Source organism: Diospyros lotus, chromosome 1 (genome assembly GCF_014633365.1).
Source record: "Diospyros lotus cultivar Yz01 chromosome 1, ASM1463336v1, whole genome shotgun sequence".
Classification (NCBI taxonomy): domain Eukaryota; kingdom Viridiplantae; phylum Streptophyta; class Magnoliopsida; order Ericales; family Ebenaceae; genus Diospyros; species Diospyros lotus.
The window spans coordinates 37,331,057-37,388,201 of NC_068338.1; the positions used below are offsets into that span (position 1 = coordinate 37,331,057).

The 57,145-nt window shown below is 38.5% G+C and overlaps 3 protein-coding genes across 7 annotated transcripts; 2 read left to right on the plus strand and 1 right to left on the minus strand.

Moving 5' to 3' along the window:
* The first annotated feature begins 9,734 nt into the window (after positions 1-9,734).
* On the plus strand, positions 9,735-19,985 carry LOC127790111 (ER membrane protein complex subunit 7 homolog). The gene is made up of 7 exons (XM_052319405.1): positions 9,735-9,973; positions 10,136-10,179; positions 17,384-17,492; positions 18,376-18,439; positions 18,536-18,652; positions 18,768-18,876; positions 19,621-19,985. Exons 1-7 carry the CDS (start codon positions 9,876-9,878, stop codon positions 19,719-19,721), a joined length of 642 nt encoding a protein of 213 aa, XP_052175365.1. The 5' UTR covers positions 9,735-9,875; the 3' UTR covers positions 19,722-19,985.
* A 412-nt stretch (positions 19,986-20,397) lies between these two features.
* Positions 20,398-43,566, plus strand: LOC127813014 (hydroxyproline O-galactosyltransferase HPGT3-like). 5 transcript variants are annotated; one of them, XM_052353686.1, is made up of 12 exons: positions 20,398-20,759; positions 20,891-20,954; positions 22,629-22,678; positions 22,794-22,984; positions 24,464-24,524; positions 24,685-24,757; positions 25,023-25,146; positions 25,246-25,333; positions 29,353-29,403; positions 30,692-30,763; positions 40,764-40,876; positions 42,851-43,075. In XM_052353686.1, the coding sequence occupies exons 1-12, from the start codon at positions 20,596-20,598 to the stop codon at positions 42,892-42,894; spliced, it is 1,095 nt and encodes a 364-aa protein (XP_052209646.1). In that variant the 5' UTR covers positions 20,398-20,595; the 3' UTR covers positions 42,895-43,075. The 5 variants fall into 5 exon arrangements, with proteins under 5 accessions (XP_052209646.1, XP_052209636.1, XP_052209663.1 ...); XM_052353676.1 differs by lacking the exon at positions 42,851-43,075 and adding an exon at positions 41,022-41,092; XM_052353703.1 differs by lacking the exon at positions 42,851-43,075 and adding an exon at positions 41,861-42,840 and having other exon boundaries at positions 20,399-20,759.
* Positions 43,567-46,478: 2,912 nt separating this feature from the next.
* LOC127788849 (putative F-box/kelch-repeat protein At3g17280) lies at positions 46,479-51,948 on the minus strand. The gene is made up of 2 exons (XM_052317496.1): positions 51,660-51,948; positions 46,479-48,013 (listed from the first exon to the last, which is right to left on the minus strand). The coding sequence occupies exon 2, from the start codon at positions 47,976-47,978 to the stop codon at positions 46,731-46,733; it is 1,248 nt and encodes a 415-aa protein (XP_052173456.1). The 5' UTR covers positions 47,979-48,013; positions 51,660-51,948; the 3' UTR covers positions 46,479-46,730.
* Between the last annotated feature and the right edge of the window lie 5,197 nt (positions 51,949-57,145).

The following is a 57,145-nucleotide window of genomic DNA, read 5'->3' on the forward strand; positions in this document are numbered from 1 at the left end:
AGACATCTGATTCGGGAGACCTATGCGTCAGATCGACCAAGGAGTTGGGTTTAGCCAAAAAGGCATAGCACCTAACTCAAGTAAGGGATTTGGGTGGGTCTGCGAGCATAGGCATCGAATGTTCTGGTGATCCTAGGCCAACTCGTGGTCATCAGTACCAAATTGCAACTGGGTAACTCAACTCCAATAAGCGAGATCATGGTAGAACTATCATAGGGTGACTTAAATTGTTATCTCTTCATACCTTCCTTGGGCCAGTCTACCTCAGGGGATCTGGATTTTGCCAGTGGTCTGGCGCGGGATTCCTACCAAGTATTCGAGTTTGCCGGGAGACTTGGGCGCTAGATCAATCAATGAGTTGGGTCTAGCTAAAAAAGCATAGCACCGAACTCAAACGAGGGATTCGGGTGAGTCTACGGGCATAGGCATCAGATGTTCTGGTGATCCCGGGCCAGCTTGTGTGTAACACCCCGCCTTCCAAGGCATTAATATATGCTAGGATTTATATATATATATATATATCAAACATAATCCGACAATAAATCCTCAACATAACTTTTATTTAATGACACTCCCAAACATAATAGAGGAATGACACACTTTAAACATAAGCGAAAGTAAGATCAGAACCTGTAAGAAACTTTGAAAACACAACACATGTGGGTACATATGAATCGTTCACCTAACATAACATCACCAATAATATTAAAATCTAAGCAATACATCCGAATAAAATAGATAGTCCTAGTTCCACAAGGGACCCACAAAATCTCCATCACGGTCATGCCTCGATCACTTCTTTGCCCTTCTGGCTGCTTGCCTCGCTTGGAACGTAGAATATTCCAGGGATATAATCAAATATTAGAAGATGAAATCTTCTAAGTGAGGGCTAGATAAGCATGAATAAATGATGCATGATGTATGGACATTTATAAACATATACCCATAATGTAACTTCCCAGGCCCACTGGCCCGGCACGGAACCCTAGGCAGAATCCCGAACCTCTGCAGGATAAGCCTAACGTTGTTTCTTTAATTGCCCTAGGAGAATTGCGGCTACACTCTTAGGGTAACATCCCAACCCCATGCACGAGTTTCAATATGACAAAAATATCATATCGTGCATATATCACGTTTTCCCATGTAACAGTATATGGACGAAAATGATTACAACATGTGATAATATCATGCATAGAAAAGAAATCATATCATATATGGGTTATAGGGACAAAAACACTCACATTTCACAGTTATCGGGATACCTCGAAAAGTGTGCAAACTGCCTCGATTTGCGTGCCAATCTTGAAATTCACACCAAATATTTCACCTCACTTCCCAAAGCACCTTAGGCAAGATATTTGTTTAAATAATCAATAAAACCTATTTTTCTTCAATTTTCTTGCCTTTTTCTCTATTTTTTCTCAATTTTTCCTTACTAATATTCCAAAATAAATACTTACACCTATTTTTCTCCAAATATTTTTACATAGGAAATTCTAAATTATTTTTCTATACTATTTAAAAAACTTTCACAAAAAACCAAGCCCGCACGCGCCCACACGTGTTGGCGTGTGCTAGGGCGAGTGAGACTAACGTGTGGGGCCCATGCGTCGGTCATCTTCTCCTGCCACGGTTTGCCGGAAAAATGAAAAATCTATACCAAAATAAAGCTTAGGCCAAGTCGATCACAATGGTACTTGAATGGGCTCGAAAGGAGGTCCGGAAGCCGATCAACGAAGGCCTTGAAGTCTCGACCAGGCGGTTCGCCTAGGGTTCCAGCGAGGCTTCGATTTGGCTTTGTTTCTGCTCTGATGCTCATCAAATGCTCCAGATATGACCCTTAAGCCATGGGCAACAAAAGCCCCTTATCCTTGCCTCTCAATTCGTCCAAAATAGCCCTCAATTTAGAGCTTATTTTCTTGAAAATTTCGGCCATTTTCGAGCTCTATTTATAGATGATTTCGAAGCTTTAAATGGCCTTGGATGCCTTGCCCATTGCCTTAGGAGTCTCCACCGCCCCTAGATTGACCTAAAAGCATTGATATTCGCCTACAAAAGTAAGTTTCAGGTCTCCTATTTTTGGCCAGCTTTCTTGGCCGATTTTCTCGAAATTCTAGCCACTCCGGTACGAGATCCCCGACCATCCATCGTGCTAGCCCATTGCCTAAAACGACCGACCAAAGATTGTGCACCACTATCAGAAGCCATGGCCGAATTTTTCTTCTTTCTTTTTTTTGCACTTTGGCCATTCAGTTTCGATTTTTCTGATTTTGGCCCATTTCCTCACAACCCCTACTCTTTCCTTAATTTCCATTGAGCCCCTTAAGTTCCAATCTTTCCATTTCCTCTTTGAAACTTTTACAAAAAATGTCATTTTGACCCTCCTTGGGCAACTTTGGAAAATTACACTTAGGCCCGTTTCTCCATGTTGGCTTTAAACCTACTCGTTTCTTCTTGAAACCTCTGAAGGGTTGTTCTAATCAATAAACCAAAGCTTCCCATAGCTTCTGTCATCTTTTCAGGAGTCTTCTGCGAGAATTTGGTTTTATAGCTTAAATGGCAGCTGCATTTTTACTGTACCAAAAATTGTTCCCGATTGCATTTCTTTCGATCCTAAAAATCATGCCTTGAGATGCTTGCTAGAGGCGTTCCTATTTCCTTAGACATTTAAGCCTTAGGGTACTCTCTTTGGCTAATTCGGTAAATTTTTCGGGCTTTTCAGATACTTAATTTTTCCTAATTTTCAATTTTCCTTTTAAAATAATAACCCAAAGTTCTTGGGTATTACATCGTGGTCATCGACACCTGATTGCCACTAGGCGACTTGACCTTCGGGAGCGGGCTTAGGCTAGAGCTATTATGTGATCACTTCCCTTCTTTTTCGCCTTCTTAGGGCCAACCTACCTCAAGGAATCTGAGTTTTGCCAGTGGTCTGGCGCGGGATTCATACCAGACATCCGAGTTTGTTGGGAGACCTAGGCGTCAGATCAACCGAGGAGTTGGGTCTAGCCAAGAAGGCATAGCACTGAACTCAAACGAGGGATCCGGGTGAGTCTGCGGGCATAGGCATCAGATGTTCTGGTGATCCCGAACCAGCTTGTGGTCATTGATACCAGATTGCCACTAGGCAACTTAACCTTCAGGAGCGGGCTTAGGCTAAAGCTATCATGTGATCACTTCCCTTCTTTTTTGCCTTCCTAAGACCAGCCTATCTCAGGGAATCTGAGCTTGGCCAGTGGTCCGACACATGATACCTACCAAACATCCGAGTTTGCTGGGAGATCTAGGCATTAGATCAACCAATGAGTTGGGTTTAGCCAAAAAGGCATAGCACCGAACTCAAACGAGGGATCCAAGTGAGTCTGCAGGCATAGGCATCGGATGTTCTGGTGATCCCAGGCTAGCTCGTGGTCATCGGCACCAGATTGCCACTAGGCAACTTGACCTTCGAGAGCGGGCTTAGGTAGAGCTATCATATGATCACTTCCCTTCTTTTTCGCCTTCCTAGGGCCAGCCTATCTCAGGGAATCTGGGCTTGGCCAGTGGTCTGGCGTGGGATTCCTACCAGACATCCGAGTTTACTGGGAGACCTAGGCGCCAGATCAACCAAGGGGTTGGGTTTAACAAAAAATACATAGTACCGAACTCAAACGAGGGATCCGAGTGAGTCGACGGGCATAGGCATCGGATGTTCTGGTGATCTCGAGCCAGTTTGTGGTCATCGGCACCAGATTTCCACTAGGTGACTTGACCTTTGGAAGCGAGCTGTGCTTGAGCCGTCGTACCTGCATCACACATACAAATAATTTGGGCTTATGGAGATTTTACAGTTCGGCTTATAGTTTTACCTACTCCAGGAAAATATAGGGGGTATATTCTTTTATTTTTTGGGGGATGTTATTACAATGAAAAATTAAAGACAATTCGAGCCTCCAGCCGGTTCGAATAACGCTTCTGGTGACAGGCTCGACTCTAGATCTCGAGCTCCGTCCCTTCCCCTAGGGTTAAAATTGGGAAGTACCTCTCGAGGTGCACGTTGTTCCAAGCTTTTCCTATCGTCTCACCTTGTAGTGTCGGTAGTGTGCACATGTTGGGGCCTAACATCTTCTGAATTTTGTAAGGTCCTTCGCACTTCGGGCTGGGTTTCCCTTCCTCTTCTATTATCTTCCCATCCGTTCAAAATTTCCATTTGGATGATAAATTGTTCTGCTCGGTTGAACAACTCAGTCACAGAATTTGGCTCGGAGAAGGCTAAAGATCTTCTAAGCGAGGCGTATGTAGTTCCGTTTAACAGGGCTGATACCGCCAATCTGACTAGGAGATCCCTTACTTCCTGCATTGCGGCCCTAAACTGCTCGATGTATTGCTTTAGGGATTCATTCGATTTCTGTTGTAAGCTCGTTAGATATATTACACTCTTCTTCTTTGAGAGATAAACGAAGAATGCATTTAGGAATTCTTTCTTCAATTGTTCGAATGATTGTATATGTCATGTTAGCAATTCAGTGAACTACTGTTGAGCTTGTCCTGTCAGGGAGAGCGGGAAAGCCCTGCACCTAATGATCTCATTCCATCCATGTAATGCAGTCATTGCGACAAAATGTTGTAAGTGTTTCTCAAGGTCCTCCCTTTCAGAGTATACCGAAAGTTGTGGCAGTTCGAACCTTGGTTGCACTTGTTGCCTTTAGAGTTCCTCTGATAAAGAGAACCCTTTTGTGGGAGTTACTTTTGGCACCATCATTACTTGCTTCTGCTCTAGCACCTCTTCTATGAGGCGTTTGATGTCAAACGTACTGAGTGTTTCTTATTCCGCTTCATTTTGGCAAAGAGGTGGGTCATAAGGGACTCTTGAGTAGGTGATTTCTGCTGTCACTTTATACATGGGAGCTTTTCTTGCCCTCCTACCATATTTCCTTCTCGGATTTGTTACTTCTGGAACTTGGCTATTTAGCCCTGGAGTTTTGATTCTTATCTCCTGCCGAAGGGCCCTTGGAGGGTTGTCTTGGGATCTCTGATGTTCTCCCCTTGTATCGATTTGTCCTATATAGGGAATGTGAATGTCCAGCATTAGTTCACGTAACAAAGTAGTGACTCCCTATAGTCTTCTCATATTCTCCTCATTGTTTATTCTAAGTTTATCATTCTGTTGTTTTAGCTCCTCAAAATTATTCCGCAATAGTTCATAATCTGAGAGTAAGACTGTGGGTGGAGCTATTCTTGAAGTCCCCACGAGATTTCCATTTGGAATTGAAAACTGCCTAAATGAGTGTTGTTCTTGACTAGTGGACACTGTATGTGGGACCTTCTTCTCTTGCCCTGTCACATATCTCCCCATCCAGCTACATGTGCTTCCTCTTCTTTTGAACGCCCCATGCCCCCTAGTCCAGTGGTATGGTTGCATTCGAGCATAGGAAAGTTCTCGGAACACACTTCATTATTAGGGTGATCTACTGAAAATTCTAGTACTGTAGAGTGCACCTGATGGGGGCCTTTCATGGCTCCAGTCCTGGTACGAGTGCTCCTTCAGGCAGGGTCAGGTGGGTTCGCCCAATCGACTAATCTTGTCCCTCTTGACATCTTGTGTTAAGATTGGCTTTTTGTTGCGTTTCCCACAGACGGCGCCAAATTGTTGTTGCTAAAATACAATAATTAAAATTTATGATGTGGGGTCCACTCGAGCTCGGTGTCGGGTGAAGTTAGGTTGCTGTAAGAGAGGTCACCTCAAGAGAGTTTGTCGCTAGGATGCTCACCGCAAGGGTTTCGCCACTAACTCTTTCACCACAAGGCTTCGTCACTAACTCTCGCAACAATATTTTTGCCACAAGGCTTCACCACTAACTCTTGCCACAAGGTTTCACCACTAGGTCTTTCGCCACAAGGTTTTGCCACTAGGTTTCGCCACTAGCTCTTGCCACAAGGCTTGACCACTAGCTCTTGCCACAAGGTTTTGCCTTCGTCGCTAGGTCTCACCTTAAGCTTTTGCCTTCGCAACGAGATCTCACCGCAAGGTTTTGCTTTCGCCGCGAGCTTTTTGCCTCTACCGCTAGGTTCGCCTCAAGGATTTGACCCTGTTGATGCTCAAAAAATTGGTTAGAAAGCTCGCAGGAATCTTCCCCTGCGAAGACCCTCCGATGCCAAAATCAGCTTCAAATCTCAATGACTATTCATGAAAACAGTAAAGGTACATTCAAAGTGTCTAGATTTTACCAAAATTGGAAGTCATTTTCAATGTCCTGTAGCTGGATATTTATAGGGCACAATTCTCAAGAATGCTTGGTACTGGCACGTGTCGCTTGTTGAATTAACCATGTTCAAGATGTGTGGCTGTAATCAAGTCTTTGTCGCAAGGCCTTGCGGCACACTACCGCAAGGCCTTGCCACAAGGCTTACCGTAATGTTGTAAGCCTTCGACACATTGCCGCAAGGTCTTGCCACAAGCAATTTCGTCACAAGGTTTTAACTTTGTTGCTAGGTCTTGCCACAAGCTTTTTTGCCACAAGGTTTTGCCTTCGCTTTTTTGTCACAAGACTTCGCCACTAGCTCTTTTGCCACAAGATTTCGCCATTAGCTATTTTGCTACAAGGTTTCGCCACAAATTCTTTCGCCACAAGGTTTCGCCACTAGTTCTTTTGCCACAAGGGTTCGCCACTAACTCTTTTGCCACAAGACTTCGCTACTAACTCTTTCGCCACAAGATTTTGCCACAAGGCTTCGCTTCAAGCTCTTTCGCCACAAGGTTTCGCCACTAGGTTTCGTTACTAGCTCTTTTGTCACAAGGTTTTGCCACTAGATCTAAACCACAAAGCTTCGCCACTAACTCTTTCGCGACAAGGCTTCGCTACAAACTCTTCCGCCATAAGATTTCGCCGCAAAAGAGGCTCACGACACACTACGACAAGGCCTTGCAGCAAGGGCCTTGCGACAAGCCCTTTGCCGTAAGCGGGCTTATGATACACTATCACGAGTCTTTTTATTTTTTCTTTAAAAATTTTTATTTTTTCTCAACATATTTTCTATGGCAGAACAATTTGATTTATGCATGACAAAGTGATCCCATACTTATTAAATAGAACCAAAGACCGGTTAATAAAAATAAACAAAACAATGCAAATTGTGTTTATTCTCTAATTTTAAAAACGAATACAGGACACTAAATATTATTTTTTAATTTAAAAAAATAAAAATAAAACTAAAAATTAAAAGCTGACAACAAATCAAACCAACCCTTAACGACTATGGAGTGGTTGATTTAGACTATCATATTAAAAAGCGAGAAAACTTCGTCATTACGTTTCTTTTTAGAGATAAATTATCATCACTATATCATTTTAATTTTTTTTAAAAAAATCATGCAATGATAATATAATATTTTTCTTCCAATAAAAAAAGTTCCAACCCTAATCAGTAAATTTATCAGTTAAAATTTAATGTCAAGAAAGCAACATTCTTAATATTATATTTTTAGTGTGTAAGTAATAAAATTTATCAGTTAACACTTTTAAATGGTTTGAACGTTATTAATAGTTTTTAAGTGAAAGGTATGTACTTACTTATCAATTTTAATTTAGTTTTATTTATTTATTATTATTATTATTATTATTAATTAAGTCTAAAAGGTAAAAATATTAATAATATTATTATTAAATTTTAATAAAGGTCTAATAGCCGCTTAGATCATCAATCTCTCCACAATAAATTGAGTTATAAAGTGTTATCCACACGTTTAAATTACTTTTTCAGTGAAATTAATTTAAGTTATCATGTGAAATAACTCTTAAAATTGATATTATCTCTTTTTTATATAGAAAAATATGAGCTATAAGGTTAAAATCTTATATTCAAAAAATCATTACACAAATTTATATATATGTACATAATATATATAATTTATAAAATATTAGGCAAACCTAATAAATTTACTTAATACGTCCTAAATCATAATAATTACAAGTTTTCATAAACAGTAAAAAATAATTTTTAAAGAAAAAAAAAAAAAGAGTTGTGAGCCTGTGAATAGTTGATCCCTCACTTGGACTGGTAGTTGGAAGTTGAGCGACACGATACATACTACCCTTCTTCTTAAACTCCAAACCAGAGCAGCCATGGAAGAAAACCAAGAAGATCAATCCAAGCTGAGATTCCTGGAAGCTCTCAAGAGAGCCTCTGAAGATCTGAAGGCCATTCCCATTCCTTTATACTGCACCACCAACATGGACGCCATTAAAGCTCTTATGGAGCTCGAAACTCGACTGCAATCAGTCCTTTCCAGCTCCACTGAATCGAGTACTCTCTTTAATCTCTCCGTGTCACTTATGGACCTCAAAAACCAGTTCAACAAGCTGCAGAGTTCCCAGGATAATGGCCTGAGATCCTTCATTCGTCGCCAATTCACCAATTATAAAATCTCAGCGATTGCCGGCACAATTGAGGCTCAAGTTCGAGCCCTGATTGGCCGGGAAAGGATCAAGAGGTTTGTAAAGGTTTTGCAGGAATCCGGAGACGAGGAAGAGCGGGTGAGGGCACTGATGAACTTCGAAGAGCTTCTGGCAAGTGGATTCGACAGAGATTTCCAAGAAGCGATCCTGAAAGCAAAGGTGTTCCCAGTTCTCGAATCGGTCCTCTGTAAACCGGAATGCTCGATTAGGGTTCGCGAACAATGCGCTTTCGTTATACTGGCATTGGTTCGATTCAACAAGGACGTGTTCGTGGGACAAGTCTTGATGGGGCCAACAATTCCGGCCCTGGTATCCATGAACTCGAGTTCTTCGATCCAAGTTCTCTCCTCGCTGATGAAGCTAATCGGACGTCTTTCGGTGCTTAAGATGGAAGAAAACGGCTACATTATGAGAATCACGAGCCTCTTGAACTCGGAAAACGCGTCGATCCAAGCCGCGGCAGTGGAATGCGTTCTCGAACTGGCTTACCTCGCGAGGAAAGAAACCCTAGAGGCGATGCTAGAAGACGGTTTGATCAAGAAGCTGGTGGAGCTGGAGAGAACGGAGACGAACGGCGATCACCAAAACGGAGAGAATTGCGCAGAGCCGGAGGCGGGAACCGGCGCCGGAGAGGGGGGATTCAGAGGCTGCGTGACGAGGCTGGTAGTGCAGGTGGAGATGGGGGAGGGACTGGAAGCGCGCGAGAAGAGAGAATTGAAGCAGGAAATGCTAAGGAGAGTGAAAGAAGCCTCTGTTTCTGATGCAGAGTATACTTGTATTGTTGCTGAAGTGTTGTGGGGCTCTTCACCTTTGTGACCGGCCCGTTTGGGGGGGTTTTGATCTTAATTTGGGCAATGATTTATTGGCCGATCTACTTTGTCGACTGAGTCGTGGAGGTGGAGGGGATGGGCAAGAGTCGCAAGACCTAGTCGGTGCACTAGGCCACCTGATATATCGTTGTCATTTTAATTTTGGATAAATTTTATCATAACTTTTATGTGATTTTTGTCATTTATTTAGGTGTATTTTGAGATTTATTTTTAACATTTTAAGTCTCTGTATTTTATTTTTTTTAAAAAAATAAACTATATTTAAAAAAATAAACTGCAAGAATCTAAAATATTAAAAATAAATCATGAAAAATGTAGGTGAAAATAACCCAAAATCGAGTGGAGGTTTGAAATAATTTACTCCTTTTTTTAATTTATTAAATTATAAGTTAAAACATTCTGAAATGGTACAGTGGTCAGGACATTAGACTCTGAATCCAGTCACTATAACAAGCCTTTTGAGTAACGCTGGCCGGCCCGTGACTCCAAAAGCCCAAAACAAGAACCCAACCGCGGCTCTACCAAGACAAACCACTTGTTCTTCTTTTCAGTCTGAGGTCTTCCAAACTTCCGATTCAGCCGTTGAAATCTCGCTCAATTTCTCCTCTCCATGGCTGTAGAAAAGGGATCGAGGCCGATCTTTCTGAATCTATCATTTCTTTTCTTCTGCTTCTCTCTCATCTCTTCGGCCCTCGCGATCACGCCCGGGTACCTTTTTCTTCGGCTCTTGTTATGTGTCCCTTCTCCGTTCCGTTGCTGAGAAAATTTGGGAAAATCGGGAATTGGGATACTATTACGTCTATTCATTGCTCTTTATTGTGAAAACTGAAGAAGTTCACTCAATCTTACGTTTTAATTCGTTTTCGGCAGGACTGGTGATGGTTATACCATTAGTGGTCGGGTGAAGATTCCAAGTATGCTGCTTTTCCTTTTTTGGTTGAATTTTATTTAAGATTTCGCTATTTTCTAAAAAGTTTTTAGGGTTATGAGATTGGTCGTTTTATTGCACTGGATATGGCTGCAACTCTTGTGGGTGCATCGGGTTGTACAGTTGTTCTAGTGCAATTCGAGCAATTGGATATTGAACTTCAGTAATTCCCATGTGTCATGGGTATTGGTGTTGGGTATTCATGTTACTTGTAGTGGTTTTTCGTTTTGATTGAAGTGTGCGTCGATCCTCTCTTTTCAGAAACACTTGATAGTTCTTAATTGGTCAGACAGGCACCCATGCTTTGTGGTTCATGATAGTGTAATGTGACAGTAATGTGTCAAATGTACATGAATCATCATAATAGAGGAACTGCATAGATGTTGCAATGAAGCTTTCTGTCAATTTACAAGTGCATGGCCTATTAAATGTTAATTTTTGGCATCCTGTCAGATTGCTGAATCTGACAAGGGGTGTTTGGGGAGAAATCAACGGGAATTAAGAGAAAAGAGGGGAAGAGATAGAGAGAAAAGAGAGAGAGGAGGAAAAAGATAGGAGAGAATTAGGAAATGTTCGTCAATTCATTCATGCCTCCAATGTAGGCTGTGGCTCAATTTATATAAGCCCACGGCATATAACAGCCTTAGCTATAGGACAAGGCAGTGTAACCACCTTAGCTACAGGACAAAAAAGGAAAAGACAAAAGGGACAATATCCTAACAGAATGAGAGACACAATTACATAGCTACCCTCAATTATGTGACACATCCATAGTTATAGACACCAACAATTGCTACTAAAGGTAATGCAATTTCGCTTGGAAGGGTAATAATCTAAAGTATTGTAGTATTAACTCTGATATAGGATAGAGGATAGAGGATAGAGGATAGAATGTTATTATCAAAGAGGTAGCTGATATCTCATCAAGCGCATGCAATCAAACATCATTTTTTATATCACTTGAAAATTGAAATACATATTGTTTTGGTAAGTGGAACATGGATTGGGATGTTGTACATCATATCTTGTGCATTGTGTGTGGCACGATAGAGGTAGGCACTTTTGGATCATAGAGTTGACATGGAATAGGTTTATTTGGAATGTGGAATAGATCTTAGGATGGTCTCACCAATACTAGTCTATCTCTAGAGATAATAATTTTATATGAGGAACTATTGATAGACATATGATTGTGTAGATGTAAGCAACCTCTAATTGTTTTAGTGATTGTGCATAGTGGTAATTGGATAGTGTATAATTCTATTGCCCAAAACCTCTATTAAGATTTCATTGGTTTTTAAATGGGACTGTCATGACCCCAAGGATATAATAGTCATACGAATTATATGTTTATCATTTTGATTGTATTTTCTGTTATAGCTGTTAGTATATTCAGTTGTAAGCCTATAAATAGGCTGGAGTAGTTAGAAGATAGTAGCTTTTGAATGATAATTGAATTCCATTTCCCTCTCTCAATTCTCCTAGCTCTCCCTTGGCTTTCTCTTTTCTCCCTCAATTCTTTCTGTTAAGTTCTTTCTCTCCCTCCCTTTCTGCTTTTTCTTTCCCGTTCTCTAACCACTTTACTTCCTGAACTTTAGCCAAACCTTAGGGTCGTAACATTTGGTATCAGAGCCGTCATTCTTTGGCTGTGATTTCAATCGATTCTAAACGTGAAGACGAGGTAGAGGCGATTACGAAAACTGGTAGTTCAGGCGAGTTCGAGCAGTGGTTTTGTCCACATTTCAGATCTAAGTTGGAAGGAAACAAGGATTGATGGATATCGAGATTCGCTGGTGAATTCCGATCGATTATTGGCTGTAATTCCAGTTCGGAATTTGAAAGCGACTTGGCCAGGCAATTTCGACTTTCGGTTGAATTTCAAAATTTGATTCCGACGCACAAGAAGGGGAGTGTTGGCTCAAAATTGAAGGCGAACAAAGTTGATCAGTCCTCAGCCGTGAATTTCCGGCAATACAGCCGAACTCTCAATGAGCTTCAACAAATTAGATCGGCCAACATTTTTTATCCGATTACGAAGGAACCAAGGGCTGATCATAACAAAGCAAGCAAGCAACTATCGGTTCAATCTTAGAAGGCGAAGCAAGAGGAGGACGCCCGACCGTGAATTTCGGTAAGTCTTGCTCAAAGTGGAAGGGCGAAGCAGATTCAATGGAATGGGAAGGCCAATTCCGATAGCAATTTAGTTAGGCGATTCAAGGAGCAGCAAATTCCGAGGATTCCAGAGACATTGGATGGTGATTGGGTGGAGAATAAGGCGTTGACTGGGGCGATCATTGAACCACTATGGTCCCACCTTCGATTCCAGTGAGAAATGAAGGCACGGCGTGGAAGCAGGCTTGGGCGATCGTGAATTCACTTTGACCATGGGTAGATAGCGATTAGTTGCAAGCAAGTCCGACAATCGACAAACCTTGAAGGCGAATTCTGGCTTGTAAGTCAGGCGGTCTTTGGCTACTAAAGCAAATTAGGAGGGCTACTGCGAGAAACAAATTCTCGTGCCATTGTCGGCTTTGATCGGCAATTCAATTGCAGATCAGAGATATTGAATTCGGGAGAATAGGTAGCCTGGCCTTGAGTGAGGCTAGAAGGAAGGTGCGGCATGTGACTTCGACTATTGTTCCAAAGCAATTGGATCTAGGTCATTGCATGTGACCTAGGTGTGAAGGACAGCGCGATCGGAAACGGTCCAGAGGTTAATTCTGCAAGCGGCAATTCTCAATTGCCTTGATTTTGATTGTGATTCTCAACTCAGATTTGGAAGTTGAGCGAGAGGTGAGTTCTAGGCGAATTCTGACTTGATTCTGATAGATTTACGGGTTGTAGCAGAATCGACCAACATAGGAGGCAAATTTGTAGCTAAACTAGGTTCGGAAATAGCAGGTGATTATTGGAGGCTGTTCAACAACAACTGAACTTTGGAGGTTGTTTCGAAATCAAAGATTAAGGAAGATTGTGTAAAATAATGATCTATGGAAGGTTGATTTTCTGAGGCTGTTGATCATTTTAAGAAGCGGAATTCTAAAGCTAAGGAATTGAAGGTAATGCAGGAGTCGATGACCCACGGCCAGAGGGATAGTGTGGCTAGCACAAAAAACATAAGGGAGGATGTAGTTGCCTCTTAAGAGGGAAAGGCATCAAGAGACGATGGAGCAACATGGCTAGCAGATTAATAGCATTATCAACATGTTGTCTTCATTACCTCAATTCTAGTTACCATTGGATTTTCCTCCGCGGGCAATAGCTGATTTAATTCTGCCCAACTATGGTATCCTCCCTATAATCTATGGACTGCAAGAGATAGAGGAACTCTCGACCTTGGAACTAGAAATCCAGAACATGATTGATGGGATTGAGAAGTTTAACAAATTAAGGCAGGAGGGATCAGTGATAGATTATCAAGTTAGATTTGAAGAATTAAGGTACTTGATGTTGACTTTGCAACTTGCCTTAATGGAGAGGTACTTCGTTTCCAATTTTATTAGTGGGTTGAAAGACAAACTGAGGTCAATGGTCAAGATGATGATGCCTACAACCGTGGAACAAGCGGCTGAGAAGGCAAGGTTCTAGGAATGCGCCTTGGAAGCCATTTTTAGAAAGCATGAGTTGCAATCTAACAATTCTACTAAGAGTAGCTAATTGATTAAAGAAGCTTCTAAGGCTGCAAATCATGTCGAGCATGAATCTGAGGAAAAATTAGAGTTGGACCGGCCAATTGTAACTAAAGACTTCGACAAGGAAGAGAGATCGGACAAGGATATTGGAGGGGATCACTGCTTGTATTTGTCGGAGGTTGATGTAGTAGCACTGGAAGAGGAGGATTGTGACAGTGATAGCGTCCTTGCAGCTAAGGAAGAGTATGTGGTTGATAAGGTCCTAAGAATAAGGGTGGTAGTTTCAAAGAATGAGGAAAAACCTAAATTGGATCAGGCAATTCAGGCTGCCAAGGAAGTAATGATAATTGCTGAAGAAGCTATCGAGATTCCACTGGAGGGAAAATTTGCTGAAAGTGAGTTTTGGTGTACACCAACAATCAAGAGGTAAAAAATACTCCAATTGAGGATACCTCTACTAAAGATGGGGAAGGAGAAGATATTGGGAAGATGGTGGAGGAATTTTTTGTGGAGAGAAACAAGACTCTTGTTGCTTTGCTTGTTCATATTTTCATGGGGGAGTGGTAGCATCGAATTAGGTTTTGGCCTGCAAAGCAGTTTGAATTACTCTCTACTGTTGGAGAGCATATGGTGGAAGGCGTGACAGGTCAACTGGAATTAATTTTGAGAGCAACAAGGAATGGGTGGATGGCTGAAATAGGTGTTGCAACAAATCATAATATTGTTGTTTTTGGAGAAAAAGACACGAAAATGCAAAAGAAAAGGAAAATAAGAGATAAGAACAAAAAAGGCGAAGATGTAAATTCTTGGGGACAAGAATTGTTTGAGGGGGTGGGGATTGTCACGACTCTAAGGACATAATAGTCATACGAATTATACGTTTTTTATTTTGATTGTATTTTTTGTTATAGCTGTTAGTATATTCAGTTGTAAGCCTATAAATAGGCTGGAGTAGTTAGAAGATAATAACTTTTGAATGATAATTGAATTCCATTTCCCTCTCTCAATTCTCCTAGCTCTCCCTCAGCTTTCTCTCTTCTCCCTCAATTCTTTTTGTTTTGTTCCTTCTCTCCCTCCCTTTCTGCTCTTTCTTTCTCGCGCTCTTACCGATTTACTTCCTAAACCCTAGCCAAACCCTAGGGTCGTAACAGGGACTTTAATGAGCTTTTAATTTCTTGCATTTTTCTTTCTCTTGTGGGGAATTTCTCATTCTTCTTTGGATTAATAGATCTCGCCCGTTGATGCTAGAATCTAAGAACATGAAGCTAATACTTTACAAGGTTGTCTTTGCCTTTTCTTCTTGTCATAAGTTCTTCTAGCAATGTTGCAGCATCAACTCCATCATATTTCTCCTTACTATGGTTGCTACCACTGGCTGATATTATGCTTGTGCACTTTTTTGATGCAGTTACCTTGGGCAAGGTAGAAGCTAACCTTATTGTGATAGTCTTTCTTGTACTTGATTGATGTAATAGTAAAAGTTGCAAAATAATTAATCCTATAAGAAATAGATTGTTAAAGAGCATGAAATCTTAATTTCTAAATTATTTAAAGATTATGTTCACCCTCTTCTCATTGACAATGGTGGTCCAAGGCCTCTTCTTCTAATGAAGCTACAGATTTAGTATTAAGGCACTAGATTAGAAAAATTAGCTAATGATGTTGAAGTTTTGGCCATAAGTTATCAAATCATAAGATATATGTTAATGTTGGTCCTTTCATCCACTTCCAGTCTTGACTGTTATCTTCTTCTGCCCTAAACCCCATTTCTTCTAATCTCACTCGAACTCATTAATCATTGCATATTTGAATCAACATCCCATTTTCTGAATGGTCTTTGTTATTATGTCAAAATTGTGATAACAATTGAACATTAGAATGACTAGAAACTAGCTTGTCCCGCTAACCACAATCCTCAAGCCATCTTAGCCATTGTCACAACCTATTCTCCACCCCAGCCTGGCTATCTCCATATCCTAGTCTGGCACCCCATAGTCCCCTGCACCATAGTCTGCTAACCTAACCTTACCCTACACTACCCACATCTCTTCCCACCTATTCCCTTGTCTTTCTAAAACTCTCTGTTTTTTCTCTATCTAAACAATATCTGGGAAGTGTATAGAATGACCTTGAACCTTCTTCTCCAGTTTCAATACAAATTCTTTGCAAGAAGGGATCTCCGCAGTCTACAACTGCTTACTCGTGTCCACACAATAGCCTGATAACTATAACAACAAAGCCAACTCCAGAATGGTGGCCCAGATTGTCACGTGAGAAGAATTTTCTGAAAAAAGGGAGAGCAACTCTAGAATGTTGGAGGGCCTGTTCTTGGTCCCTTGGGAATGCCACTCAAGAAGAAGGGGGGGGGGGGGGGTTGAATTGAGTGATTAAAATTTTAGTAATTTTATTAATGAAAATTCTTGATATATAGTTTAATAAAAAATTAAGCTTGTATAAATATGTACAAGTGAGTTTGTTTGAGATCGTTATATTGCAAGTCACATGATATAACAAGATAATTAAAAGAATGGCAACAGACAACACACAATATAAGTGGTTCGGTGTATCTCAAACACCTACTCCACTCTCCCAAGATTTAACCACCCTTGGGATTTCACTAAATCCAACACCAATGTTTTCTCTTAGTTCACATTGGAAACTATTACACACCTAGATTTTAAACGGTTCTAGGCAACCAATACAATCCACAACAATAGTTTAAGTAAATACAAGTATTTGTCCACTCTTGGACACAATAGTTTAAGTAAATACAAGTATTTCTCCACTTGCCTTGAGGCTCTTGGATGGATGGGCAATGAAACTTGAGAGCCTTGGATTGCTTGGAAATTTGATTGAGAGAGTTTGAGAGCTTGTGGGTGCTTTAGATATTCAGAAATGCCAAAACTTCTTCCCCATTTCGAGCCCCAAATATTTATAGGCACTGCTAGATGATCTGCATAACGATAAAAAAAATTGACCGTTGGGCTCAAAAAGTCAACTTTCCTAAAGGGAAGTCGACTTTCGTTTGAATGAGAATTGACTTCAAAGGCTGAAAGTTGACTTCTCCAAGCAAGAGTCAATTTCCCAAAAATCAGCTCTCAGTTGAATCGACTCTGCATAATTTGCGCTCGGTTGGGTTGACTAAAACTATGCAAAAATCGACTTTTGGCATACCAAGAGTCGACTTTCTGAGGCAGAAGTCGACTTCTTGGTCCAGATTTTGGAAAAACATTTTTTGTGAATTTTATATTTACTTGAGAAATGGTTTTAATGGAAAATAACATTTTTGATTATACATATACTATGAAAAAGTATTTTATAAATTAACCAGAAATAATTAGGGTTTACAATTTGTATATTATTTAAAATATCCTTTTTGATAATCATCAAAACTTAATTTAGAGATTAAATGGAGCAAGTTGGCTCAACATGTTCTTGACTTTTGCATGTTACTAACTCTTGTTTTCCGCTTTAATAAAGAATTGCTATCTAGGATCAAAGTGTCTTCCTTGCTAATTGTCTTTTCCTGATGATTAATGATTTTTTTTTTTTTGGCAGGTGTTACTGAGAAAGGATTTGGTGTTCTGGGGAAACTGTCAAATGTCAAGGTCATCCTTAATGGTGGCCAGAAGGTCACTTTCATCAGGCCTGATGGATATTTTTCATTGTATCCTACCAAATTCATGTCATGCATTGTTCGATGCATGATATTTTTGGCATATATTGCTCTCCTTATTTAATTGTGCACTCTTTTCTCTTTCTATAATGGAATGTGATGATTTGTCCTATGAATTGTTCTTTTGTTCTTCTTCTCTTAGTTGTTAGTTGGATATCTTTTTGGATTTTGAAGATTTTTGTTAGTTTAAAGTTGATTTCCTATTGCTTTAGCTAGTCCTTCGTGATTTTCACTGTTACATTGATACTTACACAACTGATTGACCCTTTCATCATTGCTTAAGTAGGAACAGATAGGCCTTCTAAATTAAAGTTTAAGCAGTATGGTTATTTTGGTGCTCATTATTTGTAGCTGCCTGTTTTCATCTCTAAGGCAGAAGCAGTGAGGAAATATGTTGTTAACACCGTGAAGATGAACTGATAAGTGGGAAAATAAATTATTTGAAAATAAAAAAAAAAAAAACAAAGAAAGAAAGAAATATGTTCCATCGTTCATCAGAAAATATTTAGGTAAAAGTGTGTAGGCAGGCTAAGATGTACATCACAAATGCTAGTATAATAAATTTCAGGGAACATAGTAGCATGGAAATGACTTCCAAATGGCTGACTGAATTGTGTAATCTTTCATGATAAGTTTCATAATATGTAGTGTTAATGAAGTCAACAAATGCCTTACGAGAGGTGTCACTTTGACAGTGTCCACACCAAATGGCACTGCTACTGGATTAGGATGCCCAAAAATAGGTTGTGTCAGATCTTCAAGAACTTGTACTGGGAACTACTACTACCACTAAGATCTTATTATTGTGAATGATGTCACTGAATCTGAATCATTATGTACGCTTAGTTAAGTTCCTTAACCTATATGGTCAAAGCCATAACGTCCCAGCGGGTACTCATCTTATCGAAATGACTGCAATTGGTTATTTTTTTTCTCCGGTAAGATTATCCTATCTGTATCCAAATATAGTTTTTTGTCATTATTTTATTTCTTCTAATTTGACCCATATGTAATCTTTTGACCTTTTTGCCCAGGTTCGTGTTGATGTTAGTGCCCGAAACCCTGGCAAGGTTCAGGCAGCACTCACAGAGAATAGGAGGGCTCTGACTGAGTTGGTTTTGGAGCCTATGAGAGAGGAACAGTATTATGAGGTGGGTTTGGCCTTGGTTTATGACCCTGCACTTAAAATTTTTGCTGTTTTTGTTATTACTGGATTTGGGCAATGTTTGTTTCTGTAATTTATGTTCCTTGTCTTGTCTGTTGCAGATAAGGGAGCCTTTCTCCATAATGTCTGTTGTGAAAAGTCCAATGGGTTTGATGATAGGATTCATGCTGATCGTGATGTTTGTAATGCCCAAACTAGTAGAAAACATGGGTATGCCCTCAAACTAGGTTTTGGCACTGTTTGTGTTTCAATCATACCATATTGCTATAGATTTAAATTGTGATGGCTTGGATTCGATGGCAACTGGCAAGTATATCCTGTTATCTTGAAAATTTGCAGGAACAAGTCATGCCCCAAGTGGTGAATCCCTTTATGAGTAGGCTAGGGTTATAAATATGATGTTCTCCATGATGATACGTGAGAACATTGTCTGATTGTTCACTCACCCCAAGTTTACTGGGTAGAAAATCTTTAGGTTGTAAAGAAAGCATTATCCCTCAGAACCAAAGCATTATTATAGCAAGCTGCCTGGTAGAAGGAACACCTGATGCCAATCTCCGGAGACTTTCCAACGGGCCCCAGTAGACCATTGACAATTTGTGGCTAGAGTGGGTCAAAATAATCTCTCTGTTTTTATTCTTAGAATTTCTTTCCATAGAGAGTAAGTAAATAATTTAGCAATGAGGCTCCACGCATCTGCCATAATGTGCGTAGAGTTGTTAAGAGTTAGCCACAAGCAAGGAACTCCATAACCATAATAGTCCTTGGAAAATCAATGCTGCTTTAGTCAAAAAAGGAACAAGACAATACTAGCTGCAAAATAGTCCAATCTACTACCACCCCCTGTCCCTAACATTGGTTGGCATTGGTTCAAAGCATACTCAATAACATTTTAGTTGGTGTATTTTTATCTTTCTTATTTTACCGACATCAATTGTTTTCTCATTGCCGCAGATCCTGAAGAGATGCGGCGAGCGCAGGAAGAAATGAGAAACCAAGGGGTTCCATCCCTGGCAAGCTTGTTACCTGGAGCCGGAGGAGGTGCAAGGGGCTAGGCACAATGCGGGATCTAGCGCGCTAATGTTCACAGGCTGATTTAGTAGTGAAAATTTCTAGTTGCAAAAGGAACCTGATTGCCAAGTCTCTGACCCAAATACATCCTCTATTGTTCGTGGGAAATTCGGGTGGACTAGTATTTGTTCTTTGTGAATGACCTGAAGAAGATGTCACAAATTTTTGTCTCCTTGTAAGCCTGTTATTGTTATTGAACATGCACTTGTGTCATTGAGCATTTGCCAATTTCAAGTCATTCTTCTCAATGAGCAGTCGTTTGAGCTGGGACAGAAAGTAAGGCAAATTAATGATAAATTATTTTTGTTACTTGAAAAGGGTATTGAAATGGATGGAATAAAAAATATAACAAATAACAATTGATATCATTTTGCCAGACAAGACACATGTTACAAAGTCAATGACAATTGGAAAAGTAGGAATTTGGAGGAAAATATATGAAAAGTGCTTCCATGTTTCTATCTCATTCAATTACTCTCTCTTAAAAATGGGAAAAAAAATATTTTTTATTTAATTTTATTCCAAAAAAGAAAATAATTATTCATAGAGAGAATTGAAGATATAAAATTCAAGTAATCTGTCCTATTTGGTGATATTATTGTTGGGGTTTATTTATTTCAAATATTTTTTTTTCTAATTTTGCAATTAATCCAAACAATCCTGTCGTTGATGTCGATGGACCTCGTCAGTAACTGCCCTCTCCCTCTGAATCTGCGTTCTCTTCTCTCGGAAAATTGAAACAGTGTTGAGCGTTTACCCCCGAATCAGATCAGTTCATCCACCGACCTATCTTCGAAATTCCGATCATCATCACTGTGTATATCTTCTCTGAGTTTTTCTTTGCAGTTGTTTCCGGAAATGGACAGTGGCCCGCCTTACAGGGACGGCTTGCCAAAGACGTCTTCGTCGTCGTCTCTGAAAGGAGGAGAAAGGCGAGGGAGATCGAAGCCCCTCCAGACTTCCAAGTCCTCCATCGTCATGGCCTTCTTCTCCTGCCTCGCTTGGCTCTACATCGCTGGCCGGTCCGTCTCATCGCCCTATCCGCCTATCTATATATGTGTATAATGTCGTGTTGGGTTTTATTTTTGTTTCTTTCGTTAACGAATGATTTGAATGATGCCCTTGCTTTTGAATTTTTTTGTGGGATTATTAGGTTGTGGCAAGATGCAGAAAACAGGACTTTATTGGCTGGTCTTCTCAAGAAGAACGCCGACCAGGTTTGTCTATCTGATTTCTTGTTTCCTTGCTCAGAAAATGTATGTTAGATGCCGAAGACTCGTTCCTTTGATCTTTTGGATTGCACTCTATCTCCACACAGGCAATAAACAGATGTTGAAGGGGTGACAATTTAATTATATGACTAACCACTATTTCTGGGCTAAATTTCGCTGAAAATTAGTGCCTTTGTGGAATTTACGGACTGTAAAGCTCCTTTGTTTTTCCTTTTCCCCTTTTCTGTGAGTGAATCAACTATGTTTCTGTAGACGCATGTGCACGAAATTGACAAGAAAAATAATATACATTCACCAATTGATGATGGTTTTTGAATCTATGAGGGGAAGAGGTAATAAAAGAAATTTGTGGTTCAGCCGAAAAATGAAAACAATGAAGCAAAGCAAAATAAAAGGTTGTGGGATCTCCCAAGTTCCCAACCCCTGTTTCCAGACACATGAGAAAGGGGGGGAAATGTAGTCAGGGCTATATTTGCTTTCCAATAACAACTTCTATCTTATGCTTACTTTGATATTATGCTACATGTGCCTTATAAGTTGCAGGAGTCTGTCCACCCCCCCCCCCCCCCCCCCCCCCCCCAACCGGGCCACGCCCCCAATAAAATTTTCTAGTTCAGTCCCTCATTGATTTATAATGAAATGTATTTTATCGGCTGATAGAACCCTTACACAATTGATTGAATTTTAGCTCTAAAATAGTAGGAATTCCTCAATTACAATAGCGTACAGCGATGGAAATAAGTGAATACAATGAAAGGAAACAAAAACAGGTCTATTTGAGAGGGCCTCACTTTCCAACGATTTCTTCAACAAATTTTCCAGATGCTTCTTCCTTTTTCTCTCCTCCCTTTTATACCTACTCCTCTGCTCGTTCCAGCCACATGCCCAATTATTCCCTTCTAACTAACTTGTGACTCTTTTACCCTTGAGTCATTTTACTTGGTTGCCGCTATGGTCCCCACCACTTTTCCCCTCATTGATTTATAATGAAATGTATTTTATCGGCTTGAGCTTCTTGTCTCTAGCAGGCTACCTGTTCATAATGTTACTAACTTTTCCACCTCAGCCCCATGCAACTAAGGGATCTAATGATCAGATATTAACCAACCAACCTGTGAGGGTAATGAAATCATTGTAAATTTGATAAGAGTCTCCTGTAATAACCTGTTTCAAGAAGCTCTCATGTGAGAATTTTTTTTCTTTCCAAAATGATGATCCTGGTCAGGCACAATTATCTGTTATGCTTCCAAACAGATGGCAGTTACTTCTCTTGGACAAAAAGGTGAAAGTGGAGGAGTTCATCAAAATCTCAAAATAGCCTTCGAAGCTGCAAATGTTTAAAGATATAATATAAGTATATATTATTTGTTTCTAGTTTCCAAAAATTCCATCAGAGTATGCTTCAACTATTAAAAATTATCCTGAGGTCTTCACTCATTCTGTAGCAGGATAGCTAACAGTAAAGTCTAATGCAATTGCTTGGCTTAATATATCATCTTTGTATTATTTCCTTGATTTAATTAGCAACAAATCATTGGGGGATTACTGAAAATAAAGCGAATAATATGTTATGATATTCTATAAACTTCCTTTGTTTCTTTTCATTTTCTCCTAATGTTTTAATTTTTTTTATGTTTTTTTATTTTGTATTTTTTGTAGAGACCTAAGGTTCTTACAGTTGAAGATAAGCTCATGGTCCTTGGATGCAAGTATGTTTCCCCAGCATCCCCGTTTCTGTTTACAGCCTACGTTGTTTACATAGATTATCATTGTTCACTACTGAAATGATTAAATGCACTATTATTGATCATGGAAATGTTTCAGGGACTTGGAGAGAAGGATAGTGGAAGCTGAGATGGAACTAACTCTAGCAAAGAGTCAAGGATATCTCAGAAATCAGCTGCACAAAAGTGGGTCTTCTTCTGGGAAAAGGCTTCTTGCTGTAATTGGAGTTTATACTGGATTCGGAAGCCGGTTGAAACGAAATGTGTTTAGAGGGTCTTGGATGCCAAAAGGTAGTTTAAGATCCATGTAGCTAAATCATTAATATTTAAGACGATGCATTTAATTGAGGATGATTGCAAGCATTCCTAGTGAAAACATGAACGAGATTTCAATATAGTGCTGTCTTTATTCAAAATCCAAACGTATATTTTCTCATACTTATTTCACAAACTTTTTGTTCTTTATTTCTTACTTCACTGTTTTATCTTCAATTACAAAGTCTAGTTCCATCATTGGTCCCAAACATTTGAAGATGTCAGCAGGTGTAGACTGGTTAAAAGCCTAACCTTCAGCCCAATAACCAGCAAGTCATCACAACCTGGTTCTCGTGACAACCTGAGTGAGCTAAAAGGGCCAACTCGGTTGCATGCTATCACGCATGGCTGTAATGCCATGCACATGATGGGGACAATTGCATATGTCAAGATCACTTACCTTGAGGTGTCCGGGTATTTTTCCAAGTATTGAATAATTAAGTATGAGGGCGAGCTGTTGTAGCAGTAGTAAGGTTGTTCTTTTATGACTGGAAGGTCATGGGTTTGAGTTATGGAAATAACCTCTTTATAAAAAAGCAAGGGGAAGATTGCTCTTCCAATCATCGCAAATTGGGGAGCCTCATGCTTAGCAATGCTGTATTGGATAATTGAGTATAATCCATAAGGAGTCCAATGCAATTGATGGATCAGATCTGGAGTATGGGTGAATTTTTTAGAGCCATTATGGTTTTTGGAGCATTGCAGTATTTCAACTATCAACTGAAGATGGTCCAAAATACTATAACAGGCTCTTGGTGTTAACTCTATCTCCCCCTTGCATGCAATGTAAGCACTGGTGCTAAGTGACCCCTTTTGATGATGGTTTGTATTCCCGGTTAGACTTCATGTTTGTGGGCAATGTCACAGATGACCTGGGAGATTGGCATTGGGCAACCTGCATAGGCAAAGGTTTCAGTGTGTGTTGACACTAGGTCTCAGGAGTGTCATCAGTGACACACATGCTTCCTAATTCCTTATCTATGTATTCTTTTATCTTCAGCACAATGAGATCTCCTCAGCTGATTTGTGGTTTGATTACATTGATGGTTGTTTTAGTCAAATTTCTGTACCTTGTTCTGATAGGATCTTTACTTTAGAATGCACTTTCATAAGATTTATTTATCTAATCACATCATGATTACATGGATGATTATGTAAACCTTAATATGTCAATTGCTCAATTATTTTGGCATACAGATAGATTTTGATTTTTATTTACAAAAAAAAAAATGGTTCTTAAGTTTTTATTTACAAAAAAAGTGGTTTTTAAGTTGTTTTTTCTCTTCACTTGATGTTTCCATTACTCTGCCGACCAAAAGAACACATGGAAAGAAATTTTGATCTGTGTTGCCTGTTATCTGTCTTAGGGATTTCATTTCTACTGTCCTGTGGCATTCACTTAATGCATGGTTTGCTTTTTACAAATTTTATATGTGAAGCACACGGGTCTTGTAGGTGATGCTTTGAGAAAGCTTGAAGAAAGGGGAATAGTCATACGTTTTGTAATTGGTCGAAGGTTCTCCCTCGCACTTTGAACTGTATTTGTTAATCTAGTACACTAAAGTTCTGCAAAATTTTCTTGGTTTTGTACTGTTAGATTTCATTGGATCTCTAGTTTTAGCTACTACTACCAGCTGGACAACTCTATCATCACTATGTAACTTCAAACTTGGCAGTGCCAACCGAGGTGATAGCTTGGATCGCAATATTGATGAGGAAAACCGCCTGACAAAAGATTTCTTGATTCTTGTAAGTTATTTATTTTGTGTTTCAATAGAAAACTACTGGACTCTAGCCTCAACTAGTATAGATTTGTTCTGTGATTATTGCCTATCTTGATTTATATACCATGATTATAATTTTATTTAAAATTTGAACAATTTCATGATCAAAGTGTATGGGAAATAAGATGTAATATGCACCTGTATATTTTTTTAACTTCGTTAATTTCCAGCATTTTTTCCCTATATCCAAAGCATAGAATTTAAGGATGCACCTTTTCCTTATTTATTAGGATGGTCATGAGGAGGCTCAAGAGGAGGTGCCCAAGAAAGCAAAATTCTTCTTTAGTACAGCTATTCAAACCTGGGATGCAGACTTTTATGTAAAAGTTGATGACAACATTGGCCTTGATCTTGGTAAGCATTTTAGTTTTACTTCATTGCATGAATATTTGCAACTGTGCATGATTTATATTAATTGAAATTGTGTGGTTTTTGCTCTATGGTTGGCTCCAGATGGGCTAATTGAACTTCTTGAAAGCCGACGAGGTCAAGATAATGCTTACATTGGATGCATGAAGTCTGGGGATGTGGTAACTGAAGAGTAAATCCTCTTATCATGTCTAGTTCAACTCGATTTGTTAATTTTGGATACCCTGTACCTATATGAAAGCAGTGTGCCCCTTGTGTGATGCCTTATAGGTACTAGTGGTCCTAAGGCATGAGATTTGTGTTACATCATGTTTCATGTTTCCTCTCTCTGAGACCTACTTCCCATTGGGTGGCAGGATTTCCATGCCAGGAAATGTCTTGTGGTTATCTCTTTCTAGCAAGACATTTTGTTTAAGTACTTTCCTATCACGAGACTTGCTTAAATCTGTACTTCGTGCACATTTAGATGGTTATATTTTGTAGTTTTATTGCAATAACAGTGTTTTGATGCATAAAGCTCAGGGTACAACTGGGCCTGAATCAAGATTAGGCCTTGAGTTGGTAGCTCTTGTCCCCGGGGGAGGTTAACACTATTACATTTTTCAATAGAACTAGGAATTGACTAAAATCATGTAAAAAAAGGATTCTCTATAGAATAGCTAATGAATGGTAATTCTTTTTAAGCAGTCCCATTTTCTCAAGAAAATATATACAATTTATTTACTGAATTTTGCAATAAGATTTTGTGCTTTCCCATATTATCAGCAATGTTTAGATATAATAGTTCTAGTTTTTACCTACTAAGTTGAGTCAATAGGTAACTTCAGTGACAAATATGAGACATTGTCCTGAGTGACACTTTGAGTCTTACAAGGATTTATTGAATTATTGGTTGTAGATTAGGCAATAGTGTCTTTTAGCTTGAATGATTAGCTAAGCTTAAACAACAACAACAACATATCCAGCCTTTATCCCACTATGTGGGGTCGGTTATATAAATTCTAGACTTCCATGTATTTTTGTCTTTTGTCATATCTTCATTTAGATTCATACACTTCATATCAAACTTTAATGTCTCTCCTAAAGTCTTTTTGAGTTTGTCTCTACCTCTTTTTTTGACTAATTGTTCCATTTCATCAACTCTCCTCACATGAGCGTCTCTTGGTCTTCTTTTCACATGACCAAACCATCTTAGTCTAGTCTCTCTCATCTTCTCCTCGATTAGCTAAGCTTCAATATGTAAATTTTTTTTTCCAATTAAACACATCATGAAATTGATTGGTCTTATTTTCTATTCTTTTGTGTGATGAGATGTGATTAAAGTCTAATAACCATTTTAGACCACAAGGAGAAGAAAAAGGGCATACTATATTGTTCTTGTTAATCCTAGGGTCAATGGATCAGTTTTCTTAGACAAGAATTCAGCCATTCTTCAACCTGAAGTCAAAACCAAACAACAGAAATAAGACAGAAATTTAAAGAACATAATTTAAATGAATGAAAACAGATATGAAAGAATCAAACCACAAGAAAAGACAAGGGTTTATCCTGGTTCGAACTGATCAAAATCAATCCTTCATCCAACCTTTCAAAAGAGCAATCCACTATGATCTTGATGAAGAACAATACAAGTAATCCACAGAAACCCTCTCCTCTCTTTTTATCACACAAACACACACTGCCTTTAACCCGAGATTACAAAGAACTTCCCTATTTTTCAAGTCTTTCCTCTCACAGCAATTCTCGTATTTAGAAAGAAAAGAAATCGAATGATCATTTCAGTCCACCTATCTATCTTATTTATAGAGTAGGCGGATATCCCAATAAAGATATAAACATATTTACAGTTTAACCCCCCCAACTATCACTAATTACAGATTGGGATATAAACTCCTATGTAATTCTTCATTGGCCCTCAAATGCACTGCTTTCACTAATCTTCTTATCCTATACTCAAGATAACTTTTTAACAATTCTCTACCATTTTCTTGAGTATACTTCAACCTTCATCCATCCAAGCCTTGACTTTTCAATAGATGAACTTGACCTGCTCTCATCTGGACTACTGCACAACCTGATCACTCAAAAACAATAAACGTTAAGAATCAAAACACTGCTGTAAATTTCAACAGCGGAACACCTTGGATAATACTTCCAGCTGCATTACCAATATTTGCAACTCTTATTAGGATTGATCCTCCTCAAGGATTTCCTTAATGAATAACTTTCCTAACATCAATATGATTGGTCCTTTCCATGGTGAGACTGAATCTAAGCCAAGTGGACTGCCCATTGGCTATTTCAACTTTCTCTACCTAGACATTCCTTTAGGGTTCCAGCCGTACAACCCACAACCTAAAATAAATAACTTTCCGTCTAAGTACACTCCACCATAAACCAAATCCATACTTAATGTTATTTCTCCATCCCAAAGGGTCCAAACTTTTACACAGCATCACAACAACAATGCACCTTACCTGGATTGGTCTTAACACTGCTAGACTTAGTCCTATTTCCCAAAACCAGCCTTTAGGCTTTATCACTGTCTTTCCTTCTTATGTTTGCTTCAAACTCAAAGGACTACTCATCTCTCTTGTGCCTCTTCTATCTACTAGCCTATCAAGATATGCTTAGGTTTGGATAACCTAAGCTATCATAAGCTATCAATTTCTATTTCATCCTCTATGCCTTAGAATTTCCAGCTTCTCCTTTATCCTACACTCTCAAACACTGACCTAAGTTCTCAGCTACACCTTGAGAGTCCTTCATGGACAGTTTCCAGTGAAAATGCCTTACATTTCACTAGGCATACCATTGAAAAACTCACAGCTTCCTTATGCACTCCATTTTAATCCTTGGACTTATCCTAGAAGGATCAGATTTCTTATACCTTCACCTTGGGAATTTCTATCATTCATAGAGAGACCTTCTAAGCAATCAACCTTGCTTACCTTTCTCTCTAGCCTCTAATCCCTTGGGCTACTCTATAAGATCAATTTTCTCTTAATTTTCACATGGATAATGGCTGTTAGTGATACACCTATTTGACCTGAAATTAAGCCTTCATGTGCTGTTTTAACCAATGGCCATTTGTCTAGCCTTTTCCTAGATTTTTCCCATTTCCAGCACCTTCCGTAATTCACAAATAGTCACTCCACCCATTTAACCTAAAGGGATCTTTCACTTAAAGTCTAAGTTTCATTTCTCCCCAAATTTTCATGGCTCCATGCCATTCATTTGGACAAGAGTGCATCTCCTCTTCTTATACAAGAGGTTTCTATTTTCCAGCCTATTCCTTAGCACTCAAACCAGTGCATAAGTATCCTTAAAACAAAACTTTTCCATACCTCACTGGTACCTATCTTGAGTTCTATCGTTTACCCATCCTAGGCATCACTCTAAACCTTTCTATTCCCTTGCTCATTACCTACAAGATGATTATCCTTCCTTTTCCTTGCTTAACCTGGAATTTGATCATCATGGGCCATACAAGACATCACTTGCATACACCCTTTCCCCCTCACTATTCACGAGGACCCTCACTGCCCAACTATCTTAAATACTAGTTTCTTTTGCAATTCAGCCCTTGCTTACACAATGAGGATGATCAAACACAAAAGAAATTTCCAGGTTTACCTATTGCTATACCCTGGTTCATAGGTTAGTTTAGGACATTCCCAAAGGACTATACTTGTTGTTCTTCTTTACATAGCAGTTCTCGTATTCAGAAAGAGAAGAATCGAATGATCAGAATGATCATTTCAATCCACCTATCTATCTTATTTATAGAGTAGGCGGATATCCCAATGAAGATATAAACATATTTACAGTTTAACCCCCCCAACTATCACTAATTATAGATTGGGATATAAACTCCTAGTTAATTCTCCATTGGCCCTCAAATGCACTGCGTTCACTGATTTCTTATCCTATATTCAAGACAACTTTTTAACTGTTCTTGAATGTGAAAATCCTCCTTTTCTCTTTAATTTCATAGATGAGCGCAAGTTCTGTATTGATCTTTTCTGAGGTCATTTTCCATGAAGGTTGTAAGGTTCATTTTTTACTGTGGCTAAAATTGAGGTGTACCAAAAACCCTTATTTTTTCTAGTTTCATCTCTTCAGTCTTCAACATGCTAGACAGTGTTCATCAGTGTAGCTGATATTGGTTCACTACTACTGGATTTGCAGGGGAAAGCCATGGTATGAACCTGAATGGTGGAAATTTGGGGATGAGAAATCGTAAGTATCTATGTGATGGAAGACAAAAATGCTTACACCGCTTATATGTGCTTACTTTTGTGGATGTTATCTATATTTGCTACTAGTTTCAAATTTCCTGCTGGTGTCCTGGTATTTCTGAAATAGTTGTTTTTTCAGTTTGTAGTTCAATGTTTGATCACATTTCCTGTGCAACTTCTTATAGATCATAAACTTGAGAAAAGGGGGGAAAAAATTATGACTAAAAGTTTCTCTCCTTTTGACTTTGACACGTACATTAAACATTGAATAAACTAGCCAAATAAACTGTGGTAATGTTGATACAAGTTTCTTTTATTCTCTAGTTAAATATGTTGATAATTTCTTCTTGCATGGTGAAGGAAATTTTCTTCATGTCACAGCACAGATCTACTTTTCAATTTACCCTAGGTAGTCAGATACATGGCTTTATCTTTTTTTTTTTATTAGTTTGAAGTTTGTTTCTCATTCTTTAGATGGAACCCGGCTTGGAGAGTGAACTTATCATTCTTGACCATGATTTCTTAAACCTTTCTAACATCCCTTTTTGAATATATGGATCAAGATGTTGGAACACATCATTTTGGAATGAAGGCTAGCTTGTGTTGTGTCTATTGTTGAACAAAAACACTCATCAGAACCTACCACATGTTTGAACTTGTGCTACTAATTTTAAAGTTTGGTACTTGACACACCATAAAACTTGGAGAAATGTGGCTCTATCCTGGAACCTGCATTACAAAGTCTGAACAAAACGACAGCAAAGAAAACGGCTTAAATGAGAACAGTATTGAGTTCTTAATCCTTCTTTTCTGTGCTACTTTTTAGAACTAATGCCTAAAAATTACCAATTTTCTTGTCAGTAGAGGCCATTAAAATAAATTTTGAACTTGTAAAAAATAGATACTGGCACCTTTTATTCATGCATAATTACATATATATGTATTTGTTGCACATAATTTAAACATAAGATAGGATATCGCCATGGATAGAGATGACTAGAGGACCAGAATTCATGTAGCCCCGCATAATGATATCAAGGGTTGTTGAAGTAAAAATGTATTTTCATGATAGAATTTTAATTAAATTCATAAATGTTCTGTGAACCCTAGTGAGCAAGTTCTAAATTGTGTTGCATAATGGTTATGATGGTTCCTTTTATACATGTCCTGGAGTTTTTCTTGATGATCAGAAATGTGGATCCATCTCTTTTATTTGACAAGTATCTTTACTATTTCAGTTTCATTTCATGAAACATCTTTTATCTTTTTCATTTTTGTGTGTGTTGCAGGTACTTCCGACATGCAGGTGGTTCACTTTTTGTTCTCTCAAAGAAATTGGCAGAGTATATAAACATAAACAGGTTTGTTATAGATGTCTTATGGATTTGGTTTCTAAGCTGTATTTATGTTGAATTTCTTAGTACTAAGTTTTTTCTTCACTTTGGTAAAGATACTTGTGGAAATAATTTGTAATCCCCCCCTCCCCCCTCCAGCAAAGGCTTGGTATGTTGTCGTAATCTGTAATGTCCAGTACTGTAGAGCTTACACGTACCATAAGGAAATATGCTCAAGCTATAAATCACATGGCATGCTCTGGCTTATGGCTAGTAACTTAACTGTTTCATATTGACATTTTTTGCTTGTGCTGCTATGAGAGTCTGCAAGTACTAGGTTGATAAGTGACACAGCGTGTAGCGCGTGTGTGAAAAAACACACCAAAATAAACTCTTGAAAGAGCAAACTTCAATGGCCGAAGTTTGGCTTTTAAGAAGACGCAAAAACAAGATTGTTTTGCTAAGAAAACCCAAATAGGTTGCTGAAATTTGATTGATTAAAACTTGATTAGAAACTCTAGATCCTATGCATATTTATAGTATTTGGCTAATCCAAATCCATCTAATATTTGGAAAACAAAATCTAACTAGAATTCTAATAGAAATAAATCCTAAATAAAAGTCAACTAGAATTCTAATAAAAATAAAACCCTAATCAAACATGAACTAGAATCCTAAATCAAATAGAAACATGAAGTAGAATCCTAAATTAAGTAGAAATATAAAGTAGAATCCTAAATCAAGTAGAATTTTAAAACTTAAGAAGTATTAAAATAACATTATGGCACTACTATTTTGGTGATACTGTTCTGATTTGGTTGGGTCGGCCTTGGGCCGAGTCTTGATTGGTGACCGCATCATTCACCTTCACTTGAGAAAAAATTCGACCTCGAATTTTGATCCTGTTTGGACAAATCCACATCCGATAAGTACGAAGAGAGATTAGCCATTTTGAATGTTTAGAAATACCCATATGATTAGGCAAATCCACAACATAAGCATTGTCATTGGTCTTCTTTGGAATCTTGTAAGGACCATACTTCTTTGGCTTGAACTTGTTCTGTTTTCCTGCTGGAATTCGTTCCTTCTTCAAGAATATCATGACTTCATCTCCAACCTCAAATACCTTGTGCTTCCTATGTTTGTCAGCTGTCGCCTTATATTTCTTATTTGTGCAACTTTTGCTTGACATCTTCCTAAACCGCTTGAACTTTTCTGCTAAGGGAACATGAGCAAAGACATTCCTCCCCTTCTTAGCCATATCAGCATTGGCATGGGTTCAATCATCGCCATGTTTGTTGCCTTCTGCCTCCATTGCATTATTACTGTTAGATTGAGGACGTTGAACCTTCCATCTTGAGCGCTTCTCTAATCTAGTAGATCTTATTGCCTTCGATTCAACCGTGCCAGATCTTGAATAAACTGTAGAAGGATTTGCTACCATAACCTCCATCTCCTTTACAGTCGCAAGTCGATCAGAATAAACACCACCATCCTTGGGTTGCGAAGCAATGCTTGAGCCATCGGGACTGGAAAATATCCCAGTATGAGTCAATAACCTTGGAGTTTCTGTCATGTTAGCAGCATAAATCAGACCTGAGTTTGCAAACGTGGAGGTTGCTGGGACAACATAATCTTCGAAATCAAGCTCCACTTTAGAAGCTTTGGTTTGATTCTTTTCCACTATGGGTAACAAAATATAACGCACACCTTCTTTCTCAAGCTGATATGTGTTCTTCCTACCCGAGTGCGTAGCATCCACATCAAATTGCGAAGGCCTCCCAAATAAAATATGGCAAGCATTCATATCAACAATATCACAATAGACTTCGTCGAAGTACTTACCAATAGAGAAAGGCACCATGCAACGTTCATCCACATGTATGCCACCAACTTCTTTGATCCATCCAATCATGTAAGGGCTTGGATGTTTTTCAGGAGTTAACTGCATCTTTGCCACCACGTCTTTTCCTATGATGTTCTCCTGATTTCCACTATCAATAATCAACTCAAAGATTAATCCTTTCACCGTACACCTCGTGCGAAAAAGCTTATGCCGTTGAGTAGTATCTTTATTTTTTTGAGATAGCATTGACTTCCTCACTACACAGGTATATTGCCCATGTCCATAATCTTCTTCGTCATCCTCCCCATCAGGCCCGCAATATACTTCCTCTTCAGCAACATCTTCCTCTTCATCGCTATCTTCAATCACTGGTCTTCTAGGATTAACAAGGACATGATTAATGGGTGGTCTTCCTGCTCCGGCTTGATTCACCCCATTATTCAGGTTCCTGTCATCATCAACTCGTAGTAAGGTGCCCAATTGGTTGCTATGTTGCTCCAATCGCTGCTGGATAGTACGAGTTACTTCCCGCTGTTCTTCGATTGCTCTCCAAACTGCGGACAACCCCTGATCACCGTCACGAGGCTGGTTGCTACCGTTACCTTCAAGATTGGCCATCTGATTGGTTGATTAACCGTTCTGATACCACATGACGCAGCGTGTAGCGCGTGTGTGAAAAAACACACCAAAATAAACCCTTGAAAGAGCAAACTTCAATGGCCGAAGCTTGGCTTTCAAGAAGACGCAAAAACAAGACTGTTTTGCTAAGAAAACCCAAATAGGTTGCTGAAATTTGATTGATTAAAACTTGATTAGAAACTCTAGATCCTAGGCATATTTATAGTATTTGGCTAATCCAAATCCATCTAATATTTGGAAAACAAAATCCAACTAGAATTCTAATAGAAATAAATTCTAAATAAAAGTCAACTAGAATTCTAATAAAAATAAAACCCTAATCAAACATGAACTAGAATCCTAAATCAATTAGAAATATAAAGTAGAATCCTAAATCAAGTAGAAATATAAAGTAAAATCCTAAATCAAGTAAAATTTTAAAACTTAAGAAGTATTAAAATAACATTATGGCACTACTATTTTGGTGATACTGTTCTGATTTGGTTGGGTCGACCTTGGGCCGAGTTTTGATTGGTGACCGCATCAATAAGCTGGCTATGCTGTCCAATAATGATGATCAACTGGTAGATCTATGTGATACTTTGGTCAATGCCAAGAACATGCACAATCAGATAAGATGGTTTTGAATGCTAGAGGTTCTGTAACTGAGATCTGAGTGGGGAAAGGGATTGTAGAGTGACTACAGAGGATTTCTAATCCAAAAGATATCTTTTGAGAGAGAGATAGATTTACTTGCTGATGAGGTTTGTTAATGGTCAGGTACTCCAGTGTAGGAAGTCACAAGTGGGTTTAGCATAGACCTGAGCATGAGTAACCAAGTGCTGCCCTTTAAAGTGTGTCTGTCTGGGGATCAACCTATTAAGTCCCAATTGTTAGCATACAATCATTATCAAAGAGTTGAATATGGAACACAAGCACATCCTTAAATATATTGCAATTCATATTGTGTGTTAATCTAAGATGCATCATTTAGGGATATGCTTCCAATTTAATGGGATCTAGTAAGTACGAATTTCTCCCTATTTGTGCGAAGGCGAAGAACATTCCTTACTACTGAACATGAACTACTTTTTGTTTCATCATCATTCCATCAGGTTTTATTTTAGTATATGGGTGGAATAATGCCCTATACCCTTGTCATATCATGTTGATGCAGGTATTCTGGAAGTATAGAAGCAATTGTTAGAGAATCAAGTGTTCAAAAAATTATATAGGTTGGGAAAATATCCTATACCTTTGTCATGTCATGTTGGATTTGGTGATTTAGGACTATAGAGTTTATGTGCAACATTATGTAGGTGACAAGTAGTTTGCATGTAATCACGTGCGTTGGCTCCTAGTGACAATTAGGTGACAAGATAGCTTGCAAGTGGCTATTTCCACACTGACTTGGTGTATAGGATCTAGATCTTACAAAGGTTATCCCGCACTTGCAAAAACAAAATCAAGTCAAAAATAGTTTAACCAAAATAGTGTAAAGACTGATAGCTAAAAACAATAAGATGGTTTTTAAGCTAAAAATTTAAGCAACACAACCTCATTGACTATTCATTAATCTAATGGATTTTTTTCTTTTTTTGGCATCCAAAATAATTCGTTGATCATTATAGCATTTCAAAGTTTTAAATAAATAATAATTAGAAGTTCGTTTATGTTGAAACATTTGTATTATATTAGCTAGAAAGTCTTGGGAGGGCATTTATGTCAGGGGTGTATTTGGTATTTACCTAGTTGTTTCTTCTAGAATGTTGGTTAGTTGTAACGACCCTATTGTAACAATCGGTCATGTCTTGTTTGGTCTACCCCTTATATTCTATAAATAGGGGTCGGGGGGGTCTCTTTCTTTTTTTTTTTTTTTTTTTTTTGGATCATTCTGTTTTCATTCTATCTTGGGAGAACTATGTGAGTATGTGCTTTGTAAGAGAAGAGCTGTCGAGTGATTTGTAATCTTGGGTTAACTTTGTATCGTCTGGGGATAAGGCTATGAGAGAGTATTCTACAGCATGTAATCGTTCTTGTGATTCAAGATAGTGGAGAAGAGGCCTAAGGCAATCTGGATGTAGGTTTCCGCCGAGGGAACTAAACCAGGATAAACTTTTGTGTCTTTGTTTGTATAGTTTATACTGTTGTTTTCATGTATTGTTTTATCTGTTATCTGTTTACTTATTAGACCATGAGTGGAGTACTATCTGTGTATTCTCGAGGGTTGAGTGTTTGAATTAGTGAGGCGGAATTTGGGATTACAATTTGGTATCAAAGCGAGGCATCTCTATCGTTCAAGAACTCAAGGGAAGGAGACGAATTCGAATAGAAAGAAATGGCGTCAACTTCATCAAGGTACGATGTAGAAAACAATAACTTTGCCCTCTGGAAGATTAAGATGGAAGCCCTCCTTGGCAATCTTGGCCTTGAGGAGGCACTGAAAAAGGAGAAGGAGATGTCAAAGACCCTCACGTTAGAATAGAAGCAGGAGATCACCAAGAAGGCCTTCAACACTCTAATATTGAGTCTTGGTGACAAAGTTCTCCAAGAAGTATCCAAGATGAAGGCGACAGAAGAAATTAGAGAGTCTATACCTAAAGAAGACCCTGTCCAGCCGTCTCTACCTCCAGGTTCTTTACATTTAAAATGCAAGATCATCAAAAACTTTAAGATCACATAGATGTATTTAACAAACTTTGCTTAGATCTTAAGAACACAGATGTAAAATACGATGATGAAGATAAGGCTGTAGTTCTACCTCACTCATTACCTAGGTCATATGAGACTTTTGTAAACATACTGAAACATGGCAAGGATAAGTTGTCATTTGATGACGTAATTGGTGCCCTTAACAAAAAAGAATTGAGGTTTAAGCTGGATGGAAAATCCACCCCTGGAGATGTCCTATCAGTAAGGTCTAGAAGCATGAGAAGATACCCTAGAGGTAGAGAAAAATCACGATCTAAGTCTAGGACAAGAAAGAATCTCATACGATGTTACTATTGCCATGAAGGACACATTAAAAGACACTGCCCTAAGAAAAAGAAAGACCTATCCAATAAGGAAAGTGTAGAAGGGGGTGTGAATGTGTGTGAACTAAGGTATGACAATGCTGATGCACTGGTAGTTTCTGAAAGAGCAGAAAGTAATGAGTGAGTTATGGATTATGGCTGCTCATTTCATATTACCCCTAAGAAGCATTGGCTACAAAATTACCAATAAATAAATGAGGGAAAGGTCTTGCTAGGCAATGACCATGAGTGTAAGGTCCTAGGAGTCGGTGATGTAAGATTAAAAATGCATGATAGATCTTATAGAACCCTCACTACAGTGATATATGTTCTAGAACTCAAGAGAAATCTGATTTCTCTTGGTGAGTTGGATAGGAATGGCCTAAAATTTAAGGGTGAGGGTGGAGTCTTGAAATATCAAAAGGATCATTAGTGTGTATGAAGGCAGTGTTGCAGAATGGTATATACCTTCTGCAAGCAACCACCTTAAGTGGTGAAGCTGCAGTAGCAAGCAGCAACATCCAAAATCAGGCAAAGTTGTGGCATTTAAGAATGTCACACATAAGTGAGCAATTTCTCAAAGAACTTGCCAAACAAGGAATTTTGGGGCATGGACGGGTCACTGAATTAAGTAAGTGTGAATCCTACATTTATGGAAAAGTTGCCAAAATAAAGTTTAACAAAACAGCTATGCACTCATCCAAATCACCCCTAGACTATATTCACTCAGATTTGTGGGGGCAGCCTAAACCCTTACCCATGGAGGCTCTCGGTATTTCCTGTCAATTATTAATGATTTCTCTAGAATGCTATGGGTTTATGTCTTAAAATCTAAGGATAATACCTTTGAAGCTTTTAGGACATGGAAAATAATGGTAGAAAACCAAAAGGGCAAATCTATTAAGGTTATAAGAACTGATAATGGGCTCGAATTTTGTAATAGGGAGTTCAACCAAATGTGTAAGGATAGTGGGATTATAAGACATTTGACTGCCCCAGGAAACCCTAAACAAAATGGGTTAACCGAAAGAATGAATAGGACCCTATTAAAAAGGGTTAGGTGCATATTTTTCCATGCAAATTTATCAAAATCCTTCTGGGGAGAGACAGTCTCAAGAGCTGCCCATGTGATAAATAGGTCTCCATTAGTAGCCATTGACTTTAAAACCCCCTATGAAAGGTGGACAGGTCATAAACCAAATCTAAATCACCTTAGAGTGTTTGGGTGCTTAGCCTGTGCTCACATGAAGCAAGGCAAGCTTGAACCTAGAACCAAGAAATGCCTGTTCATTGGTTATCCCACTAGTGTAAAAGGCTACAAGCTGTGGAACCTTGAACTTGAAGGGCCTAGAACAATAGTCACAAGAGATGTGACATTTGATGAAAGTACTACCATGAAATTAGGAAATAAGAAAACCCAGCATGATTTAGAGGAAAAGCGAGAGACCATATATGTAGAAATTTCTAGAATAGGGGCTAATAATACCCAAGAAACATCTGGAAACGATCAGGACCTGAATGAATAGGTCCAGGAAGGAGATCAGGACCAGGACTCAGCTCAATATGAGGAGAGCGAAGGAGGAAGTGATGCAAACTCTAGCCTAGGGGACTAGCCAGACCCTTCTAGATATAGTGTAGCAAGGGATAGGCAGCCTAGGACCCGAAGGCCTCCATAACGATTTGGCTACTCAGATTTAGTAGCATATGCCCTTATTAGTGTATCAAAAAGTGTAAGAGATGAACCCCTCACCTATGAAGAGGCAGTGGTCTCTAGAGACTTTGAAAAGTGGATAGAAGCCATGAAATCAGAAATAGCATCCCTTAGGAAGAACCAAACTTGGGATCTGGTTGATAGGCCTAAAGGACAGCATATAGTGGGTTGTATAAAATCAAGGAGGGTGCTAGAAACAACCCTAAACCTAGGTACAAGGCTAGGTTGGTTACAAAGGGTTTTACCCAAGTACCGGGAATAGATTTCAATGAGGTTTTTTCACCTGTTGTGAGACATATCTCAATAAGAGTGTTGTTGGCCATCACTGCTCATTTAAACCTAAAATTGGAGCAGATGGATGTAACAACAATCTTCCTTCATGGAGACTTAGATGAGAGAATTTTAATGGATCAGTCTAAAGGCTTTGAGGCTAAAGGAAAGGTGGAGAATGTGTGTTTGCTTAAGAAATCCCTTTGTGGGCTTAAGTAGTCTCCAAGACAATGGTATAGGAAATTTGATACTGTTATGTTGAAGCAAGGGTATCTTAGAAGTTTCTAGGATTGTTGTGTTTACTTTAAACATGTCTCACCTAACATCTCTATATATTTGCTTCTCTATGTGGATGACATGCTCATAGCAAGTCAATCTGAGCAAGAGATCCAACTATTAAAGCTAAGACTTAAATATGAATTTGAGATGTAGGAATTAGGTGAAGCAAAGAAAATTCTAGGGATAGAAATCTCTAGAGACAAACAGTAAAGGAGAATTTTCCTATCTCAGAAATACTATCTAGCAAAACCGTTATCTAGGTTTGAAATGGCAAATGCGAAGGTTGTGAATGTGCCATTTGCCTCATTTTAAGTTGTCCTCGGATCAATCTCCAAAGGATGAGGAAAGTAGGAAGGAAATGGAAAATATCCCATTCTCGAGTGTTGTGGGAAGTTTAATGTAGAGTATGGTATGCGCTCGACCTGACTTAGCTCTTGCAATGAGTGTAGTAAGTCGGTTTATGGCAAATCCAGGAAAATTCTACTGGAATGCAGTGAAGTGGGTATTTAGATACTTAAAGGGATCATCTAAGAATGTCTTGTCTTATGGTGGAGCTAAAATAAGAGATCAAGCTAGTATCCCAGGGTTCTTGGATGTAGATTATGTTGCCGATTTAGATAAGAGGAGATCCATATCAGGGTATGTGTTTAAGTTGTGGAACTCTACAATCAATTGGAAGTCTAGTCTCCAACATGTGGTGGCATTATCTACTACCGAAGCTGAATACATAGCTGTATCGGAAGCTATTAAGGAAGCTATGCAGCTTAAGGGTCTAGTTGGTGAGCTCCTAGGGATAGATGTCAAGGAAACTTTGATGTGTGATAGTCAAAGTGCCATTCATTTGTCTAAAAATCAGACACATCATGAAAGGACTAAGCATATAGATGTTAGGCACCACTTCATTAGGGAAATAATTGAAAAGCAATATGTATTTCTAACCAAAGTTTCAGGTGAAGATAATGTAATTGACATGTTTACTAAAGCTGTACCTATCATGAAGTTAAGGCATTGCATGAAGATACTGCAGATTATTCCAGATGCTGATTAAAAGGAGTAGCATGGCAATATGGGAGGGTGTAGATAGCTGTGAAGTCCTGAGGAAGCCTAATCTAACTTAAATGGGTGGAGAATTTTGCAGAAACATTTGTATTAGATTAGCTATAGAGTCTTGAGAGGGCATTTATGTCAAGGGTGTATTCAGTATTTACCTGGTTGTTTCTTCTAGAATGTTGATTAGTTATAACGACCGATCATGTCTTGTTTGGTCCACCCCTTATGTTCTATAAATAGGGGGTTGGGGGTCTTTTTTTTTTTTTTTTTTGGATCATTCTGTTTTCATTCTATCTTGAGAGAGTTATGCAAGTATATGCTGTGTGAGAGAGAAAAGCTATCGAGTGCTTTGTAATCTCGGGTTAAATCTGTATCGTCTGGGGATAGGGCTGTGAGAGAGTGTTCTACAATGCATGTAATCGTTCTTGTGATTCAAGATAGTGGAGAAGAGGCCTAAAGCAGTCTGGATGTAGGTTTTTGCCAAGGGAACTGAACTACGATAAACTTTTGTGTCTTTGTGTGTATAGTTTATACCATTGTTCTTATTTCTTGTTCTATCTATTATCTGTTTACTTATTGTACTGTGAGTGGAGTACTCTTTGTGTATTCTTGGGGGTTGAGTGTTTGAATTAGTGGGGTGGAAACTGGGATTACAGTTTACAAAAACAAAGAAAGGAGCTTGTTATTAAAGTGCCATCTTACTAGGGCTTGATGCACATGAAGCCAGGTTGTGTATGAATCTCTAACAGACTAACACCCACCCACCCTTCTACATCTATTCTCACAAATGGAACTAAGTGCAGATATAAAAAACATTAAGTGAAAGAAATCCAAATGAAGGGACCGGCTCAAACACATTATGGCAAAACAAATATACGTGAAGTGACTTGACCTTGGAGCTTGGCAGTCCAAGTTCTGACCCTATTTAGCTAGATAAACTACAGTTGAAAAAATACATATGGAGATGTGACACAGGACATCATCAGAAACAAATAAACACGATCGGATGTTATTAAAAGATTCCAAACCTTTAGTGTGATGTTTCAGTACTTTGTTAGACTAGTTGCATGGAAAAGTGTAAGCTGTTAGGTCATGAACGAAAATGCTGTATCTCAAGCTCTTAAAATTTCTCCATCTTATCATTAGTTTATGCCAACAAAACCTTAGTGAAGTATATATGTACTGTTTATGTGCTTCTATATGAGCTATTTTTTTTATTTCATTTCTGTAATCATGCAGTGTGTCTCTGAAGACTTATGCTCATGATGATATATCGGTTGGGTCATGGATGATGGGTGTCAGAGCAACCTACATTGATGACAGCCGTCTGTGCTGTAGTAACTCAAGACAAGGTAAATGTTTCAATATACTGTTAGTTAAACTAGTGAATTTTTGCCTGCCTGGCTAGTTCATTTTCCTTATATTGTAATATATTTCTTGTTAGACTAATAGCCAGGAAGGGATAGCAATTGAAACTGGTATTATTTATGTTGTCAGAGCACCCCGATGCAGTGTTTAAAACCATCCTTACATATGTAGGGAAAAAATACTGAAAGAAAATGATGCATTAACATATTGGTCAATAAGCCACTGAAACACTAATGGTCATTTGATATGAAGGATAGATAAGGAAGGATGGATGAGTGAGGGAGGAGAAAGGTACTTTGTGAAAGGAAGCTGCCTTCCCTCAGGTTTGTTGGTTGAGAAGGAAGTAAAAGAAGGAAAGCATCTTTGCTTCATTCAACTACCCTTCCTAAAGGAGAAGTCATGTTTGAAGGGACTAAAATGTAAAACAATGGTTCCCTCTTATCCATCCACATTTAGGCACATGAAATGTCTTTCAACCACTTCCTACTCTCTTTTACTTCATACTAAACAATGTAAACTTTATCTGTCATTTTATGCCCCTTTTTCATTATTAGAATGGACTCTCTTTAACTATTTAGTTTCTTTTTCCCATCTTTTCATTTCTCTGTCTCCCTTAACTATTTGGTTTCTTGAGAGAGCCTTGCTAACAATGTAAGGTTGTTTCTTTGTGACTGAAAAGTCATGAGTTCGAGTTGTGGAACAACCTCTTTGCAAAACAAAGAGTAGGGTTGTGTAAAAAGATGACTCTCACAAAGCAAGGAGTTTTGTGTATTAGGGACACTCTTTTTAACTATTTGGTTTCTCATTTTTTATTGGCTAAAGGCATAATCAGCCCCCTCACCTTTTATCATTTAACCATTTAGCCCCCTTAACTTAAAGAAGGACCTATTAGCCCCCTCAACTTCCAATTTTAAAGATATTAGGTACCTCAACTACTAATTTTGTAACAAATGCATACCTTACTGCAGCAAGCATTTGGGCGTGAGTTACACGCGGTGGGCCCCACATTAATCAAGCCAATGGGAGCATGCCACGTGTCTCCATCTGCAAGAGAGGAAGAGGCCGGCTGGCGGCGGCGGCGGCAGATAGCTGCCTGAAACGACAAAGAGAGAGAGAGAGCAAGCGGGACTGACAGAGAAAGAGCGAGAGAGGGGCAGAGAGAGAAAGAAGACGACCGCCCCCCTCCGACGCCATAGCCGACCACCCGCCCCAAATCGATGCCTGCACCGCCCCCGACGCCATAGCTGGCCACCTGCACGAGGAAGGTGAGTGATACAGAGCGAGGGAGGGAGAGCGAGAGATACAGAGAGAGCGAGAGCGAGAGATGCAGAGCGAGAGCGAGGCAAAGAGAGGAAGAAGACGACCGCAGAAGAGGAAGATGCCATCGCCGCCCCCCGACCCCAATCGACGCCATCGCCCTCTACCCGCCCACGCCTGGCCACTGCTATCGACAGCCCCCCAACCTTGGTCGACGCCTCGGACACTGCTAGCGACCACCGACAGAGAGAGCGAGAGAGAGGCAGCAGGCGGGAAGAGAGAGGCAGCGAGCGGGAGGAGGTCGCCGGAGACAACAAGGAAGAAGGAGGTGATGTGTTGCACGCGCCTCAATCGCGTGTGTAATACACGCATTGACCCAGGTGTGTGTAAGATTCAAAATTGGAAGTTGAGGGGGCTAATAGGTCCTTCTTTAAGTTAAGGGGGCAAAATGGTTAAATGGTGAAATGTGAGGGGGCTGGGTATGCCTTTAGCCTTTTTTATTTCAGTTTCTAAGTTTTTTTCTCGATGGCCTGACCCTAAAGAAATGACATGTCACGTGAACATACACTAATCACTTCTTTGTCCTACAGACCTGTTTGTCCCCTTTGTCATTTTGGTTGGCACGTTGTCTGTTCTCTTCTTTCTCTCTTCATTATTCCTTTTTTAGTATTATTATTGATTTCTTGTTCTTTTTAAGTCAGCCCAAGACGTGTGTACATATGTATACAACAATCACAAGCCATAATTCCACCAGATAGAGTCGGTTATATGAATCTTAGATCTTGAACAATTTCTTTTAATGGTTATATTCTCTCTGTAAGGCCATTATATTCTATGGTATCTCTCTGAAAGTATATGTATGTATACATGTGTGAAACATATGTTCCCGAACAAGTGATGGTTTATGCTGTTGTAATTTCGATGCAGTGAAATTATTTCCAATGTTTACAATTGTTATCTTTCATCCCCAGATAAGGTGTGCTCGCTTGCTTGATTAAAGCGGATTATAGCTTTGGCATTTATATCAAACGTCTCCGGCTCCCTTGGCTGGTTGTTTAGGATGGCTTTGGCTGGTTGCCGATATACCCATCTAGCTGGCCTTGCTTTAACCGGGGATTGCTCATTTAGACTATGAGGATCACTTTCCTGGCATCTGACAGCAGGGAGGGATTTTATGAAACATTGGTAAAAATCATACTTCTAGACACAGGGAGATTCACAGAAATTCTTTGACTGACTGAATATTAGCGACTATCAAACAATTCATGGCTATGTGTATAACGATACATATGCATATCCGAGTAGCTTAAAGACCTTCAAACTTCTCATCGATTATATGAGCAAACCTGTTAGAAACTCTGGGAATATGTCAGCAAAAAATAAATAAATATTCAAGGCCGCTTCTTGTTAGGTTTTACTTTTTTCTTTTTTTAGCCTATCAATACTTTTTTCTCAACAATAGTACAGATCCAGTATTTTCAATACTTAACACGAGCTCCCTTCTGTTACTTCCTACATCTTCATACATTATTGTGTGCAGAGCGAAATTAGTAGCAACGGTAAAAGTTATTTTTTTGTGATTAGAAAATCACTATTTCAAAATGTAAAAAAATCAACATCTTTGCCAAAAAAAAAAAAAAAAGCAACAAAAAGTTGAGTTCATCTTATGACTAATTGGGTCCTAACCCCAAATAGATTACTTACCAACAAGAGGCAATTGCACCAAATGCTGAAATATGGGAGATCTCATTTATTTAAATAGTTAGTCAATAAGGTAAATCAATCTAAAAGTTTGTGATTTTTCATTCTTTATAATTTCTCAACATTATTCATTAACTGCCAAAAGGATTCAATAATTAGAAACAAATAAAAATATCTTTAACCAAACAAAAAAAAGACAAAAGTGTTGATATAAAAATCACTACTCTTATGTTTATTCTCTTTTCCAATATCATTTTCATTTCTAATGATTCATTGCTAGAGACCCATAGGTTCATTATGGCAAATAAGTTTCATAATTAAGATGTTGGAGGCAATATTATGAAATAAGAGTTAAAAAAAAAATAGAACAGAGATATAGCTAACAGGTTTGACAAAATCTTCCATCCTCAATTCTTAGCAACCCCCAAAATACATCCCAACTTCAGTAATCCAAACTCCCATCCTATCATCAAAAGGAGATAATATATATAGAATAAAAGACAAACTAAAAGTTACTCTCACTTTCTCCTCTTGACAAGTGGCCGAGGAATATCTTCATTGTCCTCTTCATCTTCTTCCTCGTCTCCTTCGTTGTCATCTTCATCCTCATCCTCGTCCTCATCTTCATCCTGTCCCTCTCCCTCCTCATTTGCACCATCACCATTAGCCTCCGCTCATCCTTTGCATCCCCCTCATTCTCATCATTTCCATCTTCTCCTGACAATTCACCCTCATTTTCATTTGCACTTTCATCTTGATTATTTCCACCATTGTCCTTATGCTTGTCATCATCCTTCGGTTTGCTGCCATCCTCATTCTCAAAAATAGGTTCTCACCAATCCTAACTTCAGACCAAGAAACCCAGCAAAACAACCATCTTTCCAATTGGATTTAACTCTACAAGGCAACACATTTGCATTGCACCATTCAGCAAAGACTCCTTCTGACACAAATCAAACACATTCCAGTTATTGATACAGTTATAGGAACATGATAATGAAAATGTTTAAATCACTATGTTGTGAAGATTAATTGGAAAAAGCAGGTTGGCATCACTTTTACAGAAAGCAAGGACTTCCTACAAAACCCTTCAATGAAAATACCATGCAAGGTGGAAATATGTTTGGTAAATTCCTTTTTTAAGAAAAAAGTTTTTATTTTTTTGTTAACATTGATTCCAGATTATAAGAATTATTTATCCCAAAGCTTGAGATGTTAAAAGTCATATATACAAAATCATCACTTCTTTCTATTGCATTTGCAAAATGAGGAACCTTGCAGCTTCATTATATGAACAGTTAGCCAGTGCAGAGCTTGAATGTTGGTTGTCCGCACCAAAACACTAAAAACTTTCTGTCCTAATCGTACTAGTTTCTGTAGCTGGTGAAGCTCAAGGTTAGAAATTTGAAGAGACATAAGGAGGTTGGCTTTAAATCACTAGATTAGGCATCTATAGCTTGTTTGGCATTATTGTGAAACTTTTGTTGTTTTGAGAATCACTTCTGAAAAATACTTTTTAATAATTACTTTAAAAAAGAAGTAGTTTATCGTGTGCTTTTAGTGTAATTTTATATGTGTTTGTCAAGTAATGAGGAAAAAAAATGCTTTTAACAATCAAATTAAATTCTGAACAACCTACAATAAACTATGCTCCATAAGAGAGATTTTTCACGAGAGCAGTGAACATAAAATTGCAGAAAGAATCAAAGAAAATCAAAAAATTAAGGTATAAAAATCCAATCCCACACAAATATTTCAACTTTGGAACAAAAACTTGTCCAAAAAAAAAGGAAAAACCAAAACGATAGAAAAAGAATAGATAACTAAAAAAAGGAAAGATATATATCAAAAAAAAAAAGAAAAGTAATAAATATAACAGTGAAAATAGCAGCCTGAACTAACATAATTTTCATGGTAAAGTACACAAGGCTCTCCAAGACAATTGTGTCAAAGGACAACTCCTCCATCTCCACCCAACAACAAAAACTATAGAAATAATAACGAAAACGAATATATATATATATAGAGAGAGAGAGAGAGAGAGATGTGAGTTAGCAATTTAAAAAATAGATAGAGACAAGAGAGAGGGAAGAGAAATTTGTAAGATAAATGAAGCAAGAGGGTTCTTCATAAACCCTAGCAAAAAATTTGTAGGGTTTTGTCTACTATTTTTCACTTTTTTTCTACCCCATTCTTTTTTTCTCTAAAGCCCTAGTTTTTCACTTTTTTTCTACCCTATTCTTTTTTTCTCTAAAGCCCTAGTGATCCTTCTACCCTCTCTAACCCTTTATTTGGATGAATGATGGGACCAAATGAACTCGAACGAAATGTTCTTTTTTTATATTATAAAGTGATCACATATAATATTTATTTACATTACCCTTTTTATATTTTCGTTTTGTTTTATTATATAACATTCCAATTTCATAATTTGTGCCACGGCCACCCCCTCTTCTCTTGATCAAAAGCTTAGGTGTAAAACACCTCTATTATTTTGGAAAAATACTCCATAGAAAATATAAAGATTTTTTAAATAGAAAATAAAAATTTGAAAAATGCAATTGTTTAAAAATTTGAATAATGAACTTGTTTTCAAGTCTAGAAAGCACCATTCCAACAATCACAACAAATGAGAAGAAAATGGAATTCGCAGACGTCTAAATGTATGCCATAAAGGCAGCAAAACCAGAGAGAGAACTCTTTAGATAATCTGCTCCTTTACATGAAAATTATACTCCAAAGCACAACAGCATAGAACCATCCATGTCCAGTCACACAGCAACGCACGCCACCATGGGCTTCACTTTACAAAGTTCATACTACTTGCACTACGCATAAACATTTCAAATTGCTTCATTCTAAAGACACATTATATGGCTTCTACCACAGGGCCCCAAGGCTCTCCCACGAGGCAAGGGTATTGACATGAGGGAGGTAAGATCTGCGGCTGCCGTGGACAGTCTCAGTTTCCATCTCAACCTTCTTCATCTCTCGGCTTTCGAAATTGTAAGTACAAAATGAGGAATCTCTGCTTCCCTTGAACACCATCTCTCTGCCATGCTGCAAAGTGGAAAGGGGAGCCAGATCTTGTATGTCACTGGTGATTATATGCCTCTTTACCCAAGATTCCCCTTGTAATCCCTTCAACACCCACACCTCTATTTTATTCAGCCCGACACGAGCCACGAACCCCAGAAATCCCCCAATCTCCACTAGTCTATCATTTACGCTGCTGGGAAGGGGAAGATTCGTGGTGTGAAACTTTTCATCATCAAAGCTCATTGACACTAGGTCACGGCAGCCATGTTTGTCAGGAAGCCAATGCAAGGCTCCAATTGCTGCAACTGGACTGTAATGGAACCGTCTAAATAGTCCAAAAGAAGGTCCATCCACTCCCCGCCATTTTCTTGTACTAAGACTCAGTATCTCACAACCAATATGTCTACTTTCATCCCGAAATAAGTGAACCACTTTATATTCCCTTGTCAAGTGGCTGAAAATGAACCCATATGACTCACTACGAGGAACAATAGTACCTAGCGGAATTGCAATCAGCTTCCTAGTCACTGGATTCATTACTAGTAACCCGCCATTCTGTTCACATGTAGCCAAAATCAAACCATTACATGTTGCTAGGACAACCTTAAAGCCACTTACACTGGACTTGTTAACCTTTCCCTTTCCATCTTGTATCTCCAAGAAATTGAGATAAGATCTATAAGGTTGCCTTGTGATAAAAATTGAGTACTGTTCTGGATCTTGTGACAGACCAAGCTTGGATTCAATATAGAAAGTCTTAGGCCTTCTTTGGGAAATTGTCTCTAGAAAGATAAAGACAGTTTCAGACAGAGGAATCTGGGCTTCAATGAAATTGGAGCTCTTAATCAAATTAAACCATGCCTTGCATACAAAGGTCGACCTGTGAAGAGATTCGGCAGGAAGTAGTAGCAGAATCTTGAAAACCAAGTCCTGTGGAAGAGGTGCCACCCATCCCCACTTAGTTTCTGGCAACTCAGTAGTTTCTTCCTTCTCTTTATTGGCAGACATTCTTTCTTGAATTGCTCTTAACAACAAGCTTGGACCCTGCCGTTGAATTTTGTACTGGTTGCTTTCTCTTGTTGGTCCCATGTCCTTGAAAAAAGTGACTTAAAATTTTGCAAATCCTGTCAGAGAAAGAAATAATTCAGCCAGCAGATAATCTTCCAACAGAAACAGGACAATATGTGATAGGGACCATTATTAGCTCCATTTGATGAGATGATGGTGGGGTCTGGTTACAAAGTAAGAAAATAATAGATAAGCAAGGGTAAAGGGGAATCCATGTCTATTGATATTGAAATAATTTGAAAAATTATGCACAAGAAAACTTATTTCCTAAATTGAAATGAGACCATGTAAAGTACTTTGTGAAATGCGAAAGGATCAACTACTAAACTAACTTAGCAACAGTTTTGTGTCTACTTTCACTTATTTTTTGGGAGATCTTTTCATTCAGCATACAATGTCCCTTGTTTTGCCACTTTGCCACTCCTTTTATGACAACTTGACTACTTATCCAATAAAATAGAAAAGAAAAAACCAAAAGTCCAGTTGTGCAATTAAAACTATAATGAAATACGACTTCATACAGATACTCTCATCAGAACTATTACATATTGATTTAAGAAAGGACCATCAAACTCAAAATATTGTTAACTTTGACTGGTTTCATGGAAGGTCATGCTAATGAAAAAGCTTGCCAGTTCAGTGATTCCGTAAATAAAAAATTAGGTGATAGAACTGAAATCCTTAGAGAAAAAATGGCAGGGAACGCAATAGGATAGGGCTTAGTACAGCAGAGGACACAGAGAGAAATTCATCTGTGGCCGTGAACATTAACTGAGAATAGTAATTTGAACTTCTTTTTCTCTGCTGTGTAAGAGAAAAAGGGAAGTCCCACAGAACTCTATACAATCTTCACCCAGAATCAGGTTGCACTAGACTTAAAACAATCTCATACTCAGCTTCATTGAACAGAAAAGTCAATAGATATTTGTAAGCTACTACACTCTTCCTGCACCTGACAGGATAAAGACCCCCAAAATTGCTTTAGAAGTAATTGATTATTAAAATACTGATCGAGTAACTTTATTTGCAATTAGCCATGAAATATTACAGTGGATTTCTCTTTCCTTTTTTTTTGGGTGGGAGGGAGGGTGTTGTTGAATTTTAACAAATCTAAAACCAAAACTCAAATTTGTGTCATGAGACTCTTTAATAAAGATCCTTCTCACCACATTTAAGACAACTCCTTTACTAGTTTTGATACAGAAATCTATATTTAATGTGAAAGAAATTTCTCATATTTTTATTAATATATTTATATTATTTGCCATTGTGTCCATCCCATATCATGTCTTAATCACTTTGAATTGCCAAGCGGATACCTACATCACCTGTTCACATATGTGTTTCTTAGACATGAACTGACCCATCTAATCCCAAAGCCGGCATGGACCTTTTTTGACTTTCCATTTCTATATCAATCCACTAAGCTAGAAGAAAGGGAAAAATTGGTAAGGATATTAGGCATCAACATGTATTACAACGCTCAAAAGGTACTGTTTTTACTACTTTAAGTATTGAAATACATAGATTTTTTGTCCCCCCCCCTTATCTAGAAAGTGTCACATGTTTTATGCTGTGCTTAGGATCCAATTCATGCACCTCCACTCTGACACAACAAGAGATACAACTCAGGCTAACAACTGGTTCTTCAATGCATAATGCCCAAGTAATCTCAATGTATAATAGTTTAATATAGAAAAAAGATTTAAGAATCATTAAGTGTTATGAACATTTCCAGCCCAACACTTGCACTTTAAATCCAAAATGATGGAATTCTGATATCGCATTCACTTAAACAACCTTTCTACGATTGAACTTCTTGTACAAAAGAGTTTGTGTCCACTCTTTCCCCTTGTTTCTTCTTTTCCACCATCCAAAAATAGTAAGGAGCAAAGGATAAACAAAGGATCTACACAACCAAACTGCAGCACATGCACATGTTGAAGCTTCTGTAGCATTGATTCAAGAAATAGCCTACCATGCACCAGAACATCTAATTATCCGTGCAAAAATTCAAATTCTACCATGATTTTGACACTATAAACAGATACAGTTATTGATAATCTGTCATGACCCCAGGGGTTCCCAAGGATAGATTAGTAAATATGGTAGTAGTTAGCCTACTTGCATTGCAAAATAATTGTAATTCTCTTTCCCTTTTTTTGTTATAGGGCTTTGTCCTTAGCACTAGGCAGTTATGTTACAGTTGTACTGCACATAGGTGCATGGGCTGAGGCCAAACGGATTGCACATGGGTGCAGGAGCGGGGAGGCTATAAATAAGTCACTGTTGTAGGAGGGGAAGTATGTTTTGAATTAATGAATTGAATGCTCAGATTCCCTCTCGTCATTTCTCTCAAATTCTCTCTAATTCCTCCCTCTCTCTCTCTGCTAATCTCTCCCTTTCTCTGTTCTGTCCATTATCTCCCTCTTTCTGTCCAATTCTCCCTCCAATCCCTTCTGTTCTTGATTCTAATTCCCTCATATTCTCCCCAATTTCCTATCAAAACCCTAGGTAAACCCTAGGTCCATGACATAATCTAAAGTTTTTATCCAGCTTGACCCTAATCTTTAGCAATAAACAGGCCTGTTAGGATGTTGGGAAGAGAAACAAGTTACACTCAGCTGATCAAATTCCACCACAATACCTTGGACAAAACAAGAGTCCCGCATCTACAAGAGGGAGATTCACAATTACCCTCTATTGTCTACTGAACTACACAACTTATTTACTCCAGTCAACTATATAACTTAAATCAAAGTTGAGAATGACAATTTCAACTGACAGTTAGAACTGCAGTTGGTTAATGGAGGTATTTAGCTCCAGCCATACGATCTTTCTTCTTAATCTGCTAGAGGCAGTTAGGTATTCCGCTCCAGCTTTTCTTGTCATAATTGTTATTAAATTAGTTTTATCCGAAAGTTTTTGTTTTTCCTCCAAAACCTATTGTTCTCTGCTCTGTTACTTTGCTACCATCATCTTCAACCTCTCAAATGCAAAGACATGATGTTTTCTCAGTACTGCTTCTCTTTTTCCTTTTTTGTTCAGTTCAGTACTGCTTCTCAGAAGACGGATCTTCCCATAATATTCGTGATTAGAACTCATTGGGGAAAAAATTACAAGCCAAAATGCATTTGGATCAGGATAGACTTTAGCTGACCCCACCCCCGTAATATGATGAAATGCATTAGGCATCCCTATTATATTATAACAGTAAAGATGCCAAAATTCTTTATTAGAAGACACAAAAGTTAGGTTTAGTTTCTCTGATCGTCTAGAAAAGGTCTCTCAATTTACATTATCTTGTGTCTGCACAGACTGAATTTGGCTTTAACCTTTTGTTTTATGTTGCAATTTTTATCTTTAGTATTTTACGTGAGTTTGGCACGCCTCGGCCTGATCTACGCGTACCTCCTAGTTGCCATGGTCAATAAGAGTATCATATCAAATTAATTGAAATTTCTTCATCTTTACACCCCCTCCCCACAACCAAACCGTCAATTCTATTCAGGACATACACACGGATGCATAATCCAACCCGAAGAAAACTATCGAAATTGATACGAAACCAAAACCAACCATGATCATAAAAATCATGCGAGGACAAACTTTTTAACGAGTCTCGACACATCTATAAACGTAATTCGCCATATTTACAAACCAAACCAGAGAGATGCAGAACCAGAAGATGAAGAAGATTACCGTCCTTGGCTCTTCTACTCGCATACGGGAACCCTTTCCAGGGTTTCTGGCTCTGGAAGGAGACGTTGACGATCAAGAATGCAAGACGGAGAAAGGGGGAGGAACAACCCTCCTCTGACTACTGGTCGAAGTGGGCTTTGAAGTGTAAAGTTTGCGTAAATTTCTATGGCGATGAAGCCAATTGAATCTAGCCACGTCACCCACCGCTGATACTTTTACAATTGAGACTAGGGTTGTCTGCGATTGATTTCGCGTTGAAGGGTTGATGCAAACTTGATCCCCGTCGATGGTAATTTCTGAGAAACACCGGGGGGCCCCCCTTTGTTAGGAGATTTCGTGGTGGAAGTGAACGCGAGGGGACCAATTATTTATATTATTATTAGCCAAAAAGCTTTCACTCTGTGGTTTGTGATTAGATAAGAGATTTTATTATGTGTAGGACTTTTATTTAATTTATTTATTAAATAAATTAAATTATTTTAGTAAAATTATATTTATTATATATGAGTTGTAATTTAATAATTACATTCATGAGTGATCTATCTAATTGAAATTGAAGTGTATTGTGCTCAAAAAAATAATAATAATTGACTGATGAATAATTAATCTATTATTTAGAGTATATTATAACTTACACCCCTCCACATTGATGTAATTACGGTAACCACTTCACACATTTTATAAATTGGAGTGAACTCCTTGAAAGTAATAAACATAAAACCACGTAAAATTAAGCAATTCAATATAAAAAGTAAATTCATACTTATATGAATTTATTTCTTATTAATTTAGTCTCTAAAAATCTTAATTCATAATATCCGTACACATATCTAATCTTTAAATATATTCACGTCAAACGAATTGACAATTATTGTAAATTATTTTTTGATATTTATTTTATAAACATTTATTACGTATAAACAAGATATAATCTACACATTATAAAATAAATAAATAATTTTATTTTAAATTGACAATCTATTCATTAAAAATAATAATTAAAACATAAAATCATCCTTAAATATAATCACCTCCTTATTTTTTAGAACATAATTATTAACACTCTTAATTATTAAAACATACGTTAATAGATAAAAATGCATATACTAATTACTTTATCATTTACATGAAATAAACACATTTTTTAAAATTAAAAATATATTTTTAATTTTAATTTTTATTTAATAACAAGACTTGTTTTAAAAATAATAATATTTATGTTTAATATAAAATCACAAATTTAGATTTTACAAGGGGACTTATAGTCATGAAAAAGGAACTTTTAGAGACCAAACATTAAAAAAAAAATAGCATTTTTATTGTTTTTTTTTTTTTACTTTGTTATTCTATGATTCAATTTAAGAAAATAGGAAGAGAGAGAAAATAAGAGAACAATTGTTATACACATTTTTTGCACTACTTCTTATGGGCTAGATTTAATCCGATAGGCCGGCCCAATCGCCTAAAGCCCTAGTAAGCCCAGCCAAGCTCATCAGGCAAGCTCATACATTGCTGAAATTCGAGCTCAAATCGCAGAACCCAGCAATGCTTCAAGCAAGCTCTCAACAATATACCTAACGAGTTCCTAACGATTTCTCTAGTTTTCTGACCAACAGTTCAGTTCGCTGGTCAAACTATTCAACTCACATAACAATATTGTTGCTGAATAATCGAAGGCATGGACCCATCTACTTTATCTAAAGCAAACCAGATCCCTCATAATGAGGATCTCACTTCCGATTTTATGCAAATGATAAGGACAGTTTGTCTCTCATTATATCATCTTTATACTTTTATATCTTATGCAATTGTAAACACCCCCTCACTATAAATAAGGGTTAAAAATACCATTGTAAAGAGATAACAAGAATAATTACATATTATTACTCTGCCATAATAACCAGAAAATAGTCGTGGAGTAGGCATCGTTCTGGTCAAATCACATAAAATTCTCTTGTCTTTGCGTCTACTTAATCATTCCTCCTTACATTTGGGCTTATCTACTCATTGCGGGCCTACGAATCACGGTCAGTTGAATCTAAACGTGGACATTTTGGCACTAGAGGAAGGGGTCTGCTCTGATTGATAGCCATGGCAAGAGGAAGGAATGCACGAAGATCTGATGCGGTGGCCAATTTCCCAGAAAATCACTGCGATCAACAACTGGATGTTCCATCAGCTGGAGGACTCGTTGTTTCTGCAACGGGTGCCCCTTTTCCACCGTCGGTTGGAGCCACTATCGGCATACCCCCACAGGCTCCGGTCCAACCTGTCGCTCATACCACCAAAATGGAGACAATTCAGGCTTGGCAACAACGCCAGGAGGCGTTAGAGAATATAGTTATGCAGCTCACTGACGCAGTCAAGGCCTTAGCCCAAGCTCAAGCGCAGGCCATCCACAATCTATCAGCCTCACCTTGGAGGATTCACCTACTACTGGATGAGAGACCTCCATCAGGTGAGGAAGACATCGGAGATAACTCTCCACCCCCAAATCGTCATTCCCCAGAGCAGGAGAGAAGCAAACGATCACAAGCCCATCGATCTATAGAGCCAAATTCTACCGTTGAGGAGTTATTTCAAAGAGTCCGAACATTGGAGGTGCAACAAAGAGTTCGCGGCCAGAATAATGGCAGTGGAGATAGGACGCCACTCACCAAGGAAGTCGAGCTCAAACCTCTCCCTCGTAGATTTAAAGTCCCGAGTATGCCACAGTATAATGGGGATAGTGACCTATATGACCACATGGACGCATTTAATATTCAGATGGATTTGTAGACAACTAGCTCGCTGGTCAAGTGTCGCGTTTTCCCAGCGACCTTGGGTGATATTCCCTGAGCTTGGTTTAAAGGCCTTTCTCCTCGCAATATCGGCAGTTGGGAGGAGTGCCAACGGAGATTTCTCAATCAATATCGAGCATTGAAAATGCAGCTCGCCCCGCCATGCCACCTCGCCACGATGTTCCAGAGGACAAACAAGTCATTGAATGACTACATTGCCAGGTTCAAACGCAAGGTGAGCAATATTGAAGATCCCTCCGATAAAAGTGTCTTGACTATGATCTCCGCAGGCCTTCGTAAAGATGAGAAGCTCTATGAAAGCATTTGCAGGACCCTTATCAAAGATTTGGGGGAGTTCTATGAACAAGCTGCCAAGGAGATCCGGTGGGATGAGGTGTTCAACTCTGAGCATCACAGAGGAGACCTCGTTCTCAATGGTATATGGGTTTGAGGCTATAATCCCAGCAAAGAATGAGGTGACCAGTCAGCGAAGTGCCACCTTTAACCCGAAGAACAATGACCAGCTACTGGTCACAAACCTTGATTTACTCGAAGAGGTAAGGGGGCTACCTCGCATGAGGGTGGCCACCTATGAATAGTGGGTCGCGAGGTATCTCAACAGAAAGGTTCGAATTCGATGCTACAATGTCGAAGACTTAGTATTACTCCTGATACTTCTTGGAGCTCGCATAATGAGTGATGGCACATTAGGCCCTAACTGGGAAGGCCCTTTTATCATCAAAGAAAACCTAAGAAATTGAGCATACACTTGGCAAATATGGATGGAGTTATTCTTCTACAAGCTTGGAATGCGGAGCACCTCCATCCTTACTTCCAGTCACTGTAATTATTCTGACTCATTTTCTGAATTCCTATTTGTAAGTAATTTTCATAATTTTGATTGGAATTTATGAATCTTTATCCATTGCACTTACTTTTATTGATGTTCGATTGAATATCTTTGTAATTAGGGGACGGGAAACCATGGTTTGCGAGCTGGGGTCTATTCATCTTAGCCTCCATGCTATGGTTTGCGGCTTATCTGAGCATTCATCTTGGTCCTCCCCCAGGTCATGGTTTGCAAGCTAAGAACCATTCATTTTAACCTAATGTCATGGTTTGGAACCTACTGAGTAACCACTTCCATTAAATGATTTCAAGTCAGGGTTCACTAGCTGGTGTCCTTTCATCTTGACTCAAGTATGGTCTGCGACCTACCTGAGTGTTATCTCTCGACTAAATTATTTTTATTGATATTCGATTGAATATCTTTAAAGTTGCAAGCTAAGAACCATTCATCTTGATTTAATGTCATGGTTTGGAACCTACTGAGGAACCACTTCCACTAATTATTTCGAGCTGAGGTTCACCAGCTGGGATTCTTTTATCTTGACTCAAGTCATGGTTTGCGATCTACCTGAGTATTCCTCTCTTTGTTCATTTAAAACTCAAAAAAGATATGGTGTGTTAGATGAGGTTGCAATGCGATTTACCTGGACACATAGCTTGGCAATGCAAGTTAATAAAATAAAAGGCAATGGTATGTTAGCTGGGGTTGGCCTATGACGCACCTGGACATATAACTTGGCCATACAAGTTGGGGTTTCACTAGCTGGAGTCCTTTCATCTTGGCACAAACCATGGTCTGTGATCTACCTGAGTGTTCATTCCCGACATGTTAGACTTGCAAAAAGCTATGGTATGTTAGTTGAGATTAGTCTATGATCCACCTGGACATATAGCTTGGTAATGCAAATCAAAAAATCACTAAGTGGGGTCATTTCATCTTGACTCAAGTCATGGTCTGCAACTTACTCGGGTGTTCCCTCTCAGCTCGTTATGCTTGTAATAAGCCATGGTATATTAGCTGAGGTCGCAACACGATCTACCTAGACATATATCTTGGCAGGGTTTCTGATATAATCCAGATATATTATTTCTCTATGGCACATCAATTGAGACTCAAATAGATTTGATTATCATCTCGCAAATGGATCATCATTATCTTGCCATTACGGCTGAATTCATCTTGGTTTTTATGTCTGTGAATGACGAGCTATTTCAAACATGTGAGTTAGCATTTCTTTGGATTCCAAATCAGCTAAATGAAAGCCATGGTATGTTAGCTGAGATCGCTGCATGATTTACCTGGACATATATCTTGGCAAGGTTTTCAATATGACTCATATATTATTTTGTCAGAGCATGTTTATTATGATTTGCCTTGATTTTTCTATGTATGGCTATTCGCGACCTATTAGACACATCTTTTATTACGTCAATCAATTACGAGCTATTGCAAATGTGTTAAGTTGTGAGCTGAGAATTTATTTGGGTCTGTCTTAACTTATATCCAGAAGATTCATCCCGAGCTTATACTCTGAAAGTATTGTGCAAGTTACACTTTTGAGCCTATCTCGATATACAAAAGCTTCAGCAAGCTCGTTTTAAGTTATATAATGAAAATCAGCTCAAGTTATATTGTTATCTCATTGAAACTCTAAGTTCGATTGGCTTGAGTTCATGGAAAAGTCTGAAAAGACGAATTAACAGTTGAAATAGCTCAACACGATTAGCATACATTAGCTCCCAGTCCGAAGATCATATTGTGAGTTGGGGAGCTTGTGTTATACACATTTCTCACACCACTTCTTATGTAGGCCTAGCCGAGCTCGTCAAGAAAGCTCATACATCGCTGAAATCCGA

Coding starts and splice junctions, on each gene's coding strand:
- LOC127790111 (XM_052319405.1), top strand. CDS start 9,876: ATGGCTGTAGAAAAGGGATCGAGGCCGATCTTTCTGAATCTATCATTT. Junction 9,974..10,135: donor GCCCTCGCGATCACGCCCGG/GTACCTTTTTCT, acceptor CGTTTTCGGCAG/GACTGGTGATGGTTATACCA. Junction 18,440..18,535: donor TTGGTTATTTTTTTTCTCCG/GTAAGATTATCC, acceptor CTTTTTGCCCAG/GTTCGTGTTGATGTTAGTGC.
- LOC127813014 (XM_052353676.1), top strand. CDS start 20,596: ATGGACAGTGGCCCGCCTTACAGGGACGGCTTGCCAAAGACGTCTTCG. Junction 22,679..22,793: donor CTCATGGTCCTTGGATGCAA/GTATGTTTCCCC, acceptor GAAATGTTTCAG/GGACTTGGAGAGAAGGATAG. Junction 24,758..25,022: donor CAAAAGATTTCTTGATTCTT/GTAAGTTATTTA, acceptor CTTATTTATTAG/GATGGTCATGAGGAGGCTCA.
- LOC127788849 (XM_052317496.1), bottom strand. CDS start 47,978: ATGGGACCAACAAGAGAAAGCAACCAGTACAAAATTCAACGGCAGGGT.